The sequence below is a fragment of the Manihot esculenta genome, chromosome 1, assembly GCF_001659605.2.
Source record: "Manihot esculenta cultivar AM560-2 chromosome 1, M.esculenta_v8, whole genome shotgun sequence".
In the NCBI taxonomy this organism is placed as follows: Eukaryota; Viridiplantae; Streptophyta; class Magnoliopsida; order Malpighiales; family Euphorbiaceae; genus Manihot; species Manihot esculenta.
In genome coordinates, this window is record NC_035161.2 from 9,692,411 (window position 1) to 9,764,499 (window position 72,089).

At 35.3% G+C, this 72,089-nt stretch overlaps 1 protein-coding gene across 1 annotated transcript; it reads left to right on the forward strand.

The window, feature by feature from the left end:
• The first annotated feature begins 31,929 nt into the window (after positions 1-31,929).
• On the forward strand, positions 31,930-32,641 carry LOC110626965 (dirigent protein). Its single transcript, XM_021773172.2, has one exon. The coding sequence runs from the start codon at positions 31,985-31,987 to the stop codon at positions 32,543-32,545; it is 561 nt and encodes a 186-aa protein (XP_021628864.1). The 5' UTR covers positions 31,930-31,984; the 3' UTR covers positions 32,546-32,641.
• The last annotated feature ends 39,448 nt before the right edge of the window (positions 32,642-72,089 follow it).

The following is a 72,089-nucleotide window of genomic DNA, read 5'->3' on the forward strand; positions in this document are numbered from 1 at the left end:
AATTTATAACAATAAAATTTAAAAAAAAATTATAAACTAAAACAGAGAAAAAATATATTTTAAATAGAATATAAAATTATAAATAATAATTTAATTAAATTAATATTTAATTAAATAATATTTATTCTATTTCTAAATATAATATATTATAAAATTTTACTTTTTTATTTTAGTATATTAAAGGTATGTTACTTTTTATTAATATTATTATAAATCTTTTAATACTTGTTTTACAAAATTCACTTAATTAAAATTAAAAGAAAAGGTTTTTTTTCTATGGAAACAGTTATCATTTTAATCAGCTAGAACCACGTATTTTTTAAAACTTAGAATTATAAAAAAATAATTATAAGAATTTAAATAGAAATAGATTAAAAATTTGAAATTTAAATAAACTCTAAATTTAATTTAATTAATAAAAAAATAAATTAAATTAGTTTGATTTTTTTAAAAAATTTTAAATTATATGTCTAATAAAATTATTATCTTTATTAAATCTAATTCATATAAAATAATTAAAATTATCTATTATATTAAGTATTTTATTTTATTTTTAAATATTTAAATAATATTAAAATTAGTTTAAAATTAGGATATATTTTAAAAATTAAAATAACATTTTTCAGATATATTTTAAATTCATCAATAAAATTAAAACAATCTCATAAATAAAACCATAAAAATATTTAAATAAATTTAAAGTGTTCCCTCCACATTCACACATTTATATATGTTATAAATATTTCGTGTGCTTTCAGTATCACTACAGGATTTCTGTTTTTTGTTTTCTCAAAATTATAAGCAGTTCTTTTTTTTTGTTATTTAAATTTTAGAAACAGTTTTTTAAAAATAATTTGTATAAATAAGTATGAATTTTTATATAAAATTAAGAAATAAAATATTTGTTTAAAATGTGATATTTAATGATAAAATAAAAATATAAAGACAAGAATATTTTTTAGTCCTGAGGTATAGTATAATTAATAGATTTGTCTCTTATTTTTAGGATTCAATAGTTTCGTTTCTGAAATTTAATTCCAACAAAATTCAAGATATCTTCATCAAAAATTTATATTAAATCAATTATTTATACCGGGTCAAAGGAAATAAATTAAATATAATTTTAAAAATACCCATATCAGAAATTCGCTGGTTAGTCCCTCAATTTTGAAAAAATACATTAAAACATCTTTAACATTTTAAAAATTCTACTAGTTAGTCATTCCATTAATTTTATCGTTAATCATTTTACTACTTAGTCCCTATAGTTTTGAAAAACTTATTAATTGATCCTTTATATTATTAAAAAATTTACAAATTATTCCCTTCGTATCAGAGGTATTTCAGTTTTTTTTATAATACTTAACGACTAAAATTAATAGAAAGACTAATTAGTAGACTTTTTAAAATATCAGCAATATTTTAATACATTTTTCAAAATCGAAGAACTAACTAGTGAGTTTTTCCATACCATAAGATCCAAGTAGTAATTTTTTCTAATAAAAATTCCTTCTACCTTTCAAATTCTCATATATCTTTCATTTACTTTCCACACCTTTTCATTATTTATGTCTAACCCATATCCAAAATTACAAAATTTATATGTTAGAAACTCATTTTGCAGTAATTGAGAAGGAGATGGAGGGTCTGCCAATAACACAAGTGACCGACGACGCAAGCAGCAAGTGACGCGAGTGGTCAAGCAGTGAGCAGCGAGCGATGCGAGTGGCTGAATAGAAAGAAATGGGAACAACTAGTAACTCTAGCAGCCAGCAACTGGAGTAGCAAACAATGAGTAGTGATAACAACAACCAGCACTACAAAAGTAACTTCTATTGAGTTTAATTTTTTATTTTTAATAATTTAAATTTATATAATTTAATTTTATTATAATTTTTGAGCTTGAATATTGAGTTTATTGAAATTTCTTTCTTAGATTTTGATGGAGTTAAACCTCAGGGACTAAAGCGTTGAATTCAAAAAATAGAAGAACAAATATGTTACTTATGTTATATCTCAAGAACAAAAAATTATTTTTTCTTGATTTTTATTATATTTATTGAGTTTGAATCTTGAATTTATTGAAATTTTATTTGTTTGTGAAAATTGAGTTTAAAATTTTCAGTTTGTTGCTTTAATTTACAAATGGGGTTTTGTTGATTCGATTTTTTGAAATAGAGACCTATAAATTTGTAAAAATTAAAATTTAAATACTAAAGTATTGGATTCTAAAAGGATAGTTCGGTCATTTTTCCTGTCGCTGACGTCAATTTTGATGGAAAGACCTCTAATTTTGATAAAATTAAACTTCAAGGACTGAAGTGTTGAGGCTTAAAAATAGAGGGACAAATCTGTTAATTATGCTATAACTCAGGGATGATAAAGTAATTTTTTCAAATATAAATAATTATATAAATAGTTATACATAAAAATGAATAATAAATTATATTTATATAGTATATGATATTATAATAAAAAATTTATTATTTGATCCGCATAATATAGAAAAACTTATTAGTTAGTCCCTTAGTTTTGAAAAATACATTAAAATATCCCTAAGATTTTAAAAGATCTACCAGTTAGTCCCTCCATTAATTTTAGCCGTTAAAAATTATAAAAATAAAAATTACTATTTAATTCCTATAGTATAGAAAAATTCACTAATTAATCCATTAATTTACATTAAAATTTTTCTAAAATATTAAAAAAAATCTGCAAATTAATCTCTCCATCAATTTTACCTGTTAAGCGTTATAAAAAATTTCAAATGTACTCAACATAAAGAAACTAATTAATATATATTTTGATAAAATTGAAGGACCAACTAATAATTTTTTTCTTATTATAGGAACCAAATAGTAAAATATTTAATAGCTAAAACTAATGAAATGGCTAATTAATATGTTTTTAATACCTTAAGGATGCTTTACTTTAATGTATTTTTCAAAAGAAATGGACCAACTGATGTGTTTTTCATATTATAGGGATTAAATAGTAAGTTTTTCTTGCAAAAAAGTCTAAAATGCCTCAATATGAAAGAACTAATTAGTAGACATTTTTACAAAACTGGAAGACTAACTAATGAGGTTTTTATATTATAGAAATTATATAGTAAATATTTAATAACTAAAACTAATGAAAGAAGTAATTAGTATATCTTTTAAAAGCTAAAGAACGTTTTTAATCTATTCATACAATTTTAATAACTAAAACTAATGAAAGAATTAATTAATATATTTTTTAAAATCTAAAGAACGTTTTTAATCTATTCACACAAATTTCTTCCTTAATTTCCTCCTTATTTCTCTCTTTTTCTTGGATTTGGGGCTAGCAAAGGGATTTGAGGTGGAAGGAGAGTTGGTATTGGGTGAAAATTAGGTGAGTTTTGGTGTAGGAAATTATGGAGCAAATAGAGAATTTCTCTCTCAAGGTTTCAACCACCGTGAAGAGAAGAAGAAGATGATGGCTTTTTTTCTATTATTCTAGAATTATATACTAATTTGGATGGCCAAGATTTAGCCATGTGCAATTTAATTTAAGGATCCATATTAAACCTTCCCAAAAATATCTTATTTTGTGCATTTTATTCGAAATTCTCCTCATTGAACATTAGCTCTCAATTCTTCTATATTTAGACCTTTTTCCACTTCTTCAATCACTTAATTAAATTCATCCATGCCAATTTTGACCAAAGTCAAACTATGGTATATTCCACTTTAATTTTAATTTTTTTCAATAGTATCAAATAGGTCTATTGATTAATTTTTCATTTGAGTTTTTTACCATCCTAATGGACTTATTTAATTATAGATTAATTATTTGAACATAATTTGAATAGTACTATTTATGGGTGAAAAAAATATTGGTGCATTTCGGGTGTTACTATTCACTTTTCGAGAATTGTACTATTCATGATCAAAATTTTCGGGGCATTACAACTCTTCCTCTCTTATAAAAATTTCATCCTTAAGATTTTACTTAGCTGAAGAGATAAGGATATTGTTGCTTCATTGTACCTTTGCTCTCCCAAGTTGCTTCTTATACTTTATGATTCCTCCACAAGACTTTAACAAGAGGAATTCTCTTGTTCCTAAACTCTTTTATCTCTCTTTCCAAGATCTTCCCAGGTTCTTCATATGACAGATCTAGCTGTATATCTATTGATTGTATTTTAAAGATGTGGGAAGGATCTTATCTATACCTTCTAAGCATAGAGACATGGAAAATATTGTGTATCTTATCGAGCTCTGATAGTAAGGATAGCCTGTAGGCTACCGGACCCACAGGTTCAATGAGTTCATATGGACCGATAAACCTAGGGCTTAACTTGCCTTTCTTCCCAAATCTGAACATTTTCTTCTAAGGAGAAACTTTAAGGAAGACTTTGGCTCTCACAACATATTCTTTGTCTTTCCTTTTCAAATCTGCATATGAATTTTATCTATCTACTGCTGCTTTAAATCTATCCTTAATGATCTTAACTTTTTCTTCTGCTTTTCTTATCAAATCAGGACCCACAAGCTTATCTTCACTTAGCTCTATCCAGCATAGAGGAGTCCTGCATTTCCTTCCATACAATACTTCATAGGGTGCCATTTTAATAATGGATCGGTAGCTGTTATTGTAAGCGAATTTCATTAATAGAAGATACTTTTCCCAGCCTCCTTTAAATCCAATAACACAACTTCTTAGCATGTCTTCTAAGACCTGAATTACTCTTTCTGACTGTCCATCTATCTGGGGATGGAAAGTTATGCTGAAGTTCAATTTGATACCCAAGGCTTCATGAAATTTCTCCCAAAATCTTGATGCAAACCTCGGGTCTTTGTTAGATATGATAGAGATAGGTATGCCATGTAGTTGTACCATCTCATTTATGTATAATTCTACTAAAATTTCAAGGAAATAATATGTTTTGACAGGTAGAAAGTGTGCTGATTTTGTCAATCAATCAATAATCACCCAAACGACATCCTTCTTTTTCGATGTAAGTGGCAATCCAGTAACAAAATCCATAGTAACTCGGTTCCACTTCTATTCTGGTATAGAGATTGGATGTGACAAAGCCGATGGAACTTGATGTTTTGCTTTTACCTGTTGACATGTTAAACATTTAGAAACAAACTTTGTTATGTCTCTTTTCATACCAGGCCATCAATAGTTCTTCTTCAGGTCTTGATACATTTTGGTGCTACTAGGATACATTACATAAGAACTAATGTGAGCTTCTTCAAGTACTCTTCCTCAACTCAGTTATGTTTGGCACACAAATTATGTTCTGATAGTATAAGCAATCATCATCTTTAATTTCAAACCCATTATCCTTCGGCTCTTGTACTTGTTCTGCAACCACATTTGCTTTGCTAGGATGGTAGTCAGTAATACAAGCATAATCTTTCAACAGCTCGATCCATCTCCTTTGTCTCAAATTCAACTCATTTTGAGTGAGCAAGTACTTTAAGCTTTTATGATCTGTATATATGTAGCACTTTTCACCATATAAATAATGTCTCTATATCTTCAATGCAAAGACTATGGCTGCCAATGTCAAATCACGGGTGGGATAGTTTCTTTCATGTGACTTTAGTTGTCTAGAAGTATAAACAACAACTTTCCCATCCTACATCAACATGCAACCAAGTCCATTGTGAGAGGCATCACTATAAATCACAAAGTCTTTTCCTGACACAGGTTGTGTGAGGACAAGTGCCTCTATGAGTATAGCCTGTAAACTTGCTTGGCACTTGTCACTCCACTCGAATCTGATGCTTTTCTGCAAAAGCTTCATTAATGGAGTAGCTATCTCGAAGAATCCTTTCAAAAATCTTTTGTAATAACCAGCCAACCCTAAAAAACTTCTGAATTTTGTAACATTCTTGGGTGGCTTCCATGTAAGGATAATTTCTATATTTTTAAGATCTACCCTTATGCCTTCTGCAAATACCATGTGTCCTAAAAAAGATATTTCATTCAGCCAAAATTCACATTTGCTGAATTTGGCATAAAGTTGCTTCTCTCTTAGTGTTTATAGCACAATCCTCAAGTGCTTATCATGCTCTTCTTTTGTCTTTGAATAGACCAGAATGTCATATATGAACACAACAACAAACTGGTCTAAGCAAGGGTGAAATATACAGTTCATTAGGTTCATAAAGGCAGTTGGAGCATTAGTCAACCTGAATGGCATGAAAAGGAACTCATAATGTCCATATCATGTTCTAAATGCAGTTTTTTGAATGTCTGCTTCCTTTACTCTAAGTTAATAGTAACCCGATCAAGTAAATTTTGGAAAATACATTTGCTCCCTTTAGCTAATCAAACAAATCATCTATGCGGGGCAGTGGGTATTTATTTTTAATGGTCACCGTGTTAAGTTGTCTGTCATCCATACACAATCTTAGTGAACCATCCTTCTTCTTAACAAAGAGTACTGGTGCACCCCAGGGAGAGATACTAGAGCGTATGAAACTCTTATCAAGTAGTTCCAACAGCTAAAATTGCACCTTCAATTCATTTAATTCTATGGGAGCCATTCTATAAGGAGAAATTGATATAGGTGTAGTACCCGGTATAACTTCTACGACAAATTCTACTTCTCTTTCTAGTGATAATCCTAGTAATTCGTCTAGAAAGACATCAAGGAAGTCACAAACAGTAGGTATATCTTGCATTGTAGGATTCTCCTTCTTAGCCTTCAAAACACAAGCTAAGTATACATCACAACCCTTTCTTATCATTTTTCTAACTGCAGTAGTAGAAATGACATTGAAGAGAAAACCTAATCTCTCACCCACAACTATTACTTCTTCACCTTCCGGTGTTTTTAGCGTGATCTTTTTCTTCCTACAGTCAACTATGATTCGGTATCTAAACAACCAATCCATTCCCAGAATCACATCAAATTTTGGAAAGGTAATTCAATCAAATCTCCATGAAAAATATGACCATGAATCAAAATGGGACAATTTTTAAATACTTTACTAACAACTACATTATGGCTGAGAGGATTGGTTACTACTATCTCTTAGTCTAGTGTGTCTAGCTGAAGTTCTTTCTTGTTTATATTAGGCATGCAATGTGTGGAACCGGGATCTATTAAAGCATAAATAGACTGGCCAAAGATAGAAAAATCACCCATGATAACATCTAAGGCGTCCTGATCCTCCTTGGCTTTAATGGCATAAGCCCTAGCAGGTGCTCTAGATTCTGGTCTATCCATTGTTTCTAGTACTTTTTAGCAGGTAGCCCCTACTGGCTCACTTCTTCCTCTACCGCTACTTTTTTTGGGGTGTTGGAGCGTACCTCTCTATGGTTGGAGCAGATATGGCTTGACCTTTAGGACAATATCTCATGAAATGATTCGTAGAGCCACATCTAAAATAAGCTCCTGTCAAGAGTCTACAAGTACCAGTATGTTTCTTTTTGCAATGCTCACACTCTGGTGGAAAAATTCTTCCTAAACTCCCTAAACTGGCCACAGAAGTAGTTTGATGAACAAAACTACTTATTGAACTCTGAGCTGATTTCTAGCCTAGTCTCTGTGACTGACTTGACTTAGTATGTTGAAAACTTTTCTCTCTTACTGGTGCCCTGTGAAGCTGCCATCTGTCATTGGCTTTGATTTTGACCTTGAGTCCTTTTTCACTGACTCCTTTGTCTTCTACTCTGGTCTTCTTCCCTCACTTTCTCTACATTTAAAGCTACATTCATCAGTGCTGAAAAATCTCTAATTCAAAGGGAAACTAGAAGTATCTTGATCTTTGTATTTAACCCCTGCTCAAACCTTTCACACTTTGCCTCCTCTATAGGGATCATTTCCCTAGCATATATGCTTAGTCGGATAAACTCCCTTTCATACTCACTTACTGTAGAGCAGTCTATTTCAGATAGATGAACTCTCTCTTTCTCTCCTCCACATAAATAGCTCCCACATATCTCTTTCTGAACTTATTCAAGAAAAATCTCCACGTTCTCTACATTGTTGTATTGTTTGTGCCACAGTGTCTTACCACTGGTATGCTTCTTCTTTTAGTAGTGACACTGCACATATCAGACTATCTTTTGGAGAACACTATAACCACTAAACAATCTAATATGTACTTTATAACCAATACTATACTGCAGATGCATCATCTTCCTTTTGCCCTTTAAATTTTGTAGCCTTATACTTTCTCAATTTATAGATAGGCAGCTTGGCTAGTGTTGGTGCAGGAACTAGTGGTGGAACTAAAGCTAGTTGAGCTGCTCCTGCCATCTGTCTGAAAATCTCTATTAATTGTTATAGCAAAGTCTCCTACTCTGGCCTCCTAGCACCAGGAGGACCCTGTGGCAGTGCACAGCCAGTGGCCTCAGTCGGAGCATGACTTTCTAATTCTTCTCTAACTTCAAGCAGTTCCCTCTGTTCTTTAGACATCCTACATTATTAAAATTCACAAAATAGATCTGCATCAGAGTTATATCATATCTTTAATATATGTGGCATGTACATATTCCTATATCTAGCCCTTTACTCCACATACTGCCTAAACTCGATTAAACTTTAGCTCTGATACAACTAAATGTAACATCTCCTATTCGAATATTTAATTTGATAAGCCGGAGATATCACATTTTATGAAAGTCTCTTATTTCCTTTTAATTAATATCATGTAATTCATGGCTTTTTTTATTTATTTATTTATTTATTATTATTTTACCAAAATTTCAGCAGAGTTTTCTTTGTAATATGGATCAAATTTCACCTATGAATAGTAAAATTACACTTCAAATAGATTCCAATCTTAACCCCCTTTACTTCTTCAAAAATTCTCAACACAATTCAAGCACTTCAAATATCCTTTTTTCATCAAATCTCAACACAACACTTCATGTCAAATAATTATATACTTACACCAAAATAAAATTATTTTTGTGTAATATTTATTACAACCCACATATCTATTATGTGTATGTCATAACTATATAAAATTTCAAAAGTACCCAAAAGGAACTTGATGTAACTCTTTGGTTGATGCAGTCTCGGTACTCTGATATCTTTAACTATAACCTGTGCGAGGAAAAGAAAATTCCTACTCGCTAAATATAATGATCAATGGTGCTTAACTTTTCTTAAATAAAAGTTTAATTGATAATCATAAGTTAAATAAATGTCAATAAATCATATGACAAATCATTTGAAATATTTTTCAATCATATAATTATTTTAATTGTTCATATTTAATTTTATAATTATTTTACACCATGTAAATAGTTTTATTTTCTCTCAATACTCTTTTATTTTTATTTACTTTTCAGCTCCTATAATATTAAATAAAATTGTTAAATCAGTTAAGGAAACTATATCTATGAGACACAAAGTGACGAATAACTATATGATTCAAAAAGTAGATATATAACTGTAGTGGTAGGGCACATCAGTCATACCAATGGAATACCTTACTGGATCTCCAAAATCAATATAACTGTAGCACAGTATTGCTATAAACTTGGCATACCACACTCTTAATCTAACTCATAATTTCCACCAAACTCACTAGGGTCAAATATTAATCATTATTTCAACATTTAATTATGAGAATAATTATTCAATATAGTGTAGCCTTAAAATATATTTCATCTATGAGACTTTATTTTACAATTATGATTTAAAATATTTCCTATCATATAAATCAATTACTTTAACTCAACCATATAAATTGCAAAATTCACAATTTAGTCTCCAATCTAATTTAACTAATTTATCTTTTCATCTAATCCAGTATATTTTTCCTATTTATCACATTTACACCAAATCACTTCTTTCTTTTTCTTTTAATTTTTTCTCCTATCTTATCATTATAATTTAACTATTTTTTTTTTTTTGAAATAGGGGTGGGGGAGTCGAACCTTAGACTTTTCAAGGCTACAGGATGCACTTTCCACCAGACTAAGCCTTGGAGTGCCATTATAATTTAACTATTAGCTCCTACAAAATTTTAGCTATGTTCATTCAAACCTTTGCAAAATTACTTTTAAATACATGATATTTTTATCTTTAGTCTATATAATTTTCAATAATTTACAATTTCATCCTAATTTCTCATATTATCAATTTAAGTTACAGAGGCTTAATTCCACTTTAGTCCTAAAGAAATTTTCAATCAATTATTCAACTCAATTCAAAATTTTCTATTAGCCCAAAGAACCTTCCTTTAGCTCTACTTTAACATGAATTACATCATTTAATATATTAGAAGTAATTTTCCTTATTTAGTCCAAACTTAATTTTTACCAAGCTAATCTTCCTCTTTCCAATTTCCCTTTTAGTCCATCAAATTTTTATTATCACTATATCTTAGCCAATTTACAATCCTATCCAAGAAAGTAATAAAGTTTCACTTTGGTCCATGACTTGAGTTTTGGTCAAATTACATATCAATATCAAAAAAATTTTCTATCAATTCTAGCACTATTCAAGTTTATAACATTCCATATAACTCAAATAATAATTCACTTCCACCAAGAAAATTGATTTCCAAATTGCACATAATTGAAAATTTCTTAAATTTATTCAAGTAAAGTTGAGCAAAAACCTTAAGCTTCCAAAAACCTCCTCAAACTTTAATTCTCTACTCTTCCTTTCCTTTCCCTTTAGAATTTCCACTCTTCCCTTCAACTTCTTCATGAAATATAAGCAAATGAATCATATTAATTAATATCCTCCATAAATATATATGTATAAATAATAAGAAATATTCCTACATAAAAAACCCTATTATACCTTTGCAATCTCTACACTTAACTACTATTCACACAACTTTCTTTCTTAATTTCCTCATTATTTCTCTCATTTTCTTGGATTTGGGACTAGCAAAGGGCTTTGAGGTGGAAGGAGAGTTAATGTTGGGTGAAAACTAGGTGAAGATTTGATGTAAAAAATGATGGAGCAAATGGAGAATTTCTCCCTTAAAGTTTCGGCCACCATGAAGAGAAGAAGAAGATGGCTTTTTCTCTATTATTCTAGAATCATTTACTAATTTGGATGACCAATATTTAGCCATGAGCAATTTAATCTAAGGGTCCATATTAAACCTTGCCAAAAATATTTTATTTTGTGTATTTTACCCTAAATTGCTCCTAATTGGATATTAGCTCTCAATTCTTCCATACTTAGACTTTTTTCCCACTTCTTTAATTACTTGATTAAGTTCACCCATGCCAATTTTGGCCAAAGTCAAACTATGGTGTATTTCACTTGAATTTTAATATTTTTCAATAATATCAAATAAGTCCATAAGTTAATTTTTCATTTGAGTTTTTCACCTTCCTAAAGGAGTTATTCTAATTGCAGATTAATTATTTGAACGTAATTTAAATAGTACTAACTACGGGTGGAAAAAACATCGACCGTCTTTTAGGTGGTACTATTCACTTCTTGAGAATTTGACTATTCATGATCAAAATTTTTGGGTGTTACAGCTACTAAGACCCCAATCCACACAAAACAAAGAACTAGACCCAAGAGCCAAGCCCACAAACAAGAACGCCTAGACCCATAAGCTAGCCCTACCAAGAGTAGAGGAAACTTCTAATTTGCCGCCGCTGAGAAGGATGCTAGAAAACTCACAAAGTTATTGCTGATAAATAATCTCTAAACTGAAGAAGCAAGGATAACCACACAAGCAGGTAGAAGAATCTCAACTCAATAGAAACCCTAGTAGCCAAACTTAAAAGCACATCCTTGGACTCATATGTGCTAAGGGAAGGAAAAAATACCAAGCAGAGCTCCTTAACATCTTTTGCGCCTTAAGGATCCACTGCCTATAGATAGTAAGGAGATAGCGAAACCCGGAGTTACTTAGCGACTAAAGATGAGAACCTTCCCCCAGCCAAGATAGATCGACAAAACATGATGAAGCACCAATATATGAGCCAATAGAGAAAAATCAAAGGAAGAAAAAATCCCTCCTGAGAGAAGAACCTTCTCTCCTTGGTGCAAGTAGGAATAATCGAAGATAGAAAAAAGCTGATGAAGCATTGAAACCTGTATGCAAACAACAAACGAGAACACACAAGAGCCACAACAAATAAAATAAAGCAGATCAAAGCAAATCCCAACTTATAACCGCAGATCTACTCCAAAAAGAATAAGAAACCATTATTTATAAATACTACTTGACCCAAAGGGTGGGGAGGGAAAAATCCACTCTCTAGGTAGGGGAAGGGATGGTCGTCTCCTACCCAAAAGGAGCATAGGACAACTGCACAGTGGTAGTAGTGATAGGCGAACGGTGTTGCAGAGAAGAATGAAACTTCAGAGAAAGCTTTCCATCTCTAGTTCAAACTAGAGAAATAAAGATACAAAAACAGATATGTTTACATGGATTGAGTTCAATTAACTAAATAGATATCCCTAAATGAAAATTTTCTACCTTTCTCTTAAGTACCTCTATTAACTTCCATCACTATTAAGAAATGAGAAAAGTGTGATTTCGGGAGAATTTCGTGTTATTCCAGAGTGAAAGTATTTAACTGAGCTAATAACTAACAAACTAACTGTTTCTTTAACCACTTCCACAAAATAAATAATTATTTATTTAACAACTCGATCATTCTAATTTAGCTCTAATACAATAAATTTAGCATCTTGATTTTCTATAATTAGGAACAAAGAAATGATTCAAAATTATGCAATTGAGCTTTTTTTTTTATTTTTTTAAGTCGATAAAGTAAGAAATTAACTTGAAATTTTTATTTTTACAAATTTTGAGCTAATTTAAACCAAAAAAAAAATAATGTACATTCTTTATAAAATAAATATAAATCTAAAAATGATATTTAACTACGATTAGTAGCTAGGGCATAATCAAGGCATTTACCCCTAAGAAGACAAGGCCACCTTAATTGCTTGGCTAACATATTTTTCATTTGTGATCTCTTATCATTTGGAATCAATAACTTCGAAAGAATTTAATTTAATTAATTTTTTTAACAAATCTCATATTCGGAATAAAAGCTTTAAATTTTTATAATTTAAAAAATTTTTATTTTAAAAAGCTAAAATTATACATGATTTTTTAAAAAGTCATTTAAATTATTTTCTTATAAAATGAATTATATCAAACGAAGAGTTAAAGGATCATTTTTGGGTGGTAGGAAGTTATAGAGATTTTTTTAATGGACAATAATGAAAAATTTTACCTTAGTAAATTAAGGGTGGTGCACCCAACCGATTATAATAAAAAATATAAAATAATTTTTAAAAAATAAAATTTATTAAATTTATTTTTAATTTTAAACTACTTTTTATGTTACGCACAGGTTAATGGCTATATGGATTTTGACAGATAATTTTAAATAATATGATAATTTATTATACTATTATTTATTGAGTTCATCATCTCATTTTAACAAGATAGTTGTAAAGATATTTATGGAGGGAAAAATAGTTAGGTTAGCCGAGAATTGATCTGTAGGCTTGTACAGCTCAGCTAATATGTTATTTCTTCTCTTTTGTATATAAACCATGTTAGCTTTCAATGAGATTCATTCTTCTCGTGCATTCTAAGCTTGTTAGTTTTCTACTATTGCTCATCATTTCACATCGTATAAGAGCCACAAGGGCCTGTGATGCCTTCCTCTTCAATGGCAGATTCTAGTGTCTGTTCAGATTAAAAGGAAGTTCGAGGAGCAAATCAAGTTCATGATCCGTTATATCTGCTTATGTGCGGGAAAACACCATTTTTAAAATAATAAAAATAAAATATTACAGAAAAATAAATAAATGGCATACAATAATTTTTAAATAGTTCACCTTTAATTTTTAGTTACATCCATAGGCCGAACTATGAATATTTGTTCCACTATTACAAATAGTAGGTACAAAGAAATATTATAAATGATATTTATCTAAAAATATTGACACTTAAAGTGTTTTCTAAAATACTCAAAATATTTTTCTCACTATTTTTGTCACTCCCTAAATAAACTCTCTCTCTCTTTCAATATTTTTTCTCAAAGGCACAACCTTTAAAAACACTCTCTAAAACCTCTCCAAGGAATAATTCACTTGATGCATCTTGCCTTTGGCTATTGCCTATTTATATCAAGAGCATTACTCAAGCATTAATTGCAAATCAAGAGAAGATTTGCTTCATTTGGTGGGAGAGATGACAATGTCCATGGGTTTGAATTTATGGTTGTAATAATCTTTTTTAACTATAATCATGATGGTGGGCCCTCCATATTGGAGAGACCCACACAACAAATCTTCCCTTTCCAACATGGAAGGCTCCACTATTCCCACTGCTATCTAACAGTATTCAAACTGTAACACCCCTTACCCGTCTATAAAATAGCTTAGTAAAGGATGCCACATACTATACTATATGCAATTATATATGTGGACTTAGGTTAGCTTTTACATTATAAATTATTCTTTAGTTTGTTTACATGCATGTTGATTCACAAAACAATTTTAAATGGAGAAACTGCAAGAGTCTCCCCTGCTTATGAGCAATTATCCTTATGGAAAATAGTCATAAAATCTCAATAGTTACTCAATTCACACTATTAAATCCATAAATAGAATATAATAACTTAAAATAGTAAATACATTTGTTTATATTTGTACTATTTTCAACACTTATTTACAAACTCTTGGTAGACTACTAATGTACATGCCAAACATAAACAACCTCTTGTACAAAAGTTGAGAATAACTGGTTATGATGATATCTTCATGCTGACGCAGAACCAGACCTCTTGACTATTACTTCCATTATCTATTACATGCGCATGGAAAGTCCAATGCGCTGAGTTTATGCCCAGTGAGTGAATAACAATATATATATTCATTCAAGTATAATAGGAATACTCATGACAAATATAATGAAATCATTTTATAAAAGTACGTGAAAATTTTATGTGTCAGTGGGTGAAAAGTGGGCAAATTAAGTTATGCAGTTGTATAACTGTAAGGTTATTCTTATTTTAACTCTGTCTTTGCATGTATAACTCTATATGAAATGGAAGTTGGACCTCTAAACACAACTTTTAGTGCTCTACCTATAGGCGAATTGTGTGTCAAATGGCTATGGATAAGCTAGCACATCCCCTATTCAGCTCGAGGTTAAGCTAGCACCTCCCCTAAAACTAATTACTCTAACTTTAGAATGGTACAATTTAAAGGTAATGGTTGCTCTATTTCTATCCGTAGGTTTTGGAATGTGACACAAACTTTTTCCATGGTAGAATCTTGGTCAACATGTCTGATCCATTTTTTTGTATGAATTTTTCAAGAAGTAGTTGCTTCGTCTCCAACACATATATGATCCAATAATATCTCATATTAATAACTTTTGACCTTGAATGGAATGAGGCATTCTTCCCAATAATAGCATTCTGACTGTCACTAAATAACCGATATTTTTCCTGCTAGAGCCTAAGTTTATTCAAGAACATTTTCATCTATAGCAACTCTTTACATGCTTCAGTTGCTGCAATGAATTCTGCTTCAGTAGTGGAAAGAGCAATACACTTCTATAATCTTGATTGTTATGTGACTGTCGGTTGTCGAAACCGGTCAAAAATAACATTTCTGGTTATCAACAATATTACAACTGCAAATAATGGTGAAAGGATCGAATCCACAAGGAATTGAAAACTTACCTATCTTCCTTATCAAGACCAAGAAAATAAACCGAAAGCGAAATAAACTGACAATAAAAGTAAAAGAGGGGTCTTGAGATTGATTCAGTTAAACTAATAAAGAAAGCAATAAAGTAAGTGAATAATAAAAAGAAAGAGATATCAATAATAAGAAAGCTCTAATTGAAGAATTGGATCCACTTCAGTTGTTGGGATTGATCATTGACACTTAGGTTCCTTTGTTTGATTCAATAAATTAGTTATGGAGATAGAAGGCGCTTCTCACCACCATATCTCTCCTTAGGCATAAATCAATTAGGGAACGTCCTCCAATTAATCACTAATCAACAAGTTGCCAAGGAACGTCCTTAGGCCTTAGGCATCAAAACAACTGTCAATTGCATTAAGAAATAGAGAGATCTAATTCTAGCTATCCAAACGCATGGAGATATCGCTAGATCATACAATTTTCTTAGTTTTTACACCAAGTGTCCTTGTATTTGAACAATCCAAGCAATTACGAACTTAAAACTATTCAAACTAACAATATATCACCTTGCAATCAAGAATCAACTGGCCACATTGATCAAAATAACAAAGCAATAATGGAATCAAGCATGAAATTGCATAAATATTGAATAAGCAAAAGTTAAACAATGTATGTTCAGATCTCCCAATCCATAAAACAACTAAAGTTTCAACCAATCTTCAACTAGAAAAAAGGTTTCAGCCACTCATGGCTGAAACAAAACAAGAAAATAAAGAAAAGAATAAAAAGAGATGGTGCCACTTACAATCCCGTATGTGTGTCCAAGGAGGTGTAGAAAAAGCATGGGGAGGCTCCTTATGTGTCTTTTTATAGTTGAAAGTGTTGCCCTAGGTCCTTACTTGCTGCCCAAGTTGAATTCTTAGCTGCCCAAGTGCTGCCCATGCCGCTCATATTTTACATTGATGAGGTGGAGCCTCTCTTTTGAATTTTGAATTTTGAATGTGCAAGACTTTGGCTTCTTTGGTAAGCTGAATTTGAATTTCAAATTTGAATGTGCATCTTCTAAAGATTTGGCTTTTTCAATAAAGAAAAGGATTCTTGAAGATCTTGAATTTTAAATTGCTCTGCACTTTCCTTGTTTGCAACTTTCCTTATTTAGCACTTTCCTTGTTTAATACTTTCCTTAATGAGCTGAATCTTGATTTTGAATTTTAAATTTTCTTAAGGATTTGAAATTTGAATTTTAAAATACTTTCCTTATTTGGCTCCTTTCAAGTTGCACTTGGCATGCTTGCTCTCCTTTGCTCCATCTTAGGCAGTTTTAGGGGCATTTTCACCAAATTGTCTTTTTATACAATTTTCTGCAAAATAAGATCAAAATCACAAAATTAGGCAGAAAAAGTGTAAATTAATATCAATAATGTCATGATAAATTGGTCTAAAATATGCTCTATCAAATACCCCAACACCTAACCTTTTGTTTGTCCTCAAGCAAATAAACATAGTCAAACAAGCTCTCTTTGCTACTTGATCCTTATTTCCACTTAAGCTCTTACTCTAGACCCCTATTTTGAAGCATTGTAGTGAAGAGTGTATGCACCAAGGTTACCCACCTTCTTTCCTTGTTTCCCTTTACTTACCATGGCTAGGATTTGTTTTCCTCAAGAGAGAGATTACACATGCACATATTATTTGTTCAATTAAGACTCTTTCTAGCTTTCAGAGTGATTTGCCCTTACCTTGAAGTACTTTATTCAGCCTTTTGCATATTAATCTTGCTTGAAAAAGTCACCAACCTTTTAACGTGAAGGTACATATTAGTGATACCCACCCCCAGTTACTCAGTTGGTCACCTGTCCAAGTGGCTACTAGTTCTGTTCATAGTCTTTTGACCACTGGAGCAATTTTCAATTTGTGCTCATGAAGTCTAAGTCTTTGCCGAATTTCTTTAATCAATGCATTGGGCAAATTAACACCAATTGCTAAAACAAGTCATGTTAAGTTCATTCACACATCTTTCAATTCATTCTCTCTAATGAGTGTCATCAATATATTTTTCACCATGGCAAGCTCAAAGATTCAATTCAAAAGGCAATTTCCAAACATGAATACAACTCACTGCAATTGATTCAATATAAGTTTAAAGAGTCATCACATCAATGGGGTCATGGAAAGAAAGCTCATCCAACATAGTCTATGAGTTTGAGTAAAGCAAACCAAAACACAAAATAAAAATTGTGGCTAAAGTGTGTTATTGAAAGCAAAAATGCGAAAAAATGAAAAAAAAATCACACTGAAAATGAAAACAAAAACTGAAAGCAAAAAATTCAAACTGTGGCTATTCAAACTAAAACTGAAAGCAAAAATGACTGAAAATAAAAGTTCAGAAATATGCACCCCTATACCTAAATCATGTATTGTCCTCAATGTGTAGGAAATATAAAAGATCAAAGGAAACTGAGTACTCCCTTGGTGTGGTTTGTGTGGTGCGCCCTTGTTTAAGGTCATAGGCTGGACCTTCTCCACTTGATCAAGGCTCAAGTAATTGGGGGAGGGAAAAGGGTTTCAACTGCATTAAGTAAAAAGTGTAGCGCTCCTTTTAATTTGGCAGGTTACTACAGGAGGTTCGTTCAGGACTTCTCTAAGATTGCAGCTCCCATGACCAGATTAACTAAGAAGAATCAGAGGTTCGTGTGGTTGGACCAATGTGAAGAGAGTTTTGAGGAGCTAAAGAAGAGGTTGACTTCAGCACCGGTGTTAGCTCTACCTAACAGTGAGGAAGACTTCACAGTGTTCTGTGATGCATCCCGAGTGGGATTGGGTTGTGTGTTGATGCAGAATGACAGAGTGATAGCTTATGCTTCTAGACAGCTGAAGAAGCACGAGCTGAACTATCCTACACACGATCTTGAGATGGCAGCAGTAGTCTTTGCACTCAAGATGTGGAGGCACTACCTCTATGGGGTAAAATGTGAGATCTTCACAGATCATAAGAGCCTGCAGTACATCATGAGTCAGAGAGAGCTGAATCTGAGGCAGAGGAGATGGGTAGAACTACTGAGTGACTATGATTGCAAGATTCAGTACCATTCGGGTAAGGCGAATGTTGTGGCAGACGCCCTAAGCCGGAAGTCACTTGGCAGTTTGTCCCACATATCAGCAGAGAGGAGACCGGTGGTGAAGGATTTTTACAAGCTCATTGATGAAGGTCTACAGTTGGAGTTGTCTGGTACAGGTGCTTTGATTGCCCATATGAGAGTGGCACCCGTGTTTCTGGAGCAGGTGGCTCAGAAACAACATAAGGACCCAGAGTTAGTGAAGATTGCCAGGACTGTTCAGTTAGGCAAAGATAGTGAGTTCAGATTCGACAGCAAGGGGATCCTCCGCTATGGGAGCAAACTATGTGTACCAGATGACATAGAGCTAAAGGGAGACATTATGAGAGAGGCTCATAATGCAAGATACAGCGTTCACCCCGCAGCCACCAAAATGCATCAAGATTTGAAGAAGGTCTATTGGTGGCCAGCTATGAAGAGAGAAGTGGCACAGTTCGTGTCAGCCTGCGAAGTGTGTCAGAGGGTGAAGCTGGAACATCAGAAGCTGGCTGAAATGCTTAACCCGCTACCTATTCCAGAGTGGAAATGGGAAATATAGCTATGGACTTCGTAGTGGGGTTACCGGCGACGTCCAACAGATTAGACTCCATATGGGTGATTGTGGACAGACTCACCAAATCTGCTCACTTCATCCCTGTCAGGAGTGGCTATTCTGTGGACAAGTTGGAGCAGGTGTATGTTGATGAGGTTGTCAGGCTGCATGGGGTCCCTGTTTCTATAGTGTCTGATAGAGGGCCCCAGTTCACCTCCCAATTTTGGCGGAGTCTGCAGGATGCTATGGGTACCAGGTTAGACTTCAGCACTGCTTTCCATCCTCAGACTGATGGACAGTTAGAGAGGACCATCCAGACTATAGAGGATATGCTCAGAATGTGTGTGCTAGATTTTGGCGGTTCTTGGAGATAGCATCTACCTTTGGTGGAGTTTGCCTACAATAACAGCTATCATGCTAGCATCGGGATGGCTCCATATGAAGCTTTGTATGGAAGGAAGTGCAGGTCACCCGTCTGTTGGGAAGAAGTAGGAGAGAGGTCCTTAGCAGGGCCCGAACTAGTAGAGATCACCAGCAGGGTGGTGCCCATGATCAGAGAGAGGATTAGAACGACCATTAGTCGACAGAAGAGCTATGCAGACATCTGCAGAAGACAGGTATAGTTTCAAGAGGGGGATTTGGTATTGCTCAAGGTGTCTCCAATGAAAGGGGTGATTCGGTTCGGGAAGAAAGGTAAGCTAGCTCCTCGGTACATCAGACCCTTTGAAGTCTTGCAAAAAATTGGGAATGTGTTGTACAAGCTGGATTTACCTGCTTCGATGGAGAGAATCCATCCGGTTTTTCATGTTTCTATGTTGAGAAAGTTCGTGTCGGATCCAGGCAAGGTTCTTAGTGAGCCTGATGTGGAGATCCAAGAGGATCTCACTTATGTGGAGCAGTCAGTACGGATCCTAGACACCCAGATCAGAAAGCTAAGGAACAAGGAAATCCCGATGGTGAAAGTCCTTTGGAATCACCACAACATCGAGGAGTGTACCTGGGAGACACGGGAGTCTATGCTCCGGCAATATCCTCATCTCTTTTAAGGTTAGTATCTATGTGTTTTATGTGTTTTAGGTGTTGTATGCTATGCATGTGATAGTTTAGGAACATTCGGGGACGAATGTTCTTAAGGGGGGAGAATGTAATACCCGGCTAGACTCCAGTATCGGAATTCCTACCGTCCGGTGGAATTTGGATGTCAAAAACCTTTAGAAGGGTGAAATCATGTTTTCATAAAATGTTTTCATGTATTTTAATGGTTTTAAGTAAAAAAGGATTCTGAGTTTTGTATGAAAAGACCAAGGAGACATTTCCAGGTTCGGCCGCCGAACCTCAAAGTTCGGCCGCCGAACATTAGATGGTTTTGGAGGGCAAGTTAGGCTTCCAAAAATTTCAAAGGTTCGGCCGCCGAACCTCATGTTCGGCCGCCGAACATACATGAGATGTGGGGGCACGTTCGGCTGCCGAAAGGTGGTCTGGCAGCCCCTATATATGAGCTCCATGGCCAAAACGGGTGAGGTTTTCTCCCCATTTTCGGCCACGGTGAGTTCATGCTCTCCTAAGGTTGTTTCCAATATTTTTCCTTCCGATCTTTCATGTTTTAACAAGCTTTATGTCGATTTGAAGCTATTTGAATAAAAAGAGCAAGTTTTAGAGCTTGGAGACCCAAGGAGTTAAATCTCTCCCAACTCCAAGTTTAAGTCGTCTCTCTCTCGATCTTCAAGAGATAAGAGTCGATCTCTAGCTTATATTGTGTTTTAAACAATTTTTACACAAGTTTATGGAGTAGAAATGCATGTTTAGGTTGTTTTGAGTTTATGGGTTTAATGTGTGTTTATGAGCAATGTGGGTATGTTTGATGTGTTGTAGTTGGGGTTTAGGCTAGTTTGAGACCCCTATGAACTTGTATGCTTGATTGTGTATGTTTGGAGTGTTGTAGAATAGGTTTATGCATGTTGAAAGGTTTGGGAGGCGTTTGTGCATGTTGGAGCCGAGTTTCTGCCACTTTGGAGAAACTCAGGTTCGGCCGCCGAAGGGACTTTTGGCCGCCGAACCCGCTTGTGGAGGCAGCTTTCGGCTGCCGAAGCCTGCCCCCGAAAGAGGACTTTCGTCTCTAGAGGGCAGTTTCGGCCGCCGAAGGTGCCCCCGAACATGCATGAGTTTCGTCTCTGTCTGGGAGTTTCGGCCGCCGAAAGTGCCGCCGAACCTGCTTGACTTTCGGCTCTGAAGGGACTTTCGGCCGCCGAACCTGCCGCCGAAAGTGCCCTGTCCAGCCCTCCTTTGCATGTTTTTCTATGATTGTTTCATGATGTTCTAGGGGGTTTTTGGGGAGTAGTTTAGAGTTATGTTCATGTATGTTTGGTCCCTCATTTGAGTCCACCTGTGTAGGTTCGGACCCGAGGAACCGAGGACCCCAGCAGTGAGTCAGCTGCTCCAGTGTCTAGTCAGAGCTATCCAGAGGTGAGTGGAGTAACTCATTACGTTTTAAAGCAAATAATGGACATTTTAGCATGATTCACACATCATTAATGCCATGAGATATACTAGGTTGTTTGCATTAGAATTCACGAATATGTTGCATTGCATATTTTGTTGTTGATATGGATGAATGTTGGATGATCCATAGCCCTCAACCTATGATGTGACGATATGATACGTATGGTATGGAATGAAAGACCAGTGGGACCCATTCTACGTTCGCTGGCACTATGTAAGAGAAAGACCAGGACGCATTCTACGTTCTGGCACATTGGAATGTTATGTTATGCTATGTAAGAGAAAGATCAGGACCCATTCTACGTTCTGGCACATTGGAATGTTATGTTATGCTATGTAAGAGAAAGACCAGGACCCATTCTACGTTCTGGCATTATTGGATATGTAGGGGGCTATTGGTGACAAGTTCATCCTTGATGTGATATGTTTGTGATGTGACGCATTCCATGAAAGCATGAAAGGTTAATATAATGTTTATATTATTCTGCTCACTGGGCTTTATAGCTCACCCCTCTCCCTTAACCTCCAGGTTTGCAGGTACAGGGTAGACCAGGAGGTCAGCAAGAGTAGAGTTATGTTATTGTATTAGTTAGATATGGACATGAATATGATGTAATGTATAAGTACAGTATAGAAATGTAATGTAATGATGTTCTTAAGGATAGAGTGGTGCTTGACCATAGTATGTTGTAATCCCTTTATGAGTACATGATCTTTTTATTGATAGTTATGTTTAACCAAACTTAATGCATGTTATGTCACCCCATTGGAGCATTGATGAGGACTCCAAGGTGGGTTAATGTTCATGATTATGTATAGTGCATGCACAGGTTGAGTTTGGTTGATGGATGAAAAAGAAAAGTTTAAATTTTTATGTTTGTTGTTGATCATGTATGGGATTAAACAGGTTCACAGGATGTATGTTAGGCTTGCTACGGGTCCCGGCGGCCTTAAGTCGATCTGGATCCAAGCGCCGGTAGCGGTTCTGTTTCTGGGTCGTTACACGACCAATGTGAGAAGAGCTTTAAGGAGCTAAAGAAGAGGTTGACTTCAGCACCAGTGTTAGCTCTACCAACTAGTAATGAAGACTTCACGGTTTTCTGTGATACGTCCCGTGTGGGACTGGGTTGTGTGCTAATGCAGAATGAAAGGGTGATTGCTTATGCTTCTAGACAGCTAAAGAAGCACGAGTTGAATTACCCTACACATGACCTAGAGATGGCAGCGGTAATCTTTGCACTCAAGATGTGGAGGCATTACCTTTATGGGGTAAAATGTGAGATCTTCACAGATCATAAAAGTCTGCAGTACATCCTGAGTCAGAGAGATTTGAATTTGAGACAGAGAAGATGGGTAGAACTGCTCAGTGACTATGATTGCAAGATCCAGTACCATCCGGGTAAGGCAAATGTTGTGGCAGACGCCTTAAGCCGGAAATCACTTGGCAGTTTGTCCCATATTTCAGCAGAAAGGAGGCCAGTAGTGAGGGAGTTCTTCGAGCTCATGAATGAAGGTCTACAGTTGGAGTTGTCTGGTACAGGTGCTTTAGTTGCCCAGAAAAGAGTGGCACACGTGTTTCTAGAGCAGGTGGCTTAGAGACAGCATGAGGACCCAGAGTTAGTGAAGATTGCCAGAACTGTTCAGTCAGGCAAGGATAGTGAGTTCAGATTCGACAGCAAGGGGATCCTCCGCTATGGAAACAGATTGTGTGTACCAGATGACGTAGGGCTAAAGGGAGACATTATGAGAGAGGCTCATAATGCCAGATACAGCGTTCACCCCGGAGCCACCAAGATGTATCAAGATCTGAAGAAAGTGTATTGGTGGCCAACTATGAAAAGAGAAGTGGCACAGTTTGTGTCAGCCTGTGAAATATGTCAGAGGGTGAAGCTGGAACATCAGAAGCCGGCTGGAATGCTTAACCCACTACCTATTCCAGAGTGGAAATGAGAGAATATAGCTATGGACTTCGTGGTGGGGCTACCGGCGGCGTCCAACAGATTGGACTCCATATGGGTGATTGTGGACAGACTCACCAAATCTGCTCACTTCATCCCTGTTAGGAGTGGCTATTTTGTGGACAAGTTGGCGCAGGTGTATGTTGATGAGATCGTCAGGCTGCATGGGGTTCCTGTTTCAATAGTGTCTGATAGAGGGCCCCAGTTCACCTCCAGGTTTTGGCGGAGTCTGCAGAACGCTATGGGTACCAGGTTGGATTTTAGCACTGCTTTCCATCCACAGACGGACGGACAATCGGAGAGGACCATCTAGACGATAGAGGATATGCTCAGAATGTATGTGCTGGATTTTGGCGGTTCTTAGAGGCAGCATCTACCCTTAGTGGAGTTTGCCTACAATAACAGCCATCATGCCAGCATAGGGATGGCCCCATATGAAGCTTTGTATGGAAGGAAGTGCAGGTCACCTGTTTGCTGGGAAGAAGTTGGGGAAAAGGCCTTAGCAGGGCCTGAGCTAGTAGAGATCACTAGCAGAGTGGTACCCATCATCAGAGAAAGGATCAAGACTACTGCAAGCAGGTAGAAGAGTTATGCAGACATCTGCAGAAGGCAAGTAGAGTTTCAGGAGGGGGATTTGGTATTGCTTAAGGTGTCTCCAATGAAAGGGGTGATTCGGTTTGAGAAGAAAGGTAAGCTAGCTCCACGGTACATCGAACCCTTTGAAGTCTTGCAAAAGATTGGGAATGTATCGTATAAACTAGACTTGCCTACTTCGATGGAGAGAATCCATCCAGTTTTCCATGTTTCCATGTTGAGAAAATTTGTGTCGGATCCGAGCAAGGTTCTTAGTGAGCCTGATGTGGAGATCCAAGAGGATCTCACCTATGTTGAACAGCCAGTACGGATTCTTGACACTCAGATCAGAAAGCTAAGGAACAAGGAAATCCCGATGGTGAAAGTCCTTTGGAATCACCACAACATTGAAAAGTGTACCTGGGAGACACGGGAGTCTATGCTCCGGCAATACCCTCATCTCTTCTAAGGTAAGTGTTGTGTGTTTATGTTTTATGCTTTGTATGTTCATGTTTTATGCCATGCTATGTTTGCTTGGTGAACATTCGGGGACGAATGTTCTTAAGGGGGGAAGAATGTAATACCCGGCTAGACTCCGGCATCGGAATTCCTACCGTTCGGTGGAATCTCGGATGTCGGAAACCTCTAGAAGGGTAAAATCATGTTTTTATAAAATGTTTTAATGTATTTCATGGGTTTAAACAAGAAAGAAATTAAGTTTTGAATGAAAATAGTCTTGAGAAGAAGACTCAGGTTCGGCCGCCGAACCTCAAGTTCGGCCGCCGAACCTCAAGTTCGGCCGCCGAACATGCATGCACTTCGGGAGTGCTTTAGGCCCCCGAAGGCATAAGTGAGGGAAGTCCAGGTTCGGCCGCCGAACCTTATGTTCGGCCGCCGAACATGGCATGCATGCGGAGGCACGTTAGGCCCCCGAAAGTGGCTTGGCCAGCCACCTATAAAAGGGTCCCCTTGTCCGAATGGGCGAGCTTTTCTCCCCATTTTCGGCCAAGGTGAGTTCTCCGCCGTCCCTCGCCGATTTTGAGTCCTTTTCTTCAAATCTTTCATGATTTTCATGAGTTTTTACTTTGTTTTGAAGATTTTTTGAGCAAAGAGCAAGTTTTGAGGCTTGGAAGACTCAGGAGCTCTTCTCCCTTGGTTTCCAAGTTTAGGTCGTCTCTTTCTCGATCTTCAAGAGGTAAGAGCCGATCTTGAGCTCATTGTATGTTTTAAACAAGTTTTAAGTTGATCTATGGGGTAGATATGCATGTTTAGGTTAGTTGAACTTTGTTAGGTTTTATGTGATTATATGGACAATGTGTGTTGGATATGCATGTTTGATGTGTTTGAGTTGGGGTTTAGAGTAGTTTGAGACCCCTATGTGTTGATGCAAGTGTCTATGCATGTTTTAAGAGAGTTGGATGCTTGATTGGAGGGTTTGGGAGGAAAGTGTGCATTGAAGAGTTGAGTTTCTGCCCTTTTGGGAGAAACCAGGTTCGGCAGCTGAAAGGACTTTTGGCCGCCGAACCTGTCTGTGAGGCAAGCCTTTCGGCTGCCGAAGCCTGCCCCCAAAAATTGACTTTCGTCTCTGGAGGGCACTTTCGGCCGCCGAAGGTGCCGCCGAACCTGCATGACTTTCGGCTCTGGAGGGACTTTCGGCTGCCGAACCTGCCGCCGAAAGTGCCCTGTTCAGCCTTCCTTTGCATGTTTTCTATGGATGTTTTGAGGTGTTTTAGAGGGTTTTTGGGGAGTATTTTTAGAGTCTTTATCATAGATGTTTGGTCCCTCATTTGAGTCCACCTATGTAGGTTCGGACCCGAGGAACCGAGGACCCCAGCAGTGAGTCAGCTGCTTCAGAGTCTTGTCAGAGCTAGCCAGAGGTGAGTGGAATAACTCTCTTTACGTTTAAAGTAAATAAAATGAAAGTTTTAGCATGATTCACGCATCATGAATGCCATGAGATATACTAGGGTGCTTGCATTAGAATCCACGACTATGTTGCATTGCATATTATGTTGTTAGTGTGGATGGATGTTGGATGACCCATTGGTCCTCAATATGATGAGATATGATATGATATGGAAGTCCAGGTGTGGCCTGCACTACGCCTCTGTCACTATGTAAGGGAAAGTCCGGGTGTGGCCTACACTACGCCCCCGGCATTATTGGATATGTATGACATGTTATGCTTAAGGGAAAGACCAGGTGTGGCCTGCACTACGCCCCTAGCATGATTGGATTATGATGAGATCCATTGGTGACAAGTCCATCCTTGATGTGATTTGTTTATGCTGTGATGCATTCCATGTTATCATATGTTTTAAATACTATGTTTTATTATTCTGCTCACTGGGCTCTAGTAGCTCACTCTACTCCCTTAACCCCAAGTTTGCAGGTACAGGGTAGACTAGGAGGTCAGCAGGAGTAGAGTCACGTATTATGTAATAGCTAGTTGTGGACATGGACATGATGTAATGTAAAAATATGATATAGAATTGTTATGTATTGATGTTTATGAAAGTTTAGAGTTGTGCTTGACCATAGTGTGATGTTAATCCCTTCTAGTACATGATCATAAATTTTTAATGATGTTTATGTTTAACCAAGCTTAATATATGATGTGATACCCCATTGGAGCATTTGTTAAGGGCTCCAATGAGTGGTTTATGTTATGGTTATGTGCATGCACAGGTTAAGCTTGGTAAGGGAAAAGAAAAATGTTTACAGTTTATGTTGATGAATGAATGTTGAGAAAGTTTTAAATTTTATGTATGTGTTGATCATGTATGGGATTAAACAGGTTTACAGGATGAATGTTAGGCTTGCTACGGGTCCCGGCAGCCTTAAGCCGACCTGGATCCTAGCGCCGGTAGCGGTCCGATTTCTGGGTCGTTACAGACTCGGTTAGTCATGACACTTAACCTTAGTTACTCAAAGCTTTAAGGTTCACCCATAACCAGGCAAAGCCTAACTCTGTTGTTTGTTACCATTGATGGTTGTTATGCTGCAATCACCAGAATTCCTACAAATGTGAGATGTCTTATTCATTTGCTGATACTTTTGAGATTCTCAGGGAAACAACTAACTAACCTTCCTTCCTTACAATATAAAAGCAATAGGGATGTAGAGTTTAGATATGCAATTCTAACTTATACAATCTATTTGCTATTTGTTACTTTACTCATCCATTCAAATCAAATACTGACTTGAGTGTTGGAGAGTTTTCCAATAAGGCACTAGTTAGGGTTGTGCACGGTTCTTGGGGATTCTGAATCAAACTAAAAAACTGTATCAAATCGAACCGAAATTGAAAAAGAATTGATGGTGTAGAAACCAAACTGAATTTATTTAGATATTTGGTTTTGATTGTGATTTTTAATCAAGAACCATATTGGAACCGAATCGAAACCGTACCAAAATCGTAACAAACAACCGATTTATATATATATTTAAATAATTTATAGTAATATTATAATTATAATGTATAGTTCTAATAATATATTTTATATATGATATAATTTTAATAAAATTACACAAATATAATTACAATATTATTTAATTATTAAATATTTCTTACCATTTTATTTAGCCAATTTAATTAATTGATTATAATTTATTCTATTCAAATAGATTAAATATATAAACTATTAAAATTTAAATTACTAAAATAATTATATATATATATAATTATATATATTTATAATTATTATTATATATATATATATAATAACAATATAAAATTATTATACATTTTAGTCATTAATTAATATTAAATATTTATAATAATATAATTTAATTAATTTAATTAGTTAATTAAAATTCATCGTATTTAAATAGATTATATATATACACTATCTCAATATTAATAAAATATAAATTACTAAAATAATCATATATAGATTGATGTGTATATATATACTTATAATTTTTATTAGTAGCTATGTGTATATATATATATATAATTATTATATATTTTAGTCACTAGTCAATTATTAAAAATTATAAGAGTATAATTCAACTAATTTAATTAATTAATTATATTTCGTTCTATTTAAATAGATTATATTATACTCTATCTATATTAATAGAATATAAATTATTAAAATGAGTTTTATATATGTATATGTATTTATAATTGTTATTGTTATTTCAATCCACATATATATATAATTGATAACTGGATTATATAATAATAAAATATAAGCACTCACAGATTTAGTTTAGTAATAATTGCAGATTTCAGGTTTTACTTCTCCTATTCTCAATATTCATTTTAAAAAAATAATAATAAAATATAATTTAATAAAATTAGAAATAAATTAAATTAAATTAATTATGGCTATTTAAAAAATAATATTAAACTAAACTATATAATTTTAAATACTACTTAATTTTATTTTAAATTATATAATTTTATTATAAAAAATAGAAAAAACTAAATACATTTATAATATATAAGAAAAATGATAAAAATTCTAGTCGGAGTTTATTTCTTATAGAAACATTGCAATAAAGTTTGCAATATACGATTTTGTAAGCTTTATTGGAAAATTTCCTTTCAAGAGTTTGAAAATTATAATAGGAAGATTATATTATATTTGGTTATCTAGTGTTTTCCTATATTTTAGAATAATATTGTGGATATTTGATATTACTTTGAAATTAGAATGTGAAACTTGTTAGTTTGATATAAATAATATTAGTATTATATTATAAATATTTAATTATTTCGTTCAAATTTAAATTTTATTATAGAAATAAAAAATTATATCGAAATTATAATAAAAGAGAATCGATGCTAGAATCGAATCGGAATCGAAAATATATAAAATCATACCGAAATTATACGGAAATTTAGTTAAGCTAATTTTGATTTTAAAAAATTTAAGACAATAACTTTCAGTTCCAGTTCTTTATAAGAATCGTCCTGAAACTGAAACCGCCTAACATCAACCATTTCACATTTTCTTCTTTATAAGTTGTGAATTCATATGAATAATATTTTCAGCAACATCGTATACAAATAAAAAAAAATTAAAAAAAAAATTACCTCTCAATTTTTGTTTCATTTTAAGAATTATAGTCATTGGTGTGTATTAATAGTGAAAAATTATTTAATACAATAATTTTTGTACATATAATTGTTATATTATAAAATTTATATTTAATAGCTTGCCATTTATGTAATTTCTCTGTTTGAAATTAAAAATTTTATAATAATTGAACACAATTTATTTATTTTCTAGCAATCCTTATTTAGAAAGAAGGATTTCAATGTTTTTTTAACTTAAAAAATTATTGTTTTAAAAATTCAATAAATTAAAAAAAAAAAAAAAGAACTGAGGGAATATGCTTACATGATATAGTTATATTGTCGTGATACTGTAAAATCATATAAAGAGTAAAGATGAAGAAGCAGAGAAGAAAGGAGAAGCAAAATCGCTAGGCAACAACCTCTTAAAGCAAGATGAAGAAATATGAATGAAAAGTAGGCAAGATCGTCATCGATAGTGATTCAAAATTCACCTTCTCCCATTATTAGTGTTTGATTCTAATGTCCTCTAATTAACTATAGAATCTTTATCAAGTGATCAAAATTTGAAATAGGATATAAAAAGCTTGGTGCCTACAAGCATATAGAGCTCCAAGGAAAACAAACGTCCCTTTTGTTTATAATTAAAAATTTTTTAATTTAATTATTTTTAGAGTGAAAAAAAATAATATTTTTTAATTTAAAAAATTTTCATCTTAAAAAAAATTGATTATATATATGATTTTATAAAATTCACTTTAACGTTTTTAACAAAAGTTTCTCTAAATAAAACTGTGTGTAGAAAAGAATAATAGTTTGATAAAGTACTATTTAAATTCCATTAGAGGTTTTAACCAATATTATTTGATTAAAACGATATAAAATAAAAAATTGAAAAAAATATAAAAAATTTTATTGAAATTTTTTAAAAATTGAAAAGTGACTTTCTAATAGATAAGAGTGAATATTTATAATAAAAAAAATTTAATATGTAAAATTATAAAAATATCTAAAAATTTAATTAAACTATAAAATTGAACAGTAAACAATAGAATTTTTATATCGAATTTTGTGATAAACTTGTGACCCTCATCATAATTTTAAAAATCGTGTATTTTAAAATTTTATTTTTGAAAAACTATCGTGGATTTTTATCGAATATCAGTAATAAAAATTAAATACGATTTAAGTCTGTCGTAAAATTTAAAACTAGTTGTTTCATATTATAGTTTGTGAAAAAAATTACATCATTCATCATTCAATATTAAAGCTTATTTTATATTCGTTTCTCAATTTTATTTATCGTCAAAAAATCATTCAATTTTAATTTTATTGAAAAAAAAAAAGACTTTAGTACTTACAATAATAAGTTTCCAAATTAAAAAGAATAAAATTATCTTTTTCTTTTATTTCTCTGTTATTTTTATAATATTTATTTATTTACATAATATTTTAATTAAGATTTTTAATATTATTTTATCATTTTAATATATTGGGAATTTTATAAGAAGAATTTTACCATTTTAATATATTGAGAATTTTATTTAAACATGAAGAACCTTAATTAAAATATTACATAAATAAATATTAATAATTTTAATAATTTTGAAAAATAATTATAAAATAATATAAAGTTATAACATTTTATTATAATAATAAAATAATAATTAATTTTGTTGGTAAATATAATATAATATTTTATTAATTTTATTATAAAAATAAGAGAAATAAAATTTAAAACAATTGGAGAAAAATGAGATTTTATTGTTTTTAACTTGGAAATAGAGTTTTGCTGAAACAAAATTAAAATTAAAAAGATTTTCTGATAATAAAAATAAAGTTGAAAGATAATTAATCCGATAGTTTTGTATGTTGTGTTTGGACCAGCTGGGCAAAGACTTGGATGGTAAGTTACACCATACATATACAATGAATTGATAGCCAACGGACCACAGTGGAAAAGCTCCCTTGTATGATTTATTTGGTAACCACATTCTCAGACTAAATCGTGGACTTGAAGTTAACCAATTAAAGAGAAGTTGTTCAAAAAGGACAAGCTCCATCCACCAATAATTGATGCCTTCAAAGTGAAGCTTAAAGCATTACAACATAATACACTCCGCCAACGAATCAATGTTGAAATGAGTTGTTAGCCATTTCAAACACATTTATGAATCTGTCCGATAAAAATAAGATTTAATTTTAGTCTATACTACTATATATATTTTATAATTTATACAATAATATTATAGTAATAATTATAAAATTATTATCCCAATAATTTAATAGCGATTTAAATTTGATGTAAAGGAAATTTAATTTTTTATTATAATATATTTTAATAATTAATTAATTTTATATTTAATAAAATTATAATTTTAATAATATTTTTTATTTATTATAAAAAATTAAATAAATCGCTGCTTTATATTATAACAACTGAGTTAAATATAATAAACTTTAAATCATTACTATTAATTTATAAATTTCGGTGCTATGGTGGATCCATGTTTATAATAGTACTAATGAACAGAGGATACATGTGTTAAAAAAAAAATTAGTAAAATCAACAGGAATGGTCTCCTATATAAAGGGACTCATCATAAGCTTCTAGCTTGCATATTTTATCAGCTTTATCAAACCATTGGTTAACCTTCAAAAATGGAGGCCAAGAGGTTCATTTCAACTATCTTCTTTCTCTTCTTACTCTCAAAATCCTACTCATTGCCCCATCCAAAGAAAGGAGCTCGAATCCCCTGCAAAAGATTAGCCTTTTATTTCCACGACATTATCTACAACGGCAACAACGCCAAAAATGCAACGTCTGCCATAGTGGGTGCCCCAGCTTGGGCTAACAAAACCATCTTGGCTGGCCAGAGCCATTTTGGCGACATGGTCGTGTTTGATGACCCCATTACACTAGACAACAATCTTCATTCAAAACCAGTAGGCCGTGCACAAGGGATCTACATCTATGACAAGAAAGAGATTTTCACAGCTTGGCTAGCTTTCTCCTTTGTTTTCAACTCCACCGAGCATAAAGGATCCATTAACTTTGCTGGGGCTGATCCACTGATGAGCAAGACTAGGGATATTTCAGTGATTGGTGGTACTGGAGATTTCCTTATGGCTAGAGGAGTAGCCACTTTGATGACTGATGCTTTTGAGGGTGAAGTTTATTTCAGGCTTCGTGTTGATATTAAGTTGTATGAGTGTTGGTAACGACATGTCGTTTGTTATCACCTTCTTCTGATTCAACGTTTCCATTGCCTAAAAGGTTGGAGGAATTAATGAAATAATTTTTATTGTTTATCTTTACTTTAAATCTACTTATTTAATGACAATTTGCATAAAAAATAATTATTAATTCTTACATCATTGATTAATACAAAAAATAACATATTAATTGAACGATTTTAACACATCAAATATTTATCGATTCTATTTTTTTCGCAATCATATTATTAAAAATTTTAATACCAAAATTCTCGAAAGGATTTTAACATTCTAATAAAGTAATTTTATAGAATTATTTGCATCAATATAAATTAATAAAATATTTGAAAATAAATAAAAAATGAATGGGAAACTAAGTTAAAGAAAAGTCATTAACTCCATAAGTAAATGGATATAATTGTGAATAAATTATATAAATATATTATATAATTTCACTTAATTTTGTGGCTGCCCCTTCTGATAATAACGTCTATGAGAATCAAACATATTCCTTGCAATTGCAATAAGAGAAATAGACATGAAGCCAAGTTGCTAACTAACAGAAATAGACAAACTTAATGATTATTGAATATCTGGATGGAGAACTCCTTCTTAGTCATTATAAGAGAATCGAGTCTGATGCTGAAAAAAAAAAATAGAGAGTAAGGTTGTAGAAAATAATTTATATTTAAAAAATATTTTTTAATAAGATAATTTATTTTGTATTATTTAATTTAATTTAAAAAATAAAATTTATTAATAAATTTATATATAAATTTAAAAATAATGTTTTTTAAAAGAGAAAGGCATTTTCTTTGAAATGGTTTATTTTTTTTTATCAAGAAAATATTTTCTATTGATTAAATTTTTTAAGTATTTCAAACATTGAAAATATAAAAAAAAAAGTTTTAAAAAAATATTTTTTACCAAACAAACATAGTCTAAGTTTAAATTTGCCCTAATATTTTTCATCAGGGATCAAATAAGTTTATTTTTAAATTTTAGCGGATTTTATAGATTAAATAAGTTCAAACATATTAAAATAATAATTATTTTAATAATAAAATGTTATTTCTATAATTTTTAATAATAAAATACCGAACCTCTGAAATTTTTGTAATTCTTTAGAGAAATAATATTTACCATTTAAAAATTATATTTATTAAAAAATTAATATTTTAATATATTTGAAGTTATTTAAATCTAACCATTTATTTAATTGCATAATTTAAAATTTTTTAAAATAAAATTTTTAAATTAAAAAATTAAAATCTTTTATTTCTTAAGCTTTCACATCTCAAGAATTTATCTATTTTCTATCAGTTAAAAGTTTAAAAAAAAAAAAAAAGCAAGTAGAGACTTAATTTAGATTAGACAGAAATTCAAATAATATAAAATAGAAAGAGAAATTATATATAATTGAACCAAGTTTGGCTGTGTTGGGTGGTGGATCGTTTTCCTAACTTTTACTTTTGTTTTATTTTATTTTATTTTATTTTATAGGTAAGTCAGCTTTTTCTTCAAGATAGGTGATTGTATTAATTAGGACACTTAGCTCTCTTGAATCTCCGATGTATGTGCGTTAAAGTCATCGAGGAGCCTGTTCTTTTACTTGTATCGCATGTGCCACAATCATATTTCTCAAAATAATTTAATTCAAAATCAAATCACAATAATTTTGATTTAAAGTCATGGTTCATCCAATCAATCTGATTAGACAACTTCCATTTACTCTATGAGCTTTGGATTAAGAGAAATTATTCACTATCACTGTGCTAACAATTACGAGTTGGTGTGACAGCTCAATAGCTCCAAAATATTTGTGTAAAATTATTTACTTTCTAAAAATTTATTGAATATATTTATTTATTTACGTATTCAACTCCTGTTATTAATTAATTTTTGTTATTTTAGATAGGATTGCATATATAAATTAAGGATTTAAATTCCAAATTTCAAGTATACACTATAAAACTTACAATCATTTAATTAAATTAGGGCTAAATATGCACTGTATACCATTTAGAATTAATTTATTGTACAGTTAATTGAAATGGTAATCTATTAGCCACATGAATTTATAAAATTATAAAAAAAAATTATATTTTAATTTTTGAATATAATTAATATATTTGTGTTTATATTTTTTTAAATTGAATATTCAAATTTTTCTATAACCATTTTATTCAAGTATACTCAATTTGCTACAGAAATACTCTAGTCAATGCTCATTCAATACTTTTGAGAATAAATCACTTAACTGTTTTTCTATTTTCACATATTCGATAAAAATTATATTTTTTTGAATCTTCTCTCAAATAAAGTGATAGTCAACTTCGATGTACTTGGTTCGCTCATGATACACCGAATTGGAGACAATATAAAGAGTAACCTAATTATCATACCACAGTTTTATTGGGGACAAGACATCCAAACTAACCTCTACTAGTAAATTATTTATTCATAAAATTTCACAGGTGAATTGAGTTATGACTATTTATTCAAATTATACACTAGACTTAAATACAACATTCTAGTTCTTGCTTTTCCAATTAGATTTTCTCCTACAAAGATGCAGTAACCTGCAGTGGACCTTCTATCACTTTTAAATCCAATCTAATCTACATTAAGAAGTACTAAATGTGCATATGCCCATTATCAATATACAGTGTACCTAGTCTAGGAGTCCACTTCAAATAACATAAAATTTATTCTAAAGCTGCTCAATGTTTAATTGTTAGTGCAGATATGAACTAACTCACAACACTCACTACATAGATAATGCCTAGTCCAGTCATTATTATAAGATAGTTTAATTTTCTAATTAATTTTTTATATCTCTCTGGATTATAAAAGAGTTCACTATTATCTTTTGTAAGATGTACATTGGGAATTATGAGCGTAGTATAGGGTTTTGCCTCCAACTTTTTAGTTTTTACAAATAAGTCAAGGACATATTTTATTGATATGGAAAAACTCTTTTCTTACTTTTTAAAACTTCTACTCTCAAGGAGTATTTTAACTAACCCAAGTCTTTTGCATGAAACCTGCTATGCAAAAAGGATTTGAGAAAGATATCCCACTATGATCATTCCTTGCAATGACTATGTGATCAACACATACTATAAGAAGAAGAATGTTAGCTTATGATCGTCTGGAGAAGATTGAATAATCACACTTACTTATTTTCAAACCAAACTCTTGAACAACCTCACTAAACTTTCTAAACCAACTATGAGGACTTTGCTACAAACCATATAAAGACTTTTGCAAATGGCATAACTTTTCATACTCTCTTTGAGCAACAAAACCACTTGATTTCTCCATATACACTTCTTCGTGAAGATCACTATGAAGAAATGTATTTTTGATATCCAGCTAATGAGGCCTTACATTATAAACATAATAAATACTACCAAATACACGTGGCTCTAATAGAAACAACGACTTATTAGGAAAGAGAATATCATATGGAATGTTACTATTAAGTACTGTAGATGACATGTGATTAATGAGAAAGCAAGTGGTAAAAAAAGTATCAGCCTAGAATTGTTAAGGAGCTTTCATTTGAAATAATAGAGCATGAACAGTTTTGAGAAGATATATATTCTTCCTCTCAGCTACTCTATTTTAGAGGGTGTATCAATACAAGAAAACTGATAAAGAATACCTTATTGAGTCATGTAAACCTAAAATGATTCTATAATATATTCTTTAGCATTGTCACTCCTCAAAATATGCACAAAAATATTAAATTAAACCTTAATTTCAATACAAAAGGCAAAAAAAATTAAAAAACACCTCAGAACGATTCTTCATAAAATAAGCCTACGTCATTCTAGAAAAGTCATCCATAAAAGTAATAAAGTATTTGAACCCAATCTTAAACCCAATAAAACATGGTTTTCCAACATATAAATGAACCAATTCAAAAGTAAATTCAACTCTTTTACTAACTGTAGAGCTAGCGAGCCTCAATGGTGTTTTGTAAAATGATAAGACTCACACTCCACTGAAGGTACACTATGGCATTAAGGACATAACTTCTTTAAGACGAGTAGAGAAGCATGTCCCAATCAGCAATATACTTCGAATAGAGAAATAACACTAGAGCAAGCAATTGACTGATGCACCCATGCAACCAAAATATAGAAACATCAGATACATGTCCATTCTCAAAATCATAAAGAGTATGAGATTTGCCTATCTCATATTCAAAAGGACGACTTACCAAAAAAACTCATAACTATCATTTGTTCTCTTTGAGTTTGTTATTTCTTAATATCAATGCTAAAAGGCAAAAGAATATTTAACTTCTCATATATTTTCTTGAACTGCATAAAGGGAGTTGTGAGTGACTTGCCCTTTTCTTAGCGAAATAAAAGGCGTAACATACATCATAGACTTGGGAGCTATTTACTTTATTAGAGTATAAAAATTTAAAATAATCTATTAACTCTTTTACAAATTCATAGTGATCAACTAAACCTGCCACCTCACTATTAATTGAGTTGGTAATTTTCAATAGTAAACAAAAATTATCTCTGAGCCAAGCTTGTTTAGTTTCATCAATGGGGAGATCTTAAGTTAAATGGTTATCTTTGTCAATACTTTATAAATAAACTCTTATTTTTTTTAATTTTTTTTTAAATAAGCCCTTTTAACTTGTGTTTAGTAATTTTTATTAGTTCAGGAATAATTTCAGTAACTAAGGATTTATTATCAAAAGTTATATTAATATTCCAATAAACAAAAATAAGTCAAACAACAAGTCAAGATAGCCTCTCTTACAAATAACAAAAAAGGGCAAAAACAAAACATATAAGTGCCAAGACCAAAGAGAGACCCCCTACTATAAAGAGACTTGTTGGTCGGAGATATACTAGAGATTGGCCAAAAATGTTATGGCAACACTCGGAAATATGGCCGGAGCTTCATGGTTGGTCCCACACACTCACAATTGCTAATGCATGAAGGAGACCTAAAATGGAAGATGAGTGCGTAAAGCTCATGCACAGGCAGTCTAGTCACTGGACTTTAGGAATTAGCTGAAAAGATAAGCTCACTCCTCCCTCCAATGCCGGTGAGAACAAATGACCATGGAGAATGGTGATCCCAAAGTGATAGCAACCAAAAACCCAAAAAAAAAAGGAAAGTAACCCAAACGAGCCCAAAAGACTCTAACACATACTAGACTTTTAGGAAATAGATGATATGTTAGTATTTATATACATATATGAGATCTTATGAAGAAAGAGATCCTACATTTAATCCTATAATTAATTCTATTTATCATCTATCATTATGCAATGCATACAAGATAAGTCGAGTATTTTAATTCTTTGTATCTACAATTGTATATTACAATAAGTGTAATTAACGAATCGGTCCTATATTTCTAAAATTAAATCTTAAATTCCTCTGTATTTACTCCGATCAAGACTATATTCCATCTATTCAAAATTATTTAGTACCACTTAAAAATAATTAAAATTATAAGACTTTTTTAAAAATTGAATGAAAACTGTATTTTTAAAAGTTTTAAAGTTATTAGGTATTAAAGTTTTTTAATGAATTGTTTTTCTTTTAAGGATAAAATGTTAAAAGTTAGTTGAATGTAATAATCTTCATAAAAATTAAAGTATTTATTTTAAAGTTTAAAAATTAAAATATAATTTATTTTAATAAAAATACATATAAATTAGTCACATCATTAATAATATGTTAAAAAAGTAGAAAAAAAATGACTCCAATTATTCTAAATTTTATAAAATAAAAAAAAGAAGGGGATAGCATTGGATACACCCAACCGAATTTGAAAAATCAAAATTTTTAGGTTTAAGATTTTTGAATTTAATATCACGTCAAAGTTTTCAAATGGAGGTTGAAATATGCAAATTTCAAACTTACCTGCCTATGACTATTGGGTTTTGTTATTTATTGTTAGGTCTTTGTTTAGTCTACTTGCTTCTGGATTTTTTACTTGAGGGAATAAATAGAGGGAAGAGGGAAAAAATTATGGAAATAAATGTAATTAAGCCTCCATATTATTTTTAATTGTTAAATTAATTTTATTTTATTTTTTAAATAAACTTCTAAATTTTATTTTTAACACTAAATAATTGTTGATATATTATAATATTATCTTTTAATATTTTTTTAATTTAAAATATTAAAATTTAGTATTTTAATTAATATAATAATTAAAAAAATAGAAATAGTAAATCATTTTTAAAATTATGAAAATAAAATTTTATCATTAAAATAATATTTTATTATGTAATGACTTATTAATTTTTAAAAGGTAAAATTTACGGTTTTATTTGATAAAAAATTGAATTGAATTTATTTATTCCTCAAATAAACATATAAGAGTTTAATTGGATTTTTATTTTTTAAAAAATATTGAGTTCTTGTCTGATCATAAAATAGAAGAAAACAATGGAGGTTAAAAAAAAAGGAGGGATTATATTTCTCAGGTTGATGCAAAGATTAACCAAAGATATTACCACCTAAATTTGTGGAAAATAAGACTATATTCATTTGAAAAAATAATTTATATTTAAAAAATATTTTCTATAAAAAAATAAAAAATATTTTTTTATAAAAAATATTTTTTAATAAAATAATTTATTTTTTATTATTTGATTTTAATTTAGAAAATAAAATATATTAATAAATTTATATGTAGAGGTCTTAATAAAATATTTAAAATATTTAAAAATATATTTTTAAAAAAGTTATTTTTTTAAAAATAATTTAATTTTTTAATTAAAAAATATTTTCTATTGATTTAATTTTCTGAATATCCAAATATCAGCTGCTAAGTGTAAAATATTTAAATAATTGTTAGTTTTCAGAAATTTGATTTTTCTTCTACATTAATAATTTATATAAATAACATAATTTTTTTTTGCCTTTCTCTTATCTCCTTCCTTTAATATTCCTTTATCTACTTCCTTTAATATCTCATTATTATCTAGGCACAATTAAGGATTCAAATAAAGGTTAGAGTTTGTGTGGAGAAATATGAATTTATTTATGAGTTAAAATGTTGATTATTTAACTGTTTGAAATTTTCATATTAAATTTTGATTATGAAACAATGAGAGGGAAATGAATTATATGAAGCAATCAAAGGAAAAAATGTTTCTGGCAAAGTTGATAACAGAGAAATTGAATCCAACTGATATATTTTTAGTTTAATCAATTTGATATATTTATTACTTTAATGGGTATGATTAAAAAATTAACAATTTTTAGTTCCATTTTTATTTTCATTTAATTTGATCCATAACTAAATTTATTGATTGCACATATTCCATTTGAATTGAATATTAAACTTCGTTTATTTCATATAAAATATTTTAGATGAAAATATTTTTTACATTTTTTATTTAGAATATTAAAGAAATTAGTTAATACAAAATTTATTTATAAAAAAATCAAGAAAAATAATTTTCTACTTTCAAAAAAGTCATTTTCTATATTTTGAAAATTTTATTAAAGTTTTTACATATAAATTTATTAATATATTTTATTTTTTAAATTAAAATTAAATAATAAAAAATAAATTATTTTATTAAAATATTTTTTAAATATAAATTAGTTTTTGAAGCAAATAACCCTAATCTTAATTATTTATCATTGCCTTTTCAATAATCGGTTTAAATTTAAAAACTTTACACTCTGTTTTGATGGAGGTAGAATGAAGTATGATTTTCTAGAGTATGATTTTATAAAGTATAGTTTTTCATAATTTTTAAATTTTATTAATTTTTTATTGTTTGAGAAGAATTAGAGGGTTTTTAAGGTATCTAGAGGTTCTCATGGGAAAATATTATTGAAGGTTTTTATAGATTTTAAAAAATTTTCCAAAACATTACTTTAAAAACCAACACCGTCTCCCAACACAACTTCAAGATTTTTAACCCTTGAAAAACCTCCTCCCAAACAAAAAGTTAGATGCGACATAAACTAGACAGGTTTATAGGAAGGTTAGAGTTTAGATATATAGGAACCATACATAAATTTTAAAGCCCAATTAATTCGAGCCAAAAAGAAAAATGCATGCATCTTAGTGGGTACGATAAATAATTCTCTATGAAAGCCAATTAGGTAACCAAAAGCCCATAAGTAGTGCCAATATTTTCAGACCTGACCCGGCCTATGACTGATGAACACAAAGGATTAAAGGTTTTGATGTGAACTTGAGAATGACATGGTATGATTTTTCAATAATAAGTTGTGCATTAAAGTTTTTACATTCTTCAAATATATTGTTGTGGAATCCAAGATCAAATCGTTATCAAAAATTTCATTACACAACTTGACAAAGAATGAGGTAGAGATATTTTCCAAAGATTGCTTTACTACACCCTTAATCAACAATTGTGATTAGAAATGAAGATAATCAAGCGATTTCAGCTAGAGAATGCCACAAAAAAATCTTGATAAGTTAACTAAGTATGGAGGAAATCCATATTAGAACGCCACAAGATTGAATCTTAATAAGTTGCTAAATAATGGAAAAGAACCAAAATATTATTCATAACCAAAATATTATTCATAACATCATCTCTCTTCATTTTTGTGGTTGCCACCTAAAGGATGTTTTTATAGTTTTCAAACCCTAATTCTATTGTAGGAAGATGTAATTACAATATAGGAAGATATAATTACAATATAGGAAGATATAATTACAATATAGGAAGGGTATCTAGTCAAGTAGTCAAATTTAGATTACATTAAAGATTCTCTTTCTAAATTGTTTTGGAGAAATCTCCTTCCTAAATTAGCTGCATGAATTTGACTTCTAATTTAGCCTAAATTAATTTAAAATAAATACCACAAAATACTAAAATATGAAAAATAATAAAATTGGCCTAAGTGTAATTTATCCATACATGCATTACGCGATTTGAAATTGTATTGCGCGTCCACATATGTTGAAGAGCGTGTTGCTTATTTCATTATTCTTCCATGCTTCTCGAATATAGATCTCATCTCGTAAGTCTTGAATTAAGAGATGGTAACTTGATTTGTCATGATTTAGAGCTTTCTATATTAAATCTTTAAAGAGTGTGAATACTTCAATACACTACTTGTTGTTGAAAAATCGTGTCATTCCCGTGCTCGTATCACCCTCCCTCTTTTCTCTCATCCACACAAGGGGTTAAAGTTTTAACTCTCGCAAAGACAGCTTTGAAGCTATATTCAATGCCGCCTTCATGTCCTAAACCCCTCAGGTCCCACACCACCTTTAGCATACTTCTTTTAGTTCTCTTTTGAAGAAGCTTAACTCCTTTTGCAATCCAGGTCCTATTTTCTCTAGGTAACCCTTCTTTGTAACTTTTCTTCTTCTTTTATTCCCTATTGATATGCAAGTTTCTACAAGTAGTAATTCTTTTTAGTTTCTTTTATGCTTCAGATGGTTTCTATTTGGCTTTTACATCGAATTTTGTGTTTTAGAAGAAAATTAATATTATCAACTATGAACTAATGTTGGCAATGCATTTTGAGAATGAATGTAGAACTCGACATTAACTTGTGATTAAAAAACCCATCACAAAACTTAAAGATAAAGAACACCATCATTAATTGCGGTAACTTTTATTTGAATGCATAAAGAACTATAATTGAATTAGAATTTCTTAGTGTAGTGAAAAAAGAATGAGAATAGTAGCGAATACAAAATTTAGTTCAGGGGGACCCAATTTAAATAAGTAACTAAAGTAAATAAAACATACTCTCTTCATTCCATAATTTTTGTTCATCTTTTATTATTTTTATTCTAAAATTATTGTCTACTTTTTCTTTTTAAAATTATAGTAATATATAAATTGACTATTATAATCCTATTTAATTTTATCTTATTTCTAAAAGAACCTATTATTAATTTTTATTTTCTAATTGAGTATTCAAACTATTTCTTAGTATTTAATGAAATGGATAAATTACTACTTAGTCTTCATAGTATGGAAAAACTCACTAGTTGATCCCTCGATTTTGAAAAATGCATTAAGACGTCCCTGAAGTTTTAAAAATTCTATTAGTTAGTCCATCTGTTAGTTTTAGTCGTTAAGTATTACAAAAAAATCTAAAATGCCAATGATACTAAGGGATTAATTAGTAAGCTTTTTAAAAATTTGAGAAACCAATTAATAAGTTTTTTAAAAAATATAGATAGTAAATAGTAAAATATTTGATAAAATTAAAGGAGGGGCTAACTAGTAAACTTTTTAAAATGTCGGGAACGTTTTAATGCATTTTTCAAAACTGAAAGACTAATTAGTGAGTTTTTCCATACTATAGAGACTAAGTAGTAATTTTCTCTAATAAAATTTAATATCTTTAAGATGGTATACTTGAAAAGTCAACAAAAAAAAATATCTTTTTAAATGTGTATGAAAAAAAGTGGATAAAAATTATGGAAAGAAAGGAGTATAGAATAAATACATTTTCAAAAGATAAATTCTTATAAAAAGTGAATAAAACAATTGATGTTATACAACAATTGTCCAAAGTAAGTCATGAGTTGTCATCACTGTAATACCCGGCTAGATTCCGGCATCGGAATGCCTACCTTCCGGCGGAATCTCCATTGGAATTTGGAATTTTGACGATGCCAGAGTCTTCTAGAAGCGTAAAATGTGATTTCTAAAATGTTTTTACTGATTTCATGGTTTTAAATGAAAAAGAATTGAGTTTTTAAAGGAATAGACCAAGGAGGCTTTTTGCCAGGTTCGGCCGCCGAACATGGGAAGGCTTCGGGAGCGCCTTTGGCCTCCGAAAGCATTGTTTGAGCGAGCCCAGGTTCGGCCGCCGAACCTCAAGTTCGGCAGCCGAACATGCATGAGTTTAGGAGGCACGTTAGGCTGCCGAAGGTGGTTCAGCAGGCCAACTATAAAGAGCCCTCAGATCGGAAATGGGCGAGTTTTCTCCCCATTCTCGAGCTCAGGTGAGTTTTGGTCCTCCTTTGGTCGTTTTCATGTTTTCCTCTACCCATCCTTCAAGTTTTCATGAGATCTACCATTTGTTTTGAAGTTTTGAAGTTTTGATCAAGGTTTTGAGAGCTTGGAGACTTGTAGAGCTTGGGTCCTCCATATCTCAAGCTTTGGGTCACACCAACCCTCGATTTTCAAGAGGTAAGTATAGATCCTTGCTTCTCTACTGTTTTAACGAAGTTTTAGTAAGTTTAATGATGTTTTGATGGTTGAGTATGGATAGATATGCATGTTAGGGTTTATGTGGGTTTTGTGCCCAATGTGTGTTTATGTGATGTTGTGTTGAAGGTTTGAGCTAGTTTATGCATGTGGGAGAGTGTATGCATGATTGGGAAAGAGTAAGTGAGATTATGGGTTGTTTTGATGGTTTTGACCTATGTGGGTCATAAGCTATCTATGTATGCTTTGGATGTTATTTTTGGAGTTTAATCTAGTTATTAAGCTCCTTTATGCATGACTAAGGGTTTATGCTTGGTTTTGAGAAGTTTATGCATGTTGTAAGAGGTTGGATGCTTGTTTTGGGGGGTTGGGAGGCTTGTATGCACAAGGACTGAATTCTGGAAGAACTCAGGTTCGGTCGCCGAAGGTGGTTTCGGCCGCCGAACCTGCCTATGGATGCATGGATTGGCCGCCAAACCTTGCCCCCGAAAGTTGTGTTTCGGAGCTGGAGCAGACTTTCGGCCGCCGAAAGTGTCTGACTTTCGTCTCTGGAGTGAGGGTTCGGCCGCCGAAAGTGCCCCCGAACCTGCATGACTTTCGTCTCTGGAAGGGACCTTCGGCCGCCGAAAGTGCCCTGTCCAGCCTTTTCTTGGGTATTTTGTATGCATGTTTCTATGATGTTTTAGGGGGTTTTTGGGGAGTTGTTTATGAGTTGTTTAGAGTGTGTTTGGCACCTCATTCGAGTCCACCTGTGTAGGATCGGACCCGAGGGACCAAGGGGGCCATCAGTGTTAGCAAGTGCAGAGTCAGTCCAGCGTCTGCCAGAGGTGAGTGGAATAGAACTCTGTTTTAAAGTTAATGAATGTTTTAGCATGATCCATGTATCATAAAATGCCATGATATGTAGTAGGTTGTATTGCACTAGTATTCACGAATATGATGCATTGCATAAGATGCTGTGGATGTGGATGAATCTTGAATGATCCTCTAGCCCTCAGTACGACATGATATGATATGACATGCCATGGTATGATATGAGATAGAAAGACCAGGTTGCCCCTGGCACTATGTTAAATGTAAGCGAACACTAGGTGAGGCCTAATCGCCCCTGGTGTAGTTGGACATGTTATGATATGAGTTAAGTAAGCGAATACTAGGTGTGGCCTCATCGCCCCTAGTATAGTTGGACATTTTACGATATGTAGAGGGCTATTGGTGACAAATTCATCCTTGATGTGTATTGTTTGTGATGTGATGCATGTCATGAAAGCATATGATATTATAAACTGTTTTTATTAGTTCTGCTCACTAGGCTTTATAGCTCACCCCTCTCCCCTAACCACAGGTTTTGCAGGGTCAGAGGTAGTTCAGGAAGTCAACAGGATATGACTATGGTTATGATATGTAATAGAATAGTAGTGGACATGATGTAATGTAAAGTTGTGTAATGATGTAAAGGAGTTGTATTGTAAAATGATATTATGTCATATGTTCAGAGTTATAGTATTGTGCTTGGCCCGAGTTGGATAATCCCTTTGTACAGGAGTTTTATTTTTATGTTGATGTATGTGTTGGACCGAGTTTGACATAGGGTATGCTGACCCTAGGGGTTTTATGAGTTCAGTCATAGTGCATACACAGGTCAAGCTGGTGAAAGGTAAAGTTCTAAATGTTTTATGAAAAATGTTTGCTCATGTTTGGGATTATACCGACTGTACAGGATGCATAGTAGGCTTGCTACGGGTTCCGGCGGCCTTATGCCGATCTGGATCCTAGAGCCAGTAGCGGTCCGAATTTTCGGGTCGTTACAATCACAAAATAAGGTCACGTGGCAAGGGTCTGATAACTGGAATGCAGTCCTACCCGAGGAAAGGAATATCTAGGCACCATAACATCCGGTACTTTACAAAGGTTCACTCTCTCCTTGATAAGTCAAGTTTTTGCATAAAATTATTGTTAGCAGGTACAAGCCAGCATATTCCCATTACACCTGTAATCGCGGGATCACCGACCGATTAGCTTATGAAATCCCTCATCAAATAATCGGCTACATCATCGTCGGATTTTCAGAAAATACTGTATTAACTTCATCTTCTTACAGTATAAAACAACGACCATAAAGGAAAAAGTACGTAATTCTTACATAACTACACTTGAGTTTTAAATAATTCTTTATACTTGCCCTATTCTCCAATATACTGATTTGAGCGTTAGAGTAGCTACTGTAGGCACTAACCACCTCATATTCTCTATCTTGCAGGTTTAGCCAATCACTGCACAGCTTCATTTCGGCCACATCATCAACTTGGTTTCAACAACATCATTTGGTTTTGCTATCGGGAGAATCCATTGAATCCTTTCTCTCCATTTGGATTAAATCCGGTCTCTCATTCATTTTCTCTAAGAAAGACATCTCTCCTGTCTTTCTCTCGAAATAGCTAGAAATTCCTAAGTTGCTACTAAGGTTGCTACCAATGAGGGTGCTATCATTTCTTTCACCCCTGGCAGTGGACAAAATAGCCCTCAATAGTCAATGAAGTAGATCTCAACAATCTGAACAGTGAGCAAATGATCCAATACATCCAAAAGTTGCAGGCTACTCTCGAACAGTACAAGGCTCGGGGGGAGGTGTCAATCACATCTCTCAGGAGAAGGGAGGAAGCCTCCATTGACAGCCAGAGGAATCAGGCAGAGGCGATTAAGAGGCGGTCCAAAGGGAAGGCTAAGTTAGAAGAAGATGAATGACTGTGCGGTTGTCGAAGCCAGTCAAAAATAACCTTTTTGGTTATTAACAATTTTACAACTGTAGATAGTGGCAAAAGGATCGAATCCATAGGGAATTGATTCTTACCTATTTTCCTTATCAAGACCAAGTAAATAAACTGAAAGTAAAATAAAAGGGGGGTTTTAAGATTGATTGAATTAAACTAATACTGAAAGCAATAAAGTAAAGCAAATAATAAAGTAAAGAAGATTCAAATATGAGAAAAGCTCTAGTTGAAGAATTGGATCCACTTTAGTTGTTGGGATTGATCATTGATACTTAGGTTCATTTTTTTGATTCAATAAATTAGTTATGAAGATGGAAGACGCTTCTCACCACCATATCCCTCCTTAAGCATAAATTAATTAGGGAACGTCCTCTAACTAATCACTAATCAACAAGTTATCAAGGAACGTTCTTGGGCCTTTGGCATCTAACAACTGTCAATTGCATTAAGAAATAGAGAGACCTAATTCTAGCTACCCAAACGCATGATGATATTGCTAGATCATGCAATTTCCTTAGTTTTTACACCAAGAGTTAATTGTGTTTGAATAATTCAAGCAATTACGGACTTAAAACTATCCAAACTAACAAAGTATTACTTTGCAATTAAGAATCAATTGGCCCTATTGATCTAAACCACAAAGCAACAATGGAATTAAGCATGAAATTGTATAAATATTGAAAAAAAAAATATAAACAATGTATGTTCAGATCTCCCAATCTATAAAACAACCAAAGTTTCACCTAATCTTCAACTAGAAAAAAGGATTTCAGCCACTCATGGCTGAAACAAAACTAAAAAAATAAAAGAAAGAGGAGAAGGAGAAGAGTGGCCGGCGGCTTGGCCTTGGAGGAGAGGTGCGGCCGAATGTCCAAAAGAGAAGGGAAGGGGGGAGAAGAATTAGAGGCGTGCGGCACTTGGTGTATTTATAGGCTGAATGTTGCCTTAAGTTTCCTTGTGAGGTGGAGCCTTCTTTTGAATTTCAAATTTTGAATGTCCTCTTTTGAATTTTGAATTTTGAATTTTGAATTTTGAATTTTGAATTTTGAATGCTTAAGAGGCAAGTGCATCTTCTTGAGATTTGGCTTCTTGAATAAGCTGAATTTTGAATTTTGAATTTTGAATGCTCTTGAAGATTTGAAATTTGAAATTCAAATTATTCTGCTGAATGCCCTTTCTTTATTTGCCTTCACTACTGCACTTTCCTTATTTAGCTTCACTACTACACTTTCCTTATTTAGCTTCACTTCAGCTGCAACTTGACTTGGGCAAACAACTTGTTTTCCTTCATCCTATTTTAGGCAGTTTTAAGAGCATTTTTACCAAATTACCCTTTTACACCATTTTCTGCAAAATAAAATCAAAACCACAAAATTAGGCAGAAAAAGTATAAATTAACATTAATAACATCATGATAAAATGGTCTAAATTTGGACTGACCAATGAATCAGACAATGCTTCAAAAGGAGTAGACTAGAAGCTGGTATAAATTGTTCAAAGGTACCATAAGGAATAAGAGGATGACTTTGACATGAATGATGGCACGCCTCTTTTAGAAGAAATTTCGGCAGAAACTTTCCCCACTAAGTTCAAGCTACCGAGCTTGGATAAATATGATAGAACAACAGATCCCAAAAGTCACTTGATAATCTTTATGATGACCATGCAACTTCAGGATATCAATGAACTTTGTGTGTGCCGAGTGTTTTCATTAACACTCACAGGTTTGCCTTAGAAATTGTAACGCCCCGGAAATCCGGACCGCTACCGGCGCTAGGATTCAGGTCGGCTTAAGGCCGCCGGAACCCGTAGCAAGCCTACATACATCCTGTTTACCTGTTTAATCCCATACATGATCAACAAACATACATAAGAATTAAAAACTTTTCTTTTTCTTCATTCATCAAACTCAACCTGTGCATGCACTATGTTCATCATATACATAAACATTAATCCCTCTGTGGGATTTCATCAAAGCCTCAATGGCAATATATATCCTGTGTTGAGTTGGTTCACATATACATCATAAACTAAGATCATGTACGTACCAAGGGATTAACATATACTATGGTCAAGCACAACTCTATCCTCAATAACATAATTACATAAACATAACTGTTCAAAACTTTACATTACATTCTTATCATTTGTCATGTCCACATACTCTAGCTATTACATACATATGACTTTTCTCTTCTTTTCTTCTCTATCAATCCCGTACCTGCAAACCTGGGGGTTAGGGGAGAGGGGTGAGCTAGATGCCCAGTGAGTAGAACTATATAAAAAAAAATATTTAAAACATGCTATAATGGAATGCATCATTGCACAAACATTTCACATCATGGAAGGACCGACCCAAAAATCCCTCAGCTCCATGCCCGGCCCTATTATGGGCACCATAGGACTTCGTATTGCCCGGCCCTATTATGGGCACCACAGGACTTCGTACACAGGACTAGTGAGTCGTGCAATGTCCCTCCTCATCAACCACAATATAATAATGCAATGTAGCATATTCGTGATTCTAATGCAAACATCCTATATTATAGTCATGATGCATGAAACATGATAAAATATTCACTTTCTTAATTTAAAAGATTAAGTGTAGTTCCACTCACCTCTGGCTGACTCTGTCAAACTCTCAGCAGCTGGCTCACTGCTGGGGTCCTTGGTTCCTCGGGTCCGAACCTACACAGGTGGACTCCAATGAGGGACCAACATATATAAACATAACTCTAATATATATCCCCCAAAAACCCCCTAAAACATCCTGAAAACATCACAGAAAATATGCATGAAATGGCTGAACAGGGCACCTTCGGCGGCACCTTCGGCGGCCGAAAGTCCTGGACAGAGACGAAACTCAGCTAGGTTCGGCGGCACCTTCGGCGGCCGAAAGTGCCAGACAGAGACGAAAGTCTCTTTTCGGGGGCAACTTCGGCAGCCGAAAGGCCTGCCTCCCCAGCCATGTTCGGCGGCCGAAAGTACCTTCGGCTGCCGAACCTGGTTTCTGCCAAAGGGCAGAAACTTGGCTCCCTTTGCACATTTCGCCTCCAAATCTATAAATCATGCATATTTTTCAACCAAAGCATGCATACAAGTTCCTAGGGGCCTCAAACATGCATATACCCCATCTACAACACTTCATTCACACACAATCAAGCTACATTGCTCAAACATCATCAAAGCCCATAAACTCAACATATGTCCTAACATGCATTTCTACCCATAGATCTTACTTAAAACTTGTTCAAAACATAAAAAGGGTTCAAGATCGACCCTTACCTCTTGAAGAAACGAGAGGAAAGCGATCCTAGCTTGGAGATGGAGAGATTAAGCTCTTTGAACCTCCAAGCACTCTAAACTTGCTCAAAGCTCACAAATCTTCCAAAACAAAGTTATAAACTTGTTAAAACCATAAAAGATCTAGAGGAAACACTCAAGATCGAGGGAGGAACGGTGGAGACTCACCTTGGCCGACAATGGGAGAGAAAAAGCTCGCCCGTGCGGACCAAGGGGACCCTTTTATAGTGGCTGGCCAGGCCACGTTCGGGGGCCGAATGTGCCTCCGCATCCATGCAATGTTCGGCGGCCGAACATAAGGTTCGGCGGCCGAACCTGCACTTCCCTCACTTAGACTTTCGGGGGCCTAACGTGCCTCCCAAAGTCCATGCATGTTCGGCGGCCGAAAGTGAGTTTCGGCGGCCGAACCTGAGTTTTTCCTTAAAGAATTTTCATGCAAAAACTTATTTAAAATCATACTTAAAACATTAAAATACATGAAAACATTTTATAAAAACATGCTTTTACCCTTCTAGAGGTTTCCGACACCCAAATTCCATCGGACGGTGGGAATTCCGATACCGGAGTCTAGTCGGGTATTACATTCTCCCCCCCTTAAGAACATTCGTCCCCGAATGTTCCTCAACTAGTACATGCATAGCAAAACAATATAACATACATATAAACCACATAGAGACTAACCTTAAAAGAGATAGGGATATTGCTGGAGCATGGACTCCCGTGTCTCCCAAGTACATTCTTCCATATTGTGGTGGTTCCAAAGGACTTTCACCATCGGGATTTCCTTGTTCCTTAGCTTTTTGATCTGAGTGTCAAGAATCCGCACTGGTTGTTCAACATAAGTGAGATCCTCTTGGATCTCCACATCAGGCTCACTAAGAACCTTGCCCGGATCTGACACGAACTTCCTCAACATGGAAACATGGAAAACCGGATGGATTCTCTCCATAGAAGCAGGCAAGTCCAGCTTGTACGATACGTTCCCAACTTTTTGCAAGACCTCAAAGGGTCCGATGTACCGCGGAGCTAGCTTACCCTTCTTTCCGAACCGAACCACCCCTTTCATTGGGGACACCTTGAGCAATACTAGATCCCCCTCCTGAAACTCTACCTGTCTCCTGCGGATGTCTGCATAACTCTTCTGCCTGCTAGTAGCAGTCTTGATTCTTTCTCTGATCATGGGTACCACTCTGCTGGTGATCTCTACAAGCTCAGGCCCTGCTAAGGACCTCTCTCCAACCTCTTCCCAGCAAACAGGTGACCTGCACTTCCTCCCATACAAAGCTTCATATGGAGCCATCCCAATGCTAGCATGATAGCTGTTATTGTAGGCGAACTCTACCAAGGGTAGATGTTGCCTCCAAGAACCGCCAAAATCTAGCACACACATCCTGAGCATATCCTCTATTGTCTGGATGGTCCTCTCTGATTGTCCATCAGTCTGGGGATGGAAGGCAGTACTGAAATCCAACCTGGTACCCATAGCATTCTGCAGACTCCGCCAAAACCTGGAGGTGAACTGGGGCCCTCTATCTGACACTATAGAAACTGGGACCCCATGCAGCCTGACAACTTCATCCACATAAACCTGCGCTAACTTATCCACAGAGTAGTTGCTCCTAACAGGGATGAAGTGAGCAGATTTGGTGAGTCTGTCCACAATCACCCATATGGAGTCTAGTCTGTTGGATGTTGCCGGTAACCCCACTACAAAATCCATAGCGATATTCTCCCATTTCCACTCTGGAATCGGCAGTGGGTTAAGCATTCCAGCCGGCTTCTGATGTTCCAGCTTCACCCTCTGACATATTTCGCAGGCTGACACGAACTGTGCCACTTCCCTCTTCATAGCTGGCCACCAATACACTCCCTTCAGATCCTGGTACATCTTGGTGGCTCCAGGGTGAACACTGTACCTTGCATTATGAGCCTCTCTCATAATGTCTCCTTTTAGCCCGATGTCATCTGGTACACATAGTCTATTCCCATAGCGGAGGATCCCCTTACTATCGAACCTGAACTCACTGTTTTTGCCTGACTGAACAGTCCTGGCAATCTTTACTAACTCTGGGTCCTCATGCTGTTTCTGAGCCACCTGCTCCAGAAACACGGGTGTTACTTTCATCTGCGCAATCAAAGCACCTGTACCAGACAACTCCATCAGTAGACCCTCATTGATGAGTTTATAAAATTCCTTCACCACCGGTCTCCTCTCTGCCGTGATGTGGGATAGACTGCCAAGTGATTTCCGGCTTAAGGCATCAGCTACTACATTAGCCTTACCCGGATGGTACTGGATCTTGCAATCATAGTCACTCAACAGTTCTACCCATCTCCTCTGCCTCAAGTTCAGCTCTCTTTGGTTCAAGATGTGCTGCAGGCTCTTATGATCTGTGAAGATCTCACATTTTACCCCATAGAGGTAATGCCTCCACATCTTGAGGGCAAAGATAACTGCTGCCATTTCCAGGTCGTGTGTGGGGTAATTCAACTCATGCCTCTTCAGCTGTCTAGAAGCATAAGCGATCACCTTACCATTCTGCATCAACACACAACCCAGGCCTACTCTGGATGCATCACAGAACACTGTGAAATCCTCATTGCTGTTTGGCAGAGCTAACACTGGTGCTGAAGTCAACCTCTTCTTGAGCTCCTCAAAGCTTTCTTCACACTGATCGGTCCACTCGAATCTCTGATTCTTTCTGGTTAATCTGGTTAAAGGAGCTGCAATCTTAGAGAAGTCCTGAACGAACCTCCTGTAGTAGCCAGCCAAACCCAAGAAGCTTCTGATCTCTGTCACTGAGGTGGGTCTTGGCCAGTTAGTCACAGCTTCAACCTTCTTGGGGTCCACTTCTATCCCATTCTCTGACACTATATGCCCCAAGAATGATATGCTCCTTAACCAGAACTCACACTTGGAGAACTTGGCATACAAGCCATGTTCCCTCAAGGTCTGTAATACAATCCTCAAATGCTGGGCATGCTCCTCTGCATTCCTGGAATACACTAGGATATCATCTATAAAGACAATAACGAAGTGATCCAGGTATGGTCTGAATACTCTGTTCATGAGGTCCATGAATGCTGCAGGGGCGTTAGTTAACCCAAACGGCATTACAAGGAACTCATAGTGCCCATATCTGGTCCTGAAAGCTGTCTTTGGTATGTCTTCTTCCCTTATCCTCAGCTGATGGTACCCTGATCTCAGATCTATCTTGGAGAAACAACCCGCTCCTGCTAGCTGGTCGAATAGATCATCGATCCTTGGCAATGGGTACTTGTTCTTGGTAGTGACCTTGTTCAACTGCCTGTAGTCGATACAAAGTCTGAGGGATCCATCCTTCTTTCTCACAAAAAGCACTGGAGCACCCCAAGGTGAGGTACTCGGTCGGATGAAGCCCTTATCTACCAGATCTTGCAACTGTTCTTTCAGTTCCTTCAATTCTGCTGGTGCCATCCTGTAGGGAGGGATAGAGATCGGTCTAGTTCCAGGCATCAGTTCAATCTCGAACTCTATCTCCCTAGCAGGTGGTAGTCCTGGAAGCTCTTCTGGAAAGACATCCAGAAATTCTCTGACAACTGGCACTGAGGCTGGCTCCCTGACCTGACTATCTAGCTCTCTCACGTGAGCTACATACCCCTGACATCCCTTCCTAAGCAGCCTACGAGCCTGTAGGGCCGATATCAGACCTCTAGGCGTACCCCTCTTGTCTCCTCTGAAGACAACCTCTGACCCGTTCTGATCTCTGAACCTGACTACCTTGTCCCTGCAGTCCAAGGTAGCACCATGGGTAGATAGCCAATCCATCCCTAGAATGACGTCAAAGTCTGTCAAATCTAGAACCACAAGGTCGGCGGAGAGGCATCTTCCCTCAACAAACACTGGACAGTACCGGCAGACTGACTCTGCCACTGTCGGGTCACACTTGGGTCCACTGACCCATAGGGGACACTCTAACCCAGAGACCATCAACCCTAACCTCTCAACTGCCCTCGGAGAAATAAAGGAATGAGATGCACCCGGGTCCATTAATGCATACACATCAGAACACCCAATGATGAGATTACCTGACACCACGGTGTTGGATGTGTTCGCCTCCTGCTGAGTCATTGTGAAGATCCTGGCTGGAGCTGATGGACCTTCACCTCGGGAACCAGAAGAAGAGGCTGCCCCTCTCCCTCTACCTCTGCCACTGCCCTGTGTTGTGGCTGGAGCTGCTGGTTATGCCACACTACCCGAAGCTGTCTGTTGGGGCTGGCCCATGAAAGGTGCTCTAGGACAATCCCGAGCTATGTGTCCCTCCTGGCCACATCTGAAACATGCATTGGTCCCCCATCGACACGCTCCCTTGTGTGGCCTCCCACACCTTTGGCATTCTGCACCATCTGAGCCTGAACTCGAGCCACCGCCAAATCCTAGACCGGATTTCAGCTTGTTCCAGAACTTGTTCTTCTTGGGCTTCTTAGTGCTACTCCATCTCTTACTACCTGAACTCTGAGTAGAGGGTCCTGGCCCTCCTCTGCCTGGGGTCTTAACCCCTGAAGACTGGGTCACTGACTGCTTCACTGACCCCTCAACTATGGCACTGGCCTCCATTCTTCGAGCCATATCTACCACTGTGTGAAAACTCTCCCTCTCAGCTGATTGAATCAATGAGGAGTACCTGGACTGTAATTTCATGACATATCTCCTGGCCTTCTTCACATCTGTATCTAGAGCTTGCCCTGAGAAGGGTAATAGCTCCAGAAATCTGTCTGTGTACTCCTCTATGCTCATGTCTTCTGTCTGTCTCAGTTGTTCAAACTCAATCATCTTCAACTCTCTGGAACTATCTGGAAATGCCCATCCAGCAAACTCATTGGCAAATTCCTCCCATGTCATACTGTCTAGTCTCGGGTCCACATAGCACTTGAACCATTCCTTTGCCTTTTTGCACTTCAGGGTGAACCCTGCCATCTCAATGGCTCTTCTATCATCTGCCCCTAGCTCATCAGTGATCGTCTTCACTGCTCTCAGGTATTCAAAGGGATCATCCCCTGACTTATATTTAGGAGCATCCAGCTTAAGGTAAGCTGTCATTTTCACCTTACTCCCACTGGCTGAGCTAGGTCTAGGAGGTTGAGTAACTGGGGCTACTGGTTCTGTAGGAGGTGGAGGTGGGGATGCAGCATTCCCCGAGGTGGGGTTTGCTGGGTGAGGATGGAAGGATGAGGGTGGATAGGCTGGGTACTGTGGGTACGGTGGATAGAAAGGTGGATAAGGCATGTGGGTAGGGTAGGGATTAAAGCTGGAGTAATCCGACGTACTTCCCATCGGATACCCGGGACTCTGTGCATAGGGTGGGTAATAGGGTGGAAAACCATACCCCGAGGCCTGAGTGCCTCCTTGTGACTCCCCTGTCCCTTCTTCTGACATGCCAACATCCAGATTCCCATCCCTTCTCTGATCTTCTTCCATAACCTCCCTCACATCTGAAGAACTTCCTCCTCTTTCTGTCCCCCTTCTGCTAGTATCAAAAGACCTTCTAGGGTCCCTTGATACTCTTTCTCTGTTTGTTCTGCATGACATTGCCCTAGGCAATGTGGGAGGACGGGCGCTTGTGCCCTCATCCTCTGGTGGGACTCCTGTCAATCGTGCAGATCGACGAGTTCCTCTCATTCTGTTTCTGAAAAACAGCACATAACTCACAAGCATTAGCATCATATGGTTCATGTGGAGTCACATGAACCTACATCACATACATGGCAAACATAGCATATCATTTATGCGCATGCATATAGTCATGGCATATCACATCATCATAGCAAGACAGGACTCTACATCCTATCCTAGTGGACATGACCTTTCCTATTGTGCTTGACCCTCTAATACTTCTATGAGCCCGACACGCTAGGTCCGACCATGTGAACCTAGGGCTCTGATACCACTCTGTAACGCCCCGGAAATCCGGACCGCTACCGGCGCTAGGATTCAGGTCGGCTTAAGGCCGCCGGAACCCGTAGCAAGCCTACATACATCCTGTTTACCTGTTTAATCCCATACATGATCAACAAACATACATAAGAATTAAAAACTTTTCTTTTTCTTCATTCACCAAACTCAACCTGTGCATGCACTATGTTCATCATATACATAAACATTAATCCCTCTGTGGGATTTCATCAAAGCCTCAATGGCAATATATATCCTGTGTTGAGTTGGTTCACATATACATCATAAACTAAGATCATGTACGTACCAAGGGATTAACATATACTATGGTCAAGCACAACTCTATCCTCAATAACATAATTACATAAACATAACTGTTCAAAACTTTACATTACATTCTTATCATTTGTCATGTCCACATACTCTAGCTATTACATACATATGACTTTTCTCTTCTTTTCTTCTCTATCAATCCCGTACCTGCAAACCTGGGGGTTAGGGGAGAGGGGTGAGCTAGATGCCCAGTGAGTAGAACTATATAAAAAAAAATATTTAAAACATGCTATAATGGAATGCATCATTGCACAAACATTTCACATCATGGAAGGACCGACCCAAAAATCCCTCAGCTCCATGCCCGGCCCTATTATGGGCACCATAGGACTTCGTATTGCCCGGCCCTATTATGGGCACCACAGGACTTCGTACACAGGACTAGTGAGTCGTGCAATGTCCCTCCTCATCAACCACAATATAATAATGCAATGTAGCATATTCGTGATTCTAATGCAAACATCCTATATTATAGTCATGATGCATGAAACATGATAAAATATTCACTTTCTTAATTTAAAAGATTAAGTGTAGTTCCACTCACCTCTGGCTGACTCTGTCAAACTCTCAGCAGCTGGCTCACTGCTGGGGTCCTTGGTTCCTCGGGTCCGAACCTACACAGGTGGACTCCAATGAGGGACCAACATATATAAACATAACTCTAATATATATCCCCCAAAAACCCCCTAAAACATCCTGAAAACATCACAGAAAATATGCATGAAATGGCTGAACAGGGCACCTTCGGCGGCACCTTCGGCGGCCGAAAGTCCTGGACAGAGACGAAACTCAGCTAGGTTCGGCGGCACCTTCGGCGGCCGAAAGTGCCAGACAGAGACGAAAGTCTCTTTTCGGGGGCAACTTCGGCAGCCGAAAGGCCTGCCTCCCCAGCCATGTTCGGCAGCCGAAAGTACCTTCGGCTGCCGAACCTGGTTTCTGCCAAAGGGCAGAAACTTGGCTCCCTTTGCACATTTCGCCTCCAAATCTATAAATCATGCATATTTTTCAACCAAAGCATGCATACAAGTTCCTAGGGGCCTCAAACATGCATATACCCCATCTACAACACTTCATTCACACACAATCAAGCTACATTGCTCAAACATCATCAAAGCCCATAAACTCAACATATGTCCTAACATGCATTTCTACCCATAGATCTTACTTAAAACTTGTTCAAAACATAAAAAGGGTTCAAGATCGACCCTTACCTCTTGAAGAAACGAGAGGAAAGCGATCCTAGCTTGGAGATGGAGAGATTAAGCTCTTTGAACCTCCAAGCACTCTAAACTTGCTCAAAGCTCACAAATCTTCCAAAACAAAGTTATAAACTTGTTAAAACCATAAAAGATCTAGAGGAAACACTCAAGATCGAGGGAGGAACGGTGGAGACTCACCTTGGCCGACAATGGGAGAGAAAAAGCTCGCCCGTGCGGACCAAGGGGACCCTTTTATAGTGGCTGGCCAGGCCACGTTCGGGGGCCGAATGTGCCTCCGCATCCATGCAATGTTCGGCGGCCGAACATAAGGTTCGGCGGCCGAACCTGCACTTCCCTCACTTAGACTTTCGGGGGCCTAACGTGCCTCCCAAAGTCCATGCATGTTCGGCGGCCGAAAGTGAGTTTCGGCGGCCGAACCTGAGTTTTTCCTTAAAGAATTTTCATGCAAAAACTTATTTAAAATCATACTTAAAACATTAAAATACATGAAAACATTTTATAAAAACATGCTTTTACCCTTCTAGAGGTTTCCGACACCCAAATTCCATCGGACGGTGGGAATTCCGATACCGGAGTCTAGTCGGGTATTACAGAAATGGTACTAACATCTAAGCCTATATTTAATTTAGAATTTTACACAGTTCGCTACGTTATTTAAATCCAGATTTATTACTTGTATACCTCCTAAAAAACTCTCATTTGACTTGCGAAAGATCCAACAAGAAGAAGGCAAGTCTTTAAGGAGTCTTATCTCATGGGTTAATTACTCGCGGTTGTCGAAGCCGGTCAAAAATAACCTTTCTGGTTATCAACAATTTACAACTGCAGATAGTGGTGAAAGGATCGAATCCACAGGGAATTGAAGACTTACCTATTTTCTTTACCAAAACCAATAAAATAAACTGAAACAAAAATAAACTCCAAAAGAAGCAAACTAAAACGAGATAAAACTAAAACGAGATAAAACTGAAACGAGATAAAACTGAAACCAACTAAATTGTAAGTAAAATGGGGGGGGGTTTTGAGATTGATTTAATTAATCTAAAATTGAAAGCAATAAAAATAAGGCAAATAATAAAAATAAAGAGAAATAAATAATAAGAAAGATCTAGTTGAAGAATTGGATCCACTTTAGTTGTTGGGATTGATCATTGACACTTAGTTTCCTTTGGGTTGATTCAATAGATTAGTTATGGAGATGGAAGACGCTTCTCACCACCATTATCTCTCCTTATGATTAAACCAATTAGGGAATGTCCTCTAATTAATTACTAATTAACAAATTGCCAAGGAACGTCCTTGGGCCTTAGGCATCAAAACAATTGTCAATTGCATTAAGAAATAGAGAGATCCAATCCTAGCTACCCAAACGTATGGAGATAACGCTAGATCATACAATTTCCTTGGGTTTTATCCCAAGTGTTCTTATGTAAGAATAATCTAAGCAATTACGGACTTAAATCATCCAAACTAACATATTATTACTTTGCAATCAAGAATCAACGTAGATCTAAACAACAAAGCAATATTGAAATCAAGCATGAAATTGCATAAATATTGAACAACCAAAAGTTAAACAATGTTTGATCAAGTCTCCCAATCCATAAAACAGCCAAAGTATCACCTAATCTTCAACTAGAATAAAAGATTTCAGCCTCTCATGGCTGAAACAAAACCAAAAATAAAAGAAAAGAAGAAAGGTAGAAGAAGGGATGTGAATTTCGTAGGTGTCTCCCAAGGGGAGCTTAAGGGCCATGTAGAGGCTTCCTATGTGGCTTTTTATAGTTGAAAAGTGTTGCCCTAGGTCATACTTACTGCCCAAGAGGTATTTTTTGCCCAAGTTGTGTCTGAAAAGGAAAGAATCACGTTTTTCGGCTTCAGAAGGAAGGCTGCGCGCAAATGCTTTGCGGAAGGAAGTTGGTGCGTGCGGTTTGGTCTCCGAAAGGGAAGGAGGCACAGATTGTGCTTCCTAAATAAGTTTAGATGCTGACCTTGCTTCCTAATTAGTGTAGAAGCTGCCCAAGGTGCTGCCCATGCTCAACTTGTTGCCCAAGTTGTTGCAGAAAAGGAAGGTGGCGCGCAGATGGCTCTCAGAAGAGGAAAGCGCGCAGATTGTTTCTGAATAGGAAGGATGCACGAATTTTGATCTTCAAAGGGGAAGATATGCTGTCCATACATTCCTTTTTAGGTGGAGCCTCTTTTGAAATTTGAATGTTGAACGCAGAAGAGGAAGAGCATCTCTTTGAGATCTTGCTGCCTAAATAGGAAGATATGACTGTTGCAGTGTGTGCACATCTTTGAACAAGGAAAGAAAGATCTGCGATTTGAATTTCAAATAATCTTCTGACTGAGCTTTCCTTGTTTGCTTTTGCTTCTGCACTTTCCTCATTTGGAAACTTTCCTTTTCTGGAAACTTTCCTTATTTGGAAACTTTCCTTTTTTGGCACTTTCCATATTTGGCACTTTTTGGCAATTTTAAGAGCATTTTCTCCAGATTGTCTCTTTACAACTAATATCTGCAAAATATAATTAAAACCACAAAATTAAGCAGAAAAGATGTAAATAAACATCAAGAACATAATGAGAAAATGGACTAAAATATGCTCTATCAAATACCCCCACACCTAGCCTTTTGCTTGTCCTCAAGCAAATAAACATAGTCAAATAAGCTTTCTTTGCTACTTGATCCTTATTTCCACTTAAGCTCTTACTCTAGACACCTATTTTGAATCATTGCAGTGAAGAATATATGCATGAAGATTACTCACCTTCTTTCCTTATTTCCCTTTACTTACCATGGCTAGGATTTGTTTTCCTCAAGAGAGACCATACATGCACATTTTGTTCAGATAAGACTTTTTCTAGCTTTCAGAGTGACTTGCCCTTACCTTGAAGTACTTTATTCGGACTTTTGCACTTTAGATCTTGCATGAAAAAGTCACCAACCTTTTTACGTGAAGGTACATATTTGTGATACCCACCCCCAGTTACTCAGTTGGTCACCTTTCCAAGTGGCTACTAGCTCTGTTCATAGTCTTTTGACCATTGGAACAATCTTAGATTTGTGCTTTTGAGGTCTTTGCCTTTGCTGAATTTTCTTTCTCTCAATAATTTGGGCAAATCAACACCAATTGCTAAATCAAGTCACATTAAGTTCATTCACACAATTTTTTAATTTATTCTCAATTGAGGGTCATCAATATATTTTTCACCATGTAAAGCTCAAAGATTCAATTCAAAAGGCAATTCTCAAACATGAATATAACTCACTGCAATTGATTCAACATAAGTTTAAAGAGTCATAACATCAATGGGGTCATGGAAAGAAAAGCTCATCCAACATAGTCTATATGATGAGTAAAGCATCTAAAAAAAACAGAAACAAAGTAAATAAAAAAACTGTGGCTATTAATGAAAAAATTTCAACTAATGCAAGCAAACTAAAAATCAAAGCAAAAATAAACTCAAAAAGTAAAAATTCAGAAATATGCACCCCCACACCTAAATCATGCATTGTCCTCAATGTATAGGAAATATTAAAATGCAAAAGAAACTGAGTACTCCCCTGGGTGTGGTGTGCATAGTGCGATCCACTTGATCAAGGCTCAAGTAATTGGAGAAGGGAAGAGAGTCCCAACTGTATTGAGCAAAAAGTGTAGCACTCTTTTTGATTTGGTCATAGCCCATCCTACTTTTTCCATGTACTCATGAAGTAACATGATTAGCTTCTCCTCTTTCAAATGAGGTGTGCCTCTAGCCCTTATGTTTGCATTTTTGAGCACTTCCAACTTCAATTGATATTTCTCCATGGGTGGCTGCAATTTGGCATTCAGTTCAGGCAAAACAAATTCTACCTTATCTGGAGGTTTGGGCAGGCATTGATCTGCATGCTCCTTTGGTTTGGGCCATTGGACTACCATTTGTTCCTCCTGGGCATGGACTGTTTGCATTGGAAGGATGAAAGGAGTTTCAGTTTCCTCCTTCTGCATAGGACCTAACTGAGGTGGAAGATTGATTTGTGTTGGAAGCTGAAAGGACGCGCCTGAGAGGATTTCAGGTACTCCTTCTTGCGCAAGATTGATCTGCAATGGAAGAATGAAAGGAGTTTCATGCGATGGAAGCTGAAGAGGTGCAACTAGAAGAGTTGCAGGACTGTCCTGCGGTCCAAGCTGAGGTGGTTCAGATGGAGTTCCTTCTGACTGCGCAAGATTGATCTGAAGAGGTGTGATTGGCTCTCCTTTGTTCTGTGCGTGTTCGCAGTCCACCTGTTGGATGTAACAATTAGTTTCTTTCAATTCTGGCTCTTTTTGGCTCTCTTCCCTGCAAGGATCATTGTTTAGTATATCATCATGATTTGTATAAAAATTATCTTTGCTCAAATAATCAATGATATCTAAATCAACAACAGGTTCTGTTTGATCAGTTTGTTTGGGCAAACAATTTTCTGGCCGTGTTTTTTCAGCAACTTGTACTTGCCAACTTTCATCATCATCCCATACATCTTGAAGCTCTTCCTCTCTTCTTAACATGGTTGCATTCAATGAGTTGTTCAATTGATCCTGTTGCTGTTGGATACTCTGCAAAGTCTTCATAATCTCATCAAGATTGGAACTTTGAGGTTCTGGTTGGGCTTGATATCCTTGATAATCCTGGTAGTTGTTAGCCTCTGCATAACTGAAGTCTGGATAGTCTCTCCAACCTGGATTGTATGTGTTATAATATGGATCATGTCTTGGCTGTTCATAGAATCCTTCAAATGCATGTACTTGTTGGTCCCTTGCATAGCCATAATTTGGATGGTCTCCCCAATGTGGATTGTATGTGTTATGGTAGGGATCATGTCTTGGCTGTCCATAGGGTCCTTCAAATGCAAGTGCTTGTTGGGCCATTTGATCCACTTCGTGTTGGAAACGTTGCAAAGCCTTTAATTTCTCATAAAGATCAGTATTGAAACCTTGAGGTATTGGTTGGGCTTGTTCAGCTTGGCCTATAACAAGAATTCTCACAGCAGAGATTAGTTTAGAAAGTTGAGAACAGCGAACAGATGTACTTACCTCAGCCATGATTCAGATCTGCGATGGTGACTATGCCTTTGGTGAATTTCTTTTCTTTTTTGTTTTTTTTTTAATGTTCAGATCTGGTCCTGAAAGAAAAACAAATGAGTTAAATCAATTTCCCGGCAACGGTGCCAATTTTTGACTCGCGGTTGTCGAAGCCGGTCAAAAATAACCTTTCTGGTTATCAACAATTTACAACTGCAGATAGTGGTGAAAGGATCGAATCCACAGGGAATTGAAGACTTACCTATTTTCCTTACCAAAACCAAAAAAATAAACTAAAACAAAAATAAACTGCAAAAGAAGAAAACTGAAACAAGATAAAACTGAAACGAGATAAAACTGAAACCAACTAAATTGTAAGTAAAATGGGGAGGTTTTGAGATTGATTTAATTAATCTAAAACTGAAAGCAATAAAAATAAGGCAAATAATAAAAATAAAGAGAAATAAATAATAAGAAAGATCTAGTTGAAGAATTGGATCCACTTTAGTTGTTGGGATTGATCATTGACACTTAGTTTCCTTTGGGTTGATTCAATAGATTAGTTATGGAGATGGAAGACGCTTCTCACCACCATTATCTCTCCTTATGATTAAACCAATTAGGAAATGTCCTCTAATTAATTACTAATTAACAAATTGCCAAGGAACGTCCTTGGGCTTTAGGCATCAAAACAATTGTCAATTGCATTAAGAAATAGAGAGATCCAATCCTAGCTACCCAAACGTATGGAGATAACGCTAGATCATATAATTTCCTTGGGTTTTATCCCAAGTGTTCTTATGTAAGAATAATCTAAGCAATTACGGACTTAAATCATCCAAACTAACATATTATTACTTTGCAATCAAGAATCAACGTAGATCTAAACAACAAAGCAATATTGAAATCAAGCATGAAATTGCATAAATATTGAACAACCAAAAGTTAAACAATGTTTGATCAAGTCTCCCAATCCATAAAACAACCAAAGTATCACCTAATCTTCAACTAGAATAAAAGATTTCAGCCTCTCATGGCTGAAACAAAACCAAAAATAAAAGAAAAGAAGAAAGGTAGAAGAAGGGATGTGAATTTCGTAGGTGTCTCCCAAGGGGAGCTTAAGGGCCATGTAGAGGCTTCCTATGTGGCTTTTTATAGTTGAAAAGTGTTGCCCTAGGTCATACTTACTGCCCAAGAGGTATTTTCTGCCCAAGTTGTGTCTGAAAAGGAAAGAATCACGTTTTTCGGCTTCAGAAAGAAGGCTGCGCGCGAATGCTTTGCGGAAGGAAGTTGGTGCGCGCGGTTTGGTCTCCGAAAGGGAAGGAGGCACAGATTGTGCTTCCTAAATAAGTTTAGATGCTGACCTTGCTTCCTAATTAGTGTAGAGGCTGCCCAAAGTGCTGCCCATGCTCAACTTGTTGCCCAAGTTATTGCAGAAAAGGAAGGTGGCGTGCAGATGGCTCTCAGAAGAGGAAAGCGCGCAGATTGTTTCTGAATAGGAAGGATGCACGAATTTTGATCTTCAAAGGGGAAGATATGCTGTCCATACATTCCTTTTTAGGTGGAGCCTCTTTTGAAATTTGAATATTGAACGCAGAAGAGGAAGAGCATCTCTTTGAGATCTTGCTGCCTAAATAGGAAGATATGACTGTTGCAGTGTGTGCACATCTTTGAACAAAGAAAGAAAGATCTGCAATTTAAATTTCAAATAATCTTCTGACTGAGCTTTCCTTGTTTGCTTTTGCTTCTGCACTTTCCTCATTTGGAAACTTTCCTTTTCTGAAAACTTTCCTTATTTGGAAACTTTCCTTTTTTGGCACTTTCCATATTTGACACTTTTTGGCAGTTTTAAGAGTATTTTCTCCAGATTGTCTCTTTACAACTAATATCTGCAAAACATAATTAAAACCATAAAATTAAGCAGAAAAGATGTAAATAAACATCAAGAACATAATGATAAAATGGACTAAAATATGCTCTATCAGTTAATATAGAAGCAATACAGGTAAAGGAGCTAAGTCATGAGATAGCATGTGAAGCATTCAAAAAAGGAACACACAACATCAAGTTCATGGATTCTTTAATCAAGAACCCAACTGCTATATATCAACAATTGATGGAAAAAGCCCAAAACTATATCATGCTGGATGACAAAGTCCAAGCACTGAGGGAGGACAAGAGGGCGAACCAAAAGCAAAGCAAAAAACCAGAGAGGCAAGGACATGAAAGAGACCACATTAGTTACCCCGTTTTCCAAAGGAGGGATGATCAAAGTAAGTATAAGAATTATACTCCATTGAATGACTCATGAACACGTATTCTAATATAGATCAGGAAAAACAACAAGGAGGTCAGGTGGCCATCCAAGCTCAATCCCAAGAAAGCGAGAAGACGAGATAAGACCAAGTACTGCTATTTTCACGAAGACTACGGTCATACAACAGAGGAGTGTCAAAAACTGAAAGATGAGATGGAGAGCCTAAACTCTTTGAAAGTTCACCAAAAAGGGTAAGGAAGAGAGGAGACCTGAACCCAAGGCAACAGCTCTTAAAATCACCCTTGACAGGGACCCTGTGGGGATTATTCATGTAATTGCAGAAGAACCTAGTGATGATCAGGGAAAATAAGCAAATCACAGAAGATGTAACAACTGGTCTAGTAAGCTCTGTGAAAACTGGAAAGGTCTATTTAGGGTCTCGAAGGTTATTTGCTTAGGGTTTTGTAGGTTGACTATTAGATAGCCGAGTCATTGAATATTTGTAACCTAAGAAAATTTTATTAATAGCAGTTAACGAGGTTTTTTTTGTCATATGTTGTATTCTTCAGTGAAAAGAAATGATGGGGTTGCCTTCTTCAAAAAAGATTAAGGAGCATTCATTGAAAGCCACAAGGCGGGTTCCACTAGGCTCGAAGACTAGGCGTTGGTCCCACTAAAAAAGGCATTCATGCTAGGCCACAAGACAGGTTCCACTAGGCTAGAAGACTGGGCGTTTGTCCCACTAAAAAATGCATTCATGCCAGGCCACAAGGCAGGTTCTGCCAGGCCAGAAGATCGAGCGTTTGTTCCACTAAAAAAAGACATTCATGTCAGGCCATAAAGGCGGGTTTCGCTAGACCAGAAGATCGGGCGTTGGTCCCACTAAAAATGGAATTCATGTTAGGCCACAAGGTGAGTTCTGCCAGGCTAGAAGGTGAGTTCTGCCAGGCTAGAAGACTGGGCATTGGTCCCACTAAAAAAGGCATTCATGCCAGGCCATAAGGCGGGTTCCGCCAAGCCAGAAGACTGGGCATTGGTCCCACTAAAAAAGGCATTCATGCTAGGCCACAAAGGCAAGTTTCGCCAGGCAAGAAAATCGAGTGTTGGTCCCACTAAAAAAGACATTCATGCTAGGCCATAAGGCAAATTCTGCTAGGCTCAACTAGCGAGTGTTAATCCCATATAAAAGTTTCTAAGGAATTTGAGGCCTAAACCACAAGATGGGTATTTGCGATCGGGTAGTAGCCTCAAAATTATAAGAAATCCTATAAGGTATCTCAGACCCAAGGCAGGCATTTGCTAGGCCATATGCCTAGATGTTAATCCCATTGTTCAAAAGTTTTCAAGTTATTTAATCACCACAATTATAGTCGGGTGTTAATCCCTTAGCAGTCTTTTAAAAGAAATATAAGATTTATGGCTAAATATTGATCATGCAAAACTATCAAAATAAAATGGAAAGATTATTCATTCAAATAAAAGGAGTATTATAGAGCAGGAGGGACATCATCAGTTGCTTCCTCTCGAGCTTCTATTACAGGTTCATCATTGACTATTCCAATAGAAGCCGGGCTAGGAGGGTTATCTTTAATTATTCCTTCCTCGTTCTGGCCCTCCTCCCTCTCTGGAAGGATTTCATCTATCCAAGCAAAGTCCTCAGAAGGAAACTGCTTCACTAGCTCTTTCTTAACTGAGTCTTGGCCCTCGATAAGCATCTTTCCTCTTTGGGCCTTCGTCTTTTGAAGCTTGGCCTTTAATTCAGTAATTCTATTAGAGGGGGCCGAATTTTCCTCAACTTGAGATTGCAGCTCCTAGACTCAGTGCTAAAGCGTGGCCACTTCATCCTCAACACTCTTAACTCGATTCTCAAGGGCAAGTTTGGAAGTGTTAGCCTCACCTAGGTCTGCCTGGAGTTTGTCTACTGATTCCAAAGTCTCTTTCATTGTGCCTTTCACTTTATCAACCCAAGTCTTTAGCCTCGAGTATTCCTCCGCCAGGAGTCTTCTGTCCATTTCTTGAACACCGAACTCTTGCCTCAGAACCTTATTATGCTATTTAGCCATATAGGCATAGAGGGCACTCTCCAGGGCAGACTGCATGACATTGTCAAAAAGCTCATCTGTCTCGACCTTGTTTAGGCAACGATGGTCCTTAGGCCTCAAAGCATTCTTGGTTATTAGGACAACTAAGTGTGGCTCGTCAATAAGAGAGTTCGTCCGAGTTAGCGTCAACGCCAAGTGTTGAATGTTGCAAGGCCATGACCCCTACATTCGCAGGAGTTGGCTTAGCAGAGACAGCGGCTGATGCAGAAGGTTTAGAAGTAGGGACTACCGCAAAGGCACAAACTGTAGAAGACTCGGGCTGCGAATGAGCTGACTCTTCTATTATAGGTGGAGGAGGAGGAGGAGGAAGCATGATTACTTCTTCCACTCGGCAAGCACACTTGGTAGGGGGACTAGTTGTCTCAGCAATACCTTTGCCCTTACGGGCAGTATGAACCACCTCAGCAAATTTATTCTTCTTTCCAGCCATATATGCACAGAATAAAAAGTGAGTAAGTAAGGTAGTCTAAAGTACAAGAGAAGACGAAAAGAAAAATACCCTGCTCGCTTACTAGAGAATTGCTTTTCCTAAGATGGGGAAGGCTGGGCGGGTGAGAAACCCAAGCCCAGTTTGCCTAAAAAAGGCTCTGCCAAGATAAGATGGTATTCCTCACCCTTTGGTGATGTTCATTTTCTGTGGGAACTTAGCTATCGTCAAGAGAAAGCCTAAAGTCTCATCCTCATCTCTCCGTGGCTGGACTCCATCCTTTCTTAACTCCACCCACATGTTCCAGCTCGTTCAGAGGCATTCAAAACCACTGAACGTCCGATGATAGAGGATAAAAAACTTATTCTTCCATCGCTTTAATGAAGAAGGTATCCGATCAAACATCATTTAGCGTTTTCTCCTAATGAAATATTAGAACTCCTCATTTCTTCGAGTGTCCAGCTGATACAGCTGAGAAAAGAGTGCCCAGCTGATACAGTTGAGAAAAGAGTGCCACGTTTGGCTCGATGTTGTTATTAGAAAGTAAACCAGAAGGCCACCACGATTCTCCAACTGTTCGAGTGCAACTAGGCGACCAAAAGTTTATAGAACCGTAGGACCTTAGCAAAAAATGAGTCCATGGGGAACCGAAGACCCACCTTCAGCTGCTCTTTGTAGACTATGATGGTATCCTCTGCAGAGATTTAGTCATCTTTGCGAACACTCGAGGATGGAGCAAAAACACAAAAGGTTTCTTGGAAAATTTAGTATTTATCATGAAGGCAATCTATATCTTGCACTGATAGGATAGACGAGATATCATTAATCAGGCTACCTTCGTTTTCTTGAGTCGCTCTCAATGGACCGATAGGAGCTAAGGCACGGATAGGGCCATTGGAGGAGGGGCTTGAGGCAAAGGTTTCACTAGGAGTAAGAGAAGAAAAACAAGTATTCCTATTCATCTTAAAAGGAAAAAAAATAGAAATTACCGTGAAATCAAGGGAGTATAAATGGGAAAGGAGCGACCGAGTCTTTCTAGAAGCAAAGCTTATAGTTGTGAGCAAAAGTGATATTTGGAGAAGAAGAAGGATTCTTATAAGATGGTTTTGACGACAGGCTTTAAATGCGGTTTGAGAAAGGGGGACAACCATCATTGAAAAGCTAGATAGGCAAAGTAACGTGAGCAAGGAAAGATCAATCCCAATGAGCCACGTGCCCCAGATCGTAAGAACAACTATCACCTTCGAATCTGAAAAATCAAAAACCAGCGGAGAACCTTTGATGCTACACAACAATTGCCCAAAGTAAGCCATGAGTTGTCACTAGAAAACAGAGTCACGTGGCAAGAGTCTGATAACTTGAAATGCAGTCCCACCTAAGGAAAAGAATACCTGGACACCATAACACCTAGTTCTTCACCAAGACTCACTCTACCCTGAATAGGTCGAGTCATGGCATAAAGTTACCGTTAGGAGGCACAAACCAATATATCCCCATTATGCTTGTAATCGCGGGATCACCGACCGATTAACTGATAAAATTTTCTATCAAATAGTCAGACACATCATTGCTAGATTTAGAAAATACTATATTAACTTCATTTTCTTATAATATAAAAGCAAACGACCATAGAGAAAAAGGTACACAGTTCTTACATAACTACTCTTGAATTCTAAATAATTTCTTATACTAGCCCTATTCTCTAATATACCGATTTGAGAGTTGGACTAGCTGCCGTAGGTACCAACCACCTTATATTCTCTGTCTTATAGGTTTAACCAATCACAGTACAATTCTATTTCGGCCACATCATCAACTTGGTTTCAGCAACATCAATAATAAAACCATTATTATCCTCATCTATTTTTCATTAATCAAAATATATTTATAATGATATTATTATCATATTTGTAAATATATATTTTAATATAAGCTATTGATCAATTATTCAGTGGCTCATTATCAATTCTATTATGGAGTCGACTTTTAATGATATTTATTACAGAAAAATCTATCTTCGCTATGGTTGTAACACGAAAACTCATAAAAAAAATAACACTGTTAAAATAATATAATAATTTAATACATGGTTTGCTATTGAAATTTGATTTTTTTAAAAAAATATTCTAACCTATTAAAATTTATTTTCATCTAGTTTCAATCATGTAAATAGATTAGTAACTAAGTGAGATAAATAAATAAAATTATCAGTTGATAATAAAAATGGTATATAAAAGTAAATTAAAAAATGAGAGAATAAGCTAAAAAAATTTAAATAGAGATTTAGAGTTGAAATATTAAAAATGAAAAGTAAATTTTTTGAATTGAAAAATAATAAAGAAGGTGAATAACTAAATGGTAAAAATGTCTTCGACAAATGAATTAAAGAGTTTGATTTTATAAAATATCGTAGTGATTTAATTGAATAATTTTGAAATAAGGATAAATTAGTAAGTTTTCTAAACATATAGGATTCTAATAATAATTTTTCATGTTTTACTCTTATAAAATTTCAGGGCGCCTGCCCCTGTCCCCTTGCCGGCTCCGCCCCTGAATGAGAATGTGCATTTCTATTTGAGTTTGCTATGAGCCAAAGTTCATGTGCAGGTATCCAAGACAATGGTTTAAGAACCTAATTAAAGCAGGCATAACTGAACATGTTTAGCCAACAGTTTCCCATAAATTGGATGCCATTGTAATATTTCATTCTACCCATTTTCCTATTTGCTTATTTTTGTACTGTGGTTTTGGAGAAATTGAACTTTAGTTTCTGATGTTCTTCAGTATAATAGAAATTAGGGACAAGCAGCTGCTGAACTGTATCTTGTAGTGAAAAAGTTGCTAGTTTTCTTGTCAAGAATTACTGATTGATGCTTTCAGTTAAAGATTCAATTTCATGCCTAAACCACCAAGTGAATTATTTTAAATTTGAGTGCATTTGATTAGTTAAATTTGAAATCGAAATAAATCGTTTAAATATTTGTAAAAATTAAACTAAACTAAAAGGTAAAATTGATCTGAATCGAATCGGTCTGATTCAATTTAATACGATTCATTCAATTAAATTTTTTAAAAGATTTTTTATTTTTTAACACTTTATTTTAAATATTTTATGATTTAATTAAAGTATTTAAATATTAGTTTAGAATTTGATCTCTATATTATCAAATCAACATAGTATTTAGTAACTAACCGATTTAGTTATTTTTACTAAATTTTTTAATTAAAATCGAATTAAACCGAACTATTTAAATTTTTTAAAAATTAAAATTACACCGGATCAAACTAAACTGAAAAAATATAAAACAAATCAAATATTTGAATTGATTCGTTGATTATTTCAATTTGAATCAAATACTACTCATCTCTAAGCTACTGCTATATAATTTACTTTCCTATCTTTCTATCAGTTGAAAGCAAGAATAATCAATTCAGATGTTAAAATTGGAGGCAAGCAGCAGCCCAAACCTCTGCCTTTATTTCTCGTCATACATGCCTTAATGGGTTTTTTTGGGTGTTTTTTCATTTTCTGTTATCATGCATTGAGATGTTAAATTTTGGGAAAAGGGTCAGAGGCCTTGACTGCCAGAGGTTGCAAGCAACTACAGAATCAATACTGATTCTGGAAGATATTTGTCTCTTGGATATATCACCTGCAAAGCATAACTCAACAAGGGAGTTCCCAAGTGGTGCCTTCCACTAAATTGAATGGCGGTTTTGTTGTAAAATAAATTGAAGTTTCAACTTCTACATCCAACCCTTTCTTTTGGTATGAAATCAAGCATTTTACAAAAATTTAATTCAATTAATTTCTTATCTAATAATTTTTTTTATTTCAATGAAGCAAATTAATTCTTTTTAAATTAAAAAAATTATTTAAAAATAAAAAATAAAAATCTTATATGTTTTTTCTTGTAAAATGAATCATGCTAAATGTGCAGAAGCAGAAAAAAAGAGAGAGAGAAAATGAGAGCTTTTATTTAAAATCAGAAAAAATGACGTTACAAGCTGTTCTGGAAGCATCGCTTCCTATTTATACCAGACAGACCCACATGCATAGTATGTGCATACAGACAACTCAACTTAGACAAAACGACACAGTTTAGATGTTCAATACAAAATAACAACTACAAGCATTAAAACGACGTAGCTTTTAAAACCCCCTCCTCATGTTGAAGCTGGGAGAGGCAAAAGATTCAACTTGCGGGTTAATGTGCCATGGCGGGAGGCTGGTAAGGCCTTGGTGAATAAGTCAGCCAGCTGTTCTTCAGTAGTGACATGGTGAGGTAATATAAATCCCCTTTGAAGTTGATCTCTCACCAGGTGGCAGTCTATCTCGATATGCTTCGTGCACTCATGGAAAACCGGATTGGCGGCAATGTGTATGGCAGCTTTGTTATCGCAGTGCAGTGGAATGGGCAATTGGATGTGAACCTGCAAATCCTGCAAAATATAGCTAATCCAGAGGAGTTCACACACAGTGTTAACCATTGCACGATACTCAGCCTCAGCTGAGGACTTAGAAATAGTAGGCTGTTTCTTTGTTTTCCAAGAGATAAGGCAAGAGCCCAAGTATATGCAATATCCAGATAGTGACTTTCTGGAATAAGTGCAAGCTGCCCAATCAGAGTCACAGTAGGCATTTAGAGATAAATCAGTACTTACAGGAAAACAAAGGCCCTGATGTAAGGAGCCCTTAAGATAGCGAAGCACATGTAAAGTAGCCTCCCAATGAGGCTTTCGGGGCATGCTCATAAATTGACTCAAGTTTTACAACCATTGAGTAGGCCTTGTTTACTGTTGGTAAAGGATCCATCCCCAACACCTGATCTCTTACAGACCCAAAGGCCTCATTCAAGCCCATTAGGAATTGCATGAGCCTATTCCTGTTTGTTATTTCAGCTATGTCCCTAGAGGCACCACAGGTGCAGGTTGGAAGAGGTTCGACTGACCCATGCTCATTCCACAGCCTCTTCAACTTAGTGAAGTAGACAGATA

Excerpts from the sequence above, each read along its gene's own strand:
- LOC110626965 (XM_021773172.2), top strand. The coding sequence starts at position 31,985 with ATGGAGGCCAAGAGGTTCATTTCAACTATCTTCTTTCTCTTCTTACTC.